General features: G+C 39.7%; 1 non-coding gene across 1 annotated transcript; it reads right to left on the bottom strand.

Annotated features, from left to right (window-relative positions):
- Positions 1 to 50,015: 50,015 nt before the first annotated feature.
- On the bottom strand, positions 50,016 to 50,122 carry LOC141654315 (small nucleolar RNA R71). Its single transcript, XR_012547876.1, has one exon. It is a non-coding gene; the product is annotated as a small nucleolar RNA R71 (small nucleolar RNA).
- Between the last annotated feature and the right edge of the window lie 21,967 nt (positions 50,123 to 72,089).

Below are 72,089 nucleotides of genomic sequence, written 5' to 3'. Positions count from 1 at the left end.
TATCCGGCTTCGGCATTCAGTACAAGCCGAGGCCTTCGATAAAGGGGCAAGCACTTGCAGACTTCCTAGCCGAGTGCACATAGCAAGAAGAATCACATCCCGGTGTGTGGGAAGTATACACCGACGGGTCCTCCACGGCAAACAGCTCAGAAGTACGCCTTGAAGTTTACCTTCTCGGCCTCAAACAACGAATCCGAATATGAGGCGGTGATAACTGGAGTCGAGTTAGCTAGAGCTGCCGGGGCGGAGCATATTGTGTTGAAGACAGATTCACTCATAGTGACCAATCAAATCAGAGGAGAGTATGAGGCTCGAGACGACGGGATGGTGAGATACCCGGAAAGGGTAAAAGCCGACATCGCGAAATTGAAATCTTTCCAAATACAAAGTGCATTCCAGTGTCCGAGAACAACCGAGCCGACGCTCTCTCAAAACTTGCCAGTTCAAGCATCAAGAATGTCAGTCGAACCGTGCTGGTGGATATCAGGAATGCTAAAAGCATCACTGAGACCGTCGGCATGGTGGGCGACATCGAAGCCGAGACGACGTGGATGACTCCGATAATGAAATACAAACTAACAAAAGAGTTACCGGAGGACCGCAGTCTCTCTCAGAAGATAAGAAGGATCGCCGCAAGGTACTTGGTGTTCGAAGGAGAAATATACGAAGGTCCGTGATAAGACCACTTTTGAAATGTGTCGGCCTAGCCGACGCGGAGCTCATATTGACAGAGATTCACGAAGGCATCTGTGGACATCACATGGGGAAGAACGCTAGCCCACAAAGCTCTCCGAGCTCGGCTACTTCGGCCTACCATGCTTGAGTATTCCGAGCTAAGACCAAGAAGTGCAAGAATTGTCGATGCATGCTCCGTGATACACGCACCTTCCCGAGACTTGCAACCAAGATTTAGCCCCCTACCATTTGCACAGTGGGGGATGGATTTGTTAGGGCCATTTCCGACGGCCTCCGGAGGAAGGAAGTACCTGATCGTCGCGTTGACTACTTCACCAAATGGGTCGAGGCTGGTCGCGGTACCGCCAAGACCACGGCGGCCGTAAGAAAGGTGATTTGGGAGAACGTCATAACTCGATTTGGGTTGCCCCAAGTCATGGTATTTGACCACGGCCGAGAATTTTGGAGTGACATGGTGATGAATTGGCCGGAAGAGCTCGGTATCAAATTCGCATACTCCTCCGTCCGCCACCCTCGTGAGCAACGGACAAAGTGGAGGCGGCTAATAAAACAATATTGAACGGGTTGAAAAAGAAGGTTGAAGATCTAAAGGGAAGATGGGGTGATGAACTACCCGGTGTCCTGTGGTCACTTTGAACCACGGAGAAAGAAGCAACGGGATACAGTCCATTCCACCTAGTCTATGGGTCTGAGGCCGTCCCGCTAATTGAAGCGCCAGTGCCGACATTCGTAACGCAAACTTTTGACCTGGGCGAAAATGAGGAAGGCCTCGAGAGCCTCCCTGACTGGTCGAAGAAAGTCGAGACACGACACGGCTTAACTTGGCAGTATATCAAAACCGGATGAGAAGAGCATACAACCGTAGGGTCCACAAAAGAGACTTAAGAGTAGGAGATCTAGTCCTAAGAAAGTCGGCCGCAACCAACAAAGGAAACATCCATGGTAAAATGACGGCCAACTGGGAAGGACCCTACAAGGTGGTTGAAGAAATGAGGTCGGGAACATACCGGCTGACAGACATGGAGGGTGTTCCTCTAATGAGCCATTGGAACACAGACAACCTAAGGAAATACTTCGTATAGCGGCGGAGGTGTCCGAGACCATTGTGGGCACCCCAACGCTTGATTATACCTTATGAAGAGTGATCCAAGTTTTCCATTGAAATGCTTGTCCCTCCATAGTCGTACAAGGTAGACGCCGCGCCAACAACGGCAACACGAGTAGAGACGCCACGGCCAAGGCCGGGGCATCACTACAATGCGATTGATACTCGAAAGCGACCAACATGCTTAGGAACGTATAAGTACAGTTGAGAAACGCAAATCTAACCGCCTCGCCAATCCGGAGTGGCGAGGAAGCGATCAATATGTCTACAGATACGAACGCTGCCGAGCCGAACCTCGATTGCCTCGGCCAAAGCCGGAGTGACGGGGACACAACGCCCGATACGCTAACATGTTCACAACGGCGGTTGGGAAGCGCAAATCGACCGCCCGCTAAGACCGGGAGTGGAGGAGGAAGCGACCGACATGCCAACATGTTTAAAAACGTTTAAGTACAATTGAGATGCGCCTTCTAACCGCTCGCCAAGCCGAAAGTAAAAACGAAAAAGCACTCAATATGTTGAAACGTAAGAAGACAACTTAATGGAGGCAAAATAAACAAACTTTATTGAAAAATGTTTACAGGTGAGGCAAAACAAAGTCGACGGCCGTCCCCATAGGGATAGCCTAAACACAACCTACCAAAGTTTAACAAAAACAAAAGGTACAACAAAAGGTTACAGACATAAGACTTGAAAGCGCCAAAAGGATGGCAGGGAGGAAAGGCTCAATAGTTGGCCCCGAACACCGAAGCTGTCGAAGGGCCGGGTGAATCGTGACGACCGCCTCTCCCTATGCTTGTTTCTCGCCGCCACCGTAGCGAGAGCAAAGATCACCATCGATGGGAGGCCCGTGAGCCGATTTGGCGCCTTCACCGCTTTGCCCTCTCGCCTTCGTCCCGGCCGCCTTCACCTTAGCATCCCGGCCGCCTTCTCCGAGCCTCCTCGGCCGCCTTCGCCGCCTTTGCCTTCTCCGCCGCCTTTGCCTCCGCAGCAGCCGCCTTCTCATCAAGAAGCCGGTCAAAATCTTTCCACGGGAAGGAGCTTTCAGGAAGGAGCTCTTTAATTACATCCCTGGTAGCATCTTCGGCCTGGTCCCGGTACTGGCCACACATGTCAGGGATGATGACGGTCTTCAGCGTCTCAATGTCCTTCTCCCTCAGAGCAAGGATAGCCTTGGTGTTCTTATGCTCCTTCGCCTCACCAATGCAAGGTCTTCCATCTCTCCTTTTGCCCAACCACGGCGTTATAGCCGCCCTCAAATTTATCCCGCTCCTCCCAGCCTTAGCGGATCGGCCAATGCAGCCTCAACCTTGGCCCTCTCGGCTAGACCGCCTTCTCGTCGTCCTCCCTAAGCTTTCGATCAGCGAGGAAATCATTTTTGGCGGCCTGGAAGTCCTCCTTCGACCTCTCGGCCTCCTTCTTAGCGGCGGCAAGATCGAGACTAAGCCGCCTTCAAGCGCAGGCCGCCCGAGCCATGACCTCTTCTTGCTCGATAATATGATTGGCGGCTAGTTTAGTCCACCTCCCCCCTCTTGGACAACCTTCTGCCTTCCGCCACAAGCTGAGCGGGGGAAACCTTATGGGATGAGGAGTCAACGGTGACGTTTTTACCGCCCGTCCCGCACAGTCGCTTCTCCAATTGCCGTCAAAGAAGAACGACCGATCTACAAAAACCCGACAAAGCATCCATGTCAACATTCATTGACATGCCGTAAAGCTCGTCATCGAATGCCCAATGAACCCGCTAAATCCGAGCCATGGGTTAGATCCGTACAGCCTTAGCCTTCTTGGGCGGGGTCGGCGTCCTTTCCTTTCCCTACTTCCTCGAATAAAGAGTTAGCGAGGCAGTTTCTCGGCCTCTTTTCTCTTATTTGAAGGAGGAGGACCCTCCACAACGGTGACCTCCTCTTCAACATCAACGACCACCGCTCCTTTTGGACCACGGGGATTGCAGATTGAGTGGAGTTGACGCTGTTGCCCCTGGGACGTTGTCTTTGGTCTCCGGCGCGACGACGTTACAAGAATCTGCGCTGAGCCGCCGCCACATCCAATGCCTTCAATCGCCGCTCCATAAGTTCGTGAGGGGCCGGTGCGATCACGTGGCCCGCCTTAGGATGCAGGCTCAACAACTCTCCCGTTCGTCAAGTCCCAACCTCTTGAGGACGAGCAGCAGCGATTCCGGCCAAATCGGTCCGCAAAAGAAACGAAGCGTGAGTTAAGCAAAAGAAATAAATCAAGGTTCAAATACGAAACATAAAAAGCAAAGATGGGCCTCATACCGACCCCACTCACCCTGGGCCGAGGGCCTGGATGAGGTCGACGTGGCAGAGGCGGCTCATCCTCAAGAACGATCTCGCGGGGGCATCCATCCTTCGCGTGCCATCCTTCTCAACCTCAAACAGCCTCATTGCCCGCGTTTCGTCCTCATTAAGATAGACCTTGTTGGCGTCCATCTTAAGCTTACTCCGGGAGACATATTTGTCATGCTCCCCTTGATTCTCACACCGCAAATTGATGCGGCTCTGAAAGGACCGGGGCAGCGAGTAGTCCTCCGGAACCTCAACGTATACCCACCGCCCCTTCCAGTCCTTGCAAGATGTCAACTTGGAAACGGTAACATAACCCGCCTCGGTCTGTATGCTATACCACCCCGTGCCACCTAGGGTAGTCTGTCGAAGATGGTGGAGCCGGCGGAATAGGTTCACCGTTGGGGCCTCCCCTTTAAAAAGACACAACCATACAAAGCCAATAATCATCCTGATGGCCAACGGATGCGGTTGGGCCACGGCGACATTCGGGGCTTTAATTATGGCAAAGAACGTATTCATTCGAGGAAACCGAGCCCATACTCCAGGTGTCCGATGTATACGCCGATACAACCCTGGGAGGGCAACAGACGGCCCGACCCTCCTCGGGATAATTATTTTATACCCCATGCCGAAGGAGTAATGATCTTCAAAAAGGTCAAAACCGAACAACCGGCGAACTTGTTCGTCCAAGCACGATCAGACCGACGAACAAGCGTCGCAGTTGCCACGAGAAATGCGGCCTCTTTACGGCGTAAGGGGTCGCCTCATCATCGTCATCATCAAAACCCTCCAAAAATTGCTCATCAATTTCGGGAGAAAGCGGCTTGGGACCCCAAACCCTATCGGGGTGACAACCAAAGGGCTCCTGTTCATCGATGCGACGGTTCGCCCCCTACCGCAGGGTATCGGGTTGAGCATCCGCAGAAGACATAGTGACAACAAAAACTTAACAATTAAAAAGTTGGAAAAATTTGTTTGTTTACCTTGGAAAAAGTGCTACGCCGAGTAACGCTTTGAAGACTAGAGAGAAATTTCTTCGAAAAACTAAGAGAGGGGAAATTTTTTTGAGAAAATGAAGTTTGATGGCCAAAAAACGGGGCACACTGCTCTATTTATAGAGCAAAGCCCATGAGGCGGACCAATCAGGGCAAAGCCCATGAAACGTCCACCAATCAATGCCAAGCCACGTGTCAAGCATGCAGCCACGGAATGTCAATCAACATACGCTTACCAAACTTCTTCGACACGCTCCTTGGTATTCGCTTGCTAACGGCCAGCTAATCAACAAAGCAAAGACAAGACGTCCGGGGCAATCAAAAGTACAAACGGCACTCTCAATCTTGGTCTCGGCAGCGCCATTTTTTTTTTACATAGGATGTCCATTACACATCCATGCGGAGGGGGATACGATGCGGCCCGAATAACCAAGCCGAGGAAGAAGAAGCCGGGAAGAAGTTCAACTTGCGCAGAATACGCTCAACACTCATCGAAGGTCCATACCACGGCATAGACTACGCCGGGGGCAAATTGATGGGGCATATTCTCGCACCCGCCGACCGAGTCAACATATTGAGCAAGGTTAAAGCCAAAAGACAAAGAAGTCAACGTATTAGACAGACCTTAACCGACGCAGCAGTCGGCTGTCACTGGGTCTCGGCTAGGCAACTAGCCACCGAGAGGCATATCCGCGTACTCACATCCAAGTCCCCTCGGATGGAGTCAACCAGGCCACCGCCGCCATGGGTCCCTCGGCCGAGGGTAGAATGCAGATCTTTCCACCGCTAGCCACTTGGCCACTTGGCCACTACGTGACAAAAGGTGAAAGTCTATAAATACTCCTCAATCCTCATTGAGAAAACGATCCACAATTCATCCAAAACTCACTATTAATCTGCATAAACTCCCTTATCTCTCTACAATATACTTTGCCAAGTAACACACAACTTAATCTCTTTAAGTTTACCGACTTGAGCGTCGGAGTGAGTACGCCTCGGTACCAAGCCGAGCCCTCGCTTGTTCATCTTAAACAGGAAAGAGCGAAAGGAAGAGACAAGCAAAGACATCATTCAACAAGCTTACGTGGTCACAAATCCTGCTCCGGAATCACACCCGGAACAAGTATAGCTTGCATCGTATTTCAATATTGGCATATAGATTAGATCATACATTGCATGCTTATTTGAAAACAACTAAAAAATCAAAAAATCAAAACTCACCAAAAACATGTATTTAATTTTCGAATTTCCTCCACACATTTATTTCCATTGGAAATATGTAAACAAATAAGTGTGGGGAGGAAATTCCACCTATAAAAAAAAAATACAAAAACATGTTATTTCTTTTCAAATATTCAAAAATCCAAAAACAAGTTCTTTTATTTCTCCATCTTGCCCTCCTATGTAAATGAATAAGTGTGGGGAGGGCCTAAAAAAAAACCAAAAACATGCATTTTCATTTTTAATTTCCTCCACACATTTATTTCCATTTGAATTTCATGTAAATAAATAAGTGTGTGGAGGAAATTCATATATTCAAAACACACACAAAAAAAAAATGTCATCTTAATTTTCAAAACAAAAAAAAAAACAAAAAAAGCAAAAATATGTTAGTTTTATGTTCAAAAATTGAAAAATTTCAAAAATATGTTCCTTTCTTTTCCCTATTCTCTCCCTAGACTTATTCCATTGGAGACTTACTCGGGGACGAGTAATGTTCAAGTGTGGGGAGAGAAATATCCACTTTGTGAATATTTGTTTATATTTGTATATACCTTTAAATTTGATAAAAATGCCTAAAAATTGAAAAAATTCAAAAATTACAAAAACATTGCATTGTATATATATGTTGTTTGTTGGCTAACCTTTGGCATTGACATCGACCATTCGAGGCAAAAAGGAGCTAGAAGTCGCTTGGTAAACTCGTTCTAATCTCTTAATCCTTTACCGTTCTTTCTTTTTATCTCTTAAATATTTGAAGGAGAATGGGATTTTGTGCCTTGGATGTTCCCTTGGGGAACTTGTGGATTGTTGGTGTTGATGTGTTGCTAGGATTAGTCAAACTTGTTGCATGTTTACCTTGTGTTCACTTTCAATTCTCGCATGCATATGTTCTTGTATATACATGTTTTTCAATTTGAAGTCTCACATCCATTTGTATATAAATGTTTTGCATGAATATGGTCTAGGAAGGGAACCAAGTACCCCCATGATGAGTTATGCGTTCAATTGTGCCTTTCCCCTTCCCGTGACTCGCACCCGTGACCTCTTAGTTAGCCGAGGGAGGCGGGCTTGACCAATGAGTTTGGACCGACCATGTGAGACCTAGGGCCGTAGACTAGACCTAAGGCTCGACTTAGCCATTCAAAGGTAAGGGTAGAGCCTCCTAGGGTGGGTACATCCATACCCCACCCTCATCTAGGTTTGAGAGTAGACCTCCTCACGAGGCGTGTCACATCAAGACGCATAAGTGTGTCATTTTGTCCTTAGACCGTGAAATTGAATTACATTTTGTGCACATGATATGAAGGAAAATCAGTTTGTATGAACCTCACATAGCCAAATAGCCTTGTTTTGTCCCTTCAATTATCCCCCTTTTTTATTCACCCCCTTTGAGCCTTAACCTTTTCATTTGGCAAACCCACCAAAATAGCTACATTCCATAACCACCCTTCCTTAATCAAGAATTGGTCGGTTTTGCAGTTGTGTTATAGGAGGTGATTTGGGTCGTAATAGTGGATAGTGCACATATCCACGTGGGTCGGAATTCGGTTTATATCCGGCATTGTATATAAATAAGAGGTTTTGAAAAAGAAATGAAAAACAAAATAGAAAAGTGAAAAAGTCATGAAAAAAAAAATGAGTTACTTGTGTTGTATATATTTGTTGTCAAGAAAAGAAAAAGGCAAGCAACACCCCTTCTCATCATTAAACGGGGTAGAAAAAGCCGTTGCTAAATAAAAGGGCAAATTGATGTTTTTCCAAAATGAGTCGGGTTTACACATTTTTTGCATGACTTGGGAAACCTAGTTTTTGTTACAGTGTAGACGTTACCATTTGTTGAAATAAGAGGAGTACTTTTGAGTTTTTCCAATTTGAGTTGGGTTTATGCAATTTTTGCATAGTTTTGGTGATTCATGCTATGTTAGGGCATAGACGTGTCTCATATGTTGCAATAAGAAATGAGATGTGATGTGTCGACTATTCTTGATTTGAACTCCACATATCCAAACAGTGCTTGCACCAATCCCGTTTTGACCTACTCCCTAGCCCCGTTACAACCCTTGCTTCATTTCGTGTGCACTTTACTTTTTGTTTGCATTTTGTTGGACATAGGACGATCTTACACATTAGATTGCGGGCATGTTTTCGCTAGTCGAGTTAGGAGAGTGATTTTGGTTACTACGTGTCACAAAAATCACCTTGTTCTCTCATTGAGTGACGAGTTAAAACCGCGAGGATGTCGTTCCCTAGGTCCCCTTAGTCATGGGCCCTTTGGTTGAATCTCGAGTAGGTTCGGTAATTCTCGGCAGACTTGCCTACTTCCCCTTTCCCCGCTCTTGAATGTGTTTCTTGAGCATTGGTCACACGAGGGTTGCTTAAGTTATGCTTAGGGGGTTGGCACCTTCATTGGAACTTCTGAGACGGTACTCCCGACCAAGACCATGTCTTGTTGCTTGAAAATCCGACCACTTAGATGAGGAAAGTGGACCATTTTGTTAGATGCATTCTATTGCTTGGTTACGTGCTTTCATGATAGATGCATCGCAATTTTGTAGCAAGACCCAACTTGCCTTGCAATAGGGCACTTTACCCTCATGAGTGTCAAATTGCGAGTTGAAGGGGCGTTGAGTGCGCTAATACTCGATCGGCTTAGGTAGTAGCTTAGTTGAGTGATGCTTATATTGTGCACCCACTCTCCATGTCTATCATAGTAGTGATTTGTACATTGATTTTGAACTTACTCGGGGATGAGTAAGGTTTAAGTGTGGGGAGGTTTGATATATGATTTATTTGCACCTAATTTCCCCTTTTCTTTTACGCATTCCGACTCTTATCGAGTCGGTTTTATATGTCTTTCCTTGTATTTTGTGCCCAATCCCCGTAGCTGTGATTTGGCGTATCCTCTTGCAGGAATCGAGTCGAGTATGGAGGAATTGGGGCAAAGAAGGCATTCCAATGCCTTTACATGAAGAAGAGGTGAAAATTGCTGAATGTTGTGGTCTGCCGGCAGACCGGCAGCCGGTCTGGCCACCGGCAGAACACATCCCCCACTTTGCCAAAGAGAAGGAAGAAATCAACCTGAATGTTGTGTTCTGCCGGCAGGCCGGCAGCCGGCCCACCGGTAGAACACAACAGCTAGAATTAATTGGAATTGAAGGAGAAAAAGAAGTTTGGCCTCGCTACCGGTAGCCGGTCCACCGGAAGAACGCAACATTCTAAGGGATTTGAAGACTTTGAAGACAAAGTGTTACGCAGCAGCCGGCAGCCCTGGTCCACCAATCTGCAGAACACACTTGCCGCCTAAATTCCAAACTTGAAGTTCATTTTGACTGCCCCGCCGGCGGCGAACCCGGCAAGAGTCCACCACCGAGAATGCGGCGCAGATGACGGATTTGGGCTTTTCTCCTCTTTTCTTCTTAATCTTATGCAAGACTATAAATACCCCCTCCCTTAACCTTTTTTACACACAACCCTAGATCTGAAAACTTTCCCTAATTATTGTAATCTTTCCTTAAGCAAGCTTTAATCTTTCCATAATAATTATTAATTACTTAGTGAAATTAGTTAGTATTAGTGAGAATCAATTGTTTACACTTGGTTTTTGAGGATTGTATTGGGAGATTTTGGAGGATTTCCTTCATTTATTCAATCAAAGCAATCACCTTTACTTTTGTTGGTACATATCTTCCATTATTTACTTTGTTAATCTATTGTTTACACTTTGGCTTTGTCTCTTTTAATTGCTAGAATCATTTCCATGTCTTCTCTTTATGTTGATTGTTCTTCTCTTTTTGTTAGCTTGATAAATTTCGACATGAGTGAGTAGTTGTTGGGGCTGGTGTCCTCTACAGTTAGTGCAATAACATTTAAATCTCTAAAAGGATCAAAGGGTATACTTTTGTATTAATATCAGTTGGTCCACGTTTATCAATAACGGTTGGCTTGCTAGATAAGTTTGACGTTATTGTCATACAGATGGCGGTGATCAACTGGTCCCTAAAAGTCACACCTATAGGATACGTTTGAGAGATGTGACGGTATGAAAATACAGTCATATTGATGCCTAAGTTGACTAAACAGTTAGTCGGAGTTATTGACTAGTAATTAGTCAAACGCGATGTTGAGATAGTTATTTAATACGGATTAAATAATAATGGCTAATATGAATTAAGCAGTTAATTCGTAAATTGAATATAAACGATTTATATTTAATTAATGTATATTGAATTTATTTAATTATACAATATTGTCTTTGTCGGACGTGTATTAATATATTAACTGAGTCTTGTTACCAGTTGATACGTTAATAACCGATAACCAATGACGATTTATAATTGAAAACCCGTCATATACATTTTAGTAATTTCGAGCTGAACTACGAGTTAAAATAAGGAGGAAGTGAAAGCCCACTCCTCCCCCGGGCTCACGGTTTGGCCGAACAAGACAAAAGGAGAGAGCCTCTCTCCTTTTGACCTAATCAATCATTTGAAACAAAACTAGGGTTTTGGAAAAATTTCCTCTGAAACCTAGATCTCTCATCTAGCAAAACTCACAACAATTCTCTCAATATTGCAAGGCAATTAGAGAATACATTCTAGCACAAGGGGCATAGTCTCAGACGGTCTTGGGTGCAACAATTAGGAGGAAATCTACATTGATTTCTGATCATTTTGCCGATTTGCACTAGGACCCGAGGTTGATTCTTAATCTTTATTGTTTCTCTTGTATATTTCGTTTATGACCATATTCACATGTTAAATTTGTGTTATAATCCTTAAAATTTAAGGGAATTTTACGGATATTTCCCTACAGTAGTTACCCTTCTAGGGTTTAGTGGGAGTGTAAATCGGATTATTGGGCATGATAGGTTGATTGTTTTGAGTCTTTGGGTTAGAATTTGTCTTTCTTAGTATTGCACACAAGGTGTTTGACGAATTGTAAAAGTGAGAACTTGTGCCTTTTGTCTTGGTAGCTTAATTCCTCCATTAAATGAGAGTTTGTGGTGGTCTTGTTGCATGATTTAGAATGGGTAGTTTCTCAATGAGAGTTGGCAATCACCTATAGGATAATCAAGAGATTTAATCCCGTCCTAAGACAAACCTTCTTCATAGACTCTTTAGACCGACTTGTTTGCCCATAGTTTGCTTAGATAACCCCGAAAACCCAAGCTTTTAATCAATCCAACACATTTTCTTTTAATTGCTTGCATTAGTTACAACTAGTAGTTTAAACCAAACTCACCTCCTTACAATTTTTGACTAGACTAGACTCTTACCTAGACTAAGTAGAAACCCCCGCCGTCTTTGTGTTCAACACCCGACTAAATACTACTTTTAATTGGGTCCTTTATAAATTGTTTTTGATAAAGGAAGCGACGAAAAATTCTTACATCAGCAAACAGGGTGATTCCAGTGGCGTTGGAAAGCTAAGAGGACAAGCTTTCATCTCCAATTGGAATCACCTGAATATCAGTTGTAGAACTCGAGATATTGCTCTTCAAAGTAGGCACTAGCAATTTGAAGTTCTTCCTTTGCTCGCCTAGCTATATTTCTTCTTTGCGCATCTCAAAATAGCTACATTCCCGCTCCAAATTCACTCTTCCTCCAAATGCATGCTAAACGGACGGTAAAAGGTTCGATTTCACTATTTTCTGGTCTATTCCTGCAAATAGAACAAAACAAACCAAAGTAGCATATTCGAGGAAATTCGTAGCATAAACTACGATAATAGCATAGAAATACGTGCATAAAAAGGCCTAAAAAGACTATATAAAATGCACGTATCAACAACCCATGCTCTACTTGGAGATCTTTGATGTGTGGGGAATAGACTTTATGAGACCCTTCCCCAAATCGGATGGCTATCTCTACATCCTATTGGCGGTAGACTATGTCTCGAAATGGGTTGAGGCCATACCAACCCGGAATGATGATGCAAGAACGGTTTCAAGTTTTGTTCAAAGCCACGTTTTCTCAAGGTTTGGTTATCCAAGGGCATTGATAAGCGACCGAGGCACTCACTTTTGCAACCGGATTATGGAGGGATTACTCAATAAGTACGGGGTCGTACATAAAGTCTCCACCGCTTACCACCCCCAAACAAATGGGCAAGCGGAGGTGTCTAATCGGGAGATCAAGGGTATCTTAGAAAAAACGGTGAATCCCGACAGAAAAGATTGGAGCCAAAGGTTGAATGATGCTCTTTGGGCGTATCGCATCGCCTACAAGACCGCGATTGGTATGTCCCCGTACCGGCTCATTTATGGAAAGGCATGCCACCTTCTCTTGGAAGTGGAGCATAAGGCCTATTAGGCAATCAAGTCTTTCAATCAAAGCATAGATGAGGCGGGCCTCCATAGAAAGCTTCAACTTCAAGAGATTGAGGAAATCCGTCTTGATTCCTATGACAATGCTGCCATATACAAGGAGAAAGCAAGAATATGGCATGACCGGATGATAACTTGTAGGTAGTTCAAGGAGGGTAGCAAAGTTCTTGTCTTCAAAAATAGGCTCAAGTTGTTCTCCGGAAAGCTAAGGTCAAGATGGTTCGGACCCTACATTGTGAGGAAGGTTCATTCTCATGGAGCGATAGAGGTTGAAAACCCAAGAACGGGGAAGATGATAAAAGTGAATGGACAACGTCTCAAGGCATATCATGAGGGAATGGAACCACAAATGGTGGAAGAAGTCACTTTGGAAGATCCCATCTATCAAGCATGATGAAATGAATCACTAAGTCGAGCCGTCGACGTTAAATGTGACACCCCCATACTCCAAGTGCCTTACCAGGACCGCTTAAGGTATGGAAACGTCGCCATCTCGGTTACCCGAGGCAATGATAATCATAAGACAATAAAGAAACATACTTTAAAATTAAATACGGTTTAAGTGATTACATGTCCAAACTAAAATTGTTAAACTGAAATACAAAGTACTCAAAAATGTCTACTAGCCAAAACTGTCACAACTATAAGACGTCGTCTGACACAGCGGAAGACTCTTCTAACAGCCATGTGATGACTCATCCCAGCAATCCCATATGCGTCATACCATACCTGCTCAATAACTGCTCACCATCCCCGAATCGATCACCATAGTTTTTAAAACAATTAAACGGGGTCAGTACTAATTACACAATACAAACCATTATGACACAAATGCCAAACAACTCAATCAACACATAAAAACCCCAGTCTCCATCACCAAACTCCACATAACTGACTACAGACTAAGTGTGTAGCCCTGCCAGAGTACCCATCGCAACAGATACTCCACACCGCCAGTGGGGGACCGCAGCCATTCCCACCTAATCCCCGCTCATCTCATCCGAGCGATAAACTCATGTTCATTAATGTGCACATCCCTTATGTGGCGGGTTCCACAGAAGGCAAATCAAGGGCGTGAAGCCACTCCCATAAGTGACTCCACTCAGCCAGGGACACACCCCGAAGACCACAGACAGATACAACAACAATCAACAATAATAATCAACAATACAACCAACAACATAACAGACAACCGTCACAACCACCAACAATATACTTTAACAATAATCATAATAAAACCACCAAACACATCATGTAATTAATACCGAGTAGGGAAACCCTACCTGGAATGAAATCACAGAATCAAGACGATCTAGCAGCGTCTCAAAATCTCTCTTCTACGAACCCTTCTCCTATATACACATTCATACAATTAGTACTACTAAAATACAAATCATAAAAACCCCCAATTCCCAAATTAGGGTTTAACCAACACTAACAAAACAATATACAAGTTATATGTAAAGCTTACCCTCGACGCAAGGATCACAAAGGTATAAAGAATGACGAAATCCGACACTTCTAGCTCTGGGATTTGCTAATAATGCGGCGAGGATGATTCAACGTAACTCCCAATATTCTCTTGAAGATTTTTAGGTTGTAAAAGTGTTTTGAGAAAAGTGACGAAAGCCTTATATACCATTCCCGCATTATTAACAAAACCCGTCAAATATCACCCGTAAAACCACTTACTCGATCGAGTAAGTCACTTACTCGATCGAGTGCCACTTACTCGATCGAGTGCCAAGCCTACTCGATCGAGTACCCTACAGGCAGACTACTGTTTCGTATAAAAACATACTTAATCGACAGAGTAAGCCCCACTCGATAGAGTACCCAAAGACTCACAAAATCGTAGTATTACAGTCTTCCCTCCTTAAAAGGAACTTCGTCCCCGAAGTTCAACCCATACATAAAAACAAGCATACCAACTCGATTAAGACATAACAACGTAACTACGAACTCAAAACAAAACCCCAACCTATAAAACATGAACTCTTAACACCAACTCCACCAACTATGCCTACCTCCACAACACACCTCACGATATCGTATCAACTTTATCATAGTCTCTCTCGACACCAACTCTAAACACTACCAACTACTATCCACAAACGCTGCTAGCTCCGAAACATATAATCCACTAGAAAATGCGATATCAAAACACTCATAACATCAAACGGAATGTTACATTCTACCACCCCTAAAAGGAACTTCGTCCTCGAAGTTTACTCACACTTATAAACATCATCATCCAACAGCCAAACTATGGAACTCATAATCATCATCATCCAACTGTCAACACTATCGAAATATTCTCCCATTCCTAAACATCAAACTACTACAAGCACGGTCATGACCTTTTAACAAAATCAATCACAACAAAGATCTATCCTTTATGCTACACCAACACTCTACTTCCAAATATACTACAACATGCACAACCATGAAACTCTCTTTTATCGCATCCTACTCCTCTTAAGACAAATGTTACGTCCTCGTAACTCACTAATACTAAATCCTAGCTATATCTTCTCATTATCCTCATCACCACCGCATGTCAAAGATAACCGCCTATAATCGAAACACTCACCATTCCTATATCTAAGGCTCTCTTACTTGACCAGCTCTCATACCTCAATTCACTCGGCATACCACGTAACCTATACCACCAAATCTTTAGCTTAAACAAAACTTCAACTGTTCCCTATTACCGTCAAAACGACATAGTCCTCTATACATGCACCTATCTCCGTACTCAGAACTCACGATCCACAATTATTACACACATTCACACTACATCCTCAAGTTCTCCCTCTTATTACCACAAACTCATCCACAACTTACCATGACACTAATGTCCAACACACCATACTCACTGTCTCGACAACAGATTATGGAGCACCTGCAGCTTTCAGATTTGTACAACACATGTTCTACGAATCACTTGCCATTACTAAGTCAACCAATGCCTCATCTAAAAGAACCTCACAAGTACTCCAAAAACCTCTTGCAGCTGCGTCCCCTCAACAGGATATCACTATACCATGACAACCACGGAAACAAACACAACTCTCTTCCATATCATATTCTACCCTCACTCCCAAGCTGAAACTAGCAAGAAACATCAACAAACAAAACAACGGTCTATATATGTCTAACCGAAACTCACAAGGAACAACAGTAAACAAACAATAATCTATGTATAACTGGTATGTACTTTCGAAAACTCGTAGTGTAATCATCCCGTCTACTCCACCACAACCGGTGACGGCATCGCAACACCGCCACCAACAGCCGCACCGCAGCGCGAAGATACCCGCATCACAACACGAAGTACCATATCCGGATCATCACCCGAGGTACAACAACCACATCGATAGGCATCACCACTTACACTATTCTCATACATACTGACGCATGACAACTTCCCGGACAAGAAAACTTACTCAAAATCGCTTTACTAGATCACAACACAACATATTGTATGGAATAAACAGATAAGCACCTCATGAACATCATCCCTACCATTTCACGGAATACACATGTATTATAAATACACATACAATTATAACTAGCCATGCCAGATCAATCAAATTATTACCTTTTTTAATATCATTCAATTAGGTTACCGTACTCAACATATAGAACATTCAGATAACAACTTTATAATCACACCATACCACTTCTTGTGAGGTCAGAACCTCACACAAACATTTATACACATCATAGTCACGTAGTCACATCCAACTAGTCAATCCTTATCACGTAAGTTACCACTTGATAAAGGTTACCTCTCGCCCGAACTTAACTCGTATGCCCCTGATAACATATTCTCCCATTCGCATATCATCACCTCCTTCCATACATAACCATACAGCTAACACTCACTACCAGAAACTGCCTCCTAAGACTACGTCTTATACTTCCTCACAAACATACATATCAATCCGGTCTCTACAAAATCAACCTCTTTAGAATTGTTATCCTTCTTATCTATCATCACCCTTAACCACTAGTGGCAACACCACAATACCCCCCACTGCTCGTATAACAAACCTTTTACACTTATTTCTAAACATCACGATTTCTTTTCTATCTTTGGTTAACATCCCAAATAACGAACATCAAATTCATCAACAAAATTTACCTCTACACTATTCCCAATTCCATCCTTAATTGCATCATCACCCAACTCACCACCAAGATCTCATATCGTGTAAATTCTTTACCCAACTTTTTACTTTCCTTAATTCCTCGAAACTCATGATTATCATGTCATCCTGGAACTCCTATGTAACCGTTAACTCAAATTCTCATGATAGTATCATACATCTCGACGAATCATTACATTTATATCACATAACCTCGGTGAACATTTCCTAGTTTTACTCCCTTCATTCTTTTCTTTTACACTCGACAAAATCAATTAACCATTCAACTCCTTATTACTTCTACCTAACTCTTTAGTGTCTTGGTTACCTTCTCATTGCTCCAAAACTCCCATCTCATTATTTCATATCAGTATCATCTCACTCTTTCTTACCATGGATCCTCTCTTATCATGCCATCACTCACACTTATCACCAATCAGTCCAGACCATCTCATGCTATCACTCACACTCATCACCAATCATCATTTTTTTTTGAATCCCAAAACTCACTTTATAACGTTACTTGCCCAAAGAAATCACACATTAGTTTCACCACTTGATAATGCAATTTCCCAAACTCACTCACTATCTGCAAATCCACGTCGCGACATGTCTCCATTAAGTTCACTATATACCACTCTTCTCAATTCCTCTAAAACGACCTTTCACTACATATATTCTTAACCCACACGATTCCTAACCATCTCCCTCCATAATTCCTTACACATCTTAAGTTGCCACCATCCACATCCTTCTTTTCAATTTTTTTTTCATTCTCACGTTCCTTAGACTCACATCATCCCTTGCCCATATTTACTTACTTTTATATTACTCAACACCAAATCATATCACTCATCTCTTCTCACAAAACATGCTTCATGCCTTAATAAGCCTTACCAATCCTTCTTTTCTTTTCCACTACCTATCACAGCCGCATATAACTCATGTCCTCCCCACCGAACTCGCACTCACCACAGGTGCCGCTCCTTACATCATAAGATTGGGTAACTTAGGCGTCAGGACCAATACATACGTAAAACAATGCATACATAAGCAAACGAACACCTTTGAATTAAACATAATATGCAACGAAGTCAAAAGATAAGCATATGACCCAAAACAGGGGTCACTAGATCGAGTACAGGCCACTCGATCGAGTGAATGGCTTACTCGATCGAGTAGGTGAAGGTCAGAGACACGTATAACAAATTACAAGGGCTAATCGATCGAGTAAGGGTTACTCGATCGAGTAACAACAGGTGCACTCGATCGAGTGAGGGCCACTCGATCGAGTACCCCACGCATTTCTCAGCACTGTCCAATTTTCGTAAAACGGTCATAACTCACTCGTTTCTTGGTCGTTTTGGGCGTGTGACCTATCGTTAGAATCATAACAGAACAAGCTATCACCTCCAATTATAATCACATTAAAATAATTTATGTATCTCAAGTTATAATAGTTTAAAGACAACTTCGCTGTAATCGAAAAACACAACTACTTGATTTTTCTTCCAAACAACTTAAACAACAACAAGGTACACAAAAACAACTCAATACTCATAAAGCCACTATCCTTAACCACATGTTACTATCTTCGAAAGCCAAGCAACAAATAACTCAATTCACATATATCATTCAACTTACCAATCACATATTACCCGCATGTTTTTATTATATAACTTTACGTAAACAAAATCACAAATATATGACATCAAGTCCCCTATTCACATGTTACTAGCATAACTACATTATAAAATAACTTCCGTCATATAACATGATTAATCATAAATCATATTATCATGCAACAATTATTCATCTTTTTCCACCAATTCATCCATCATACCACCTATTCATCCACCATATTCGTTTAACATATTCACCCAACATATGCATAAGAACAATAGTAAACACATAATCTGACCAGAAGCTTTTGCTAAGACGTACTCGATCGAGCCTATAACCCACTCGATCAGCTAACCCCACTTGATAGAGTGCCCCTACCTACTCGATCGAGCGCCCAAAATTTCTCTTCTACCCAGAAAACGTAAACTACCCACTCGATCGAGTCAGACCCACTCGATCGAGCCATGCAGACTCGTAATCAATACCCGCATGCTCTTACTCAAACTTTCAGCTATATAAATCTCATACAAAATGACAAACACAACATATATATGTATATAACTCTTTGTACAACTCAAGAAAAAGCAACCTTCCTTCCATATTTCTAAAATGCCATATCGTAAATCAATTATCATGCTTCTAACCAACAACATATAAATCACATCATCACCATTTTCTCTATACATTCCCCATCCTCCACATACACACATCCGCCGATTCATACAACTCAATATTATATGAATACATAACACACAAGGTAAACACATAGCGATCCCGTCTCACATCCCGCCATGGTGACCGGTTCAGAATTGTAGGGCGAGTTCGCGACTTTAGGACGTCTCCCAAGCCTTTGCATTAGCTTCAACAACTTCTACCCCGGGTTCATTTTAATTTGACTCCCTAAGTTCATTAGGTTAATTGGTTACAGGTTTCAAGATCGTCGCTCTGATACCACTTTGTGACACCCCCATACTCCAAGTGCCTTACCAGGACCACTTAAGGTATGGAAACGTCACCATCTCGGTTACCCGAGGCAATGATAATCATAAGACAATAAAGAAACATACTTTAAAAGTAAATACGGTTTAAGTGATTACATGTCCAAATCAAAATTGTTAAACTGAAATACAAAGTACTCAAAAATGTCTACTAGCCTAAACTGTCACAACTATAAGACATCGTCTGACACAGCGGAAGACTCTTCTAACAGCCATGTGATGACTCATCTCAGCTATCCCATATGCGTCATACCATACCTGCTCAATAACTGCTCACCATCCCCGAATGGATCACCACAGTTTTTAAAATAATTAAACGAGGTTAGTACTAATTACACAATATAAACCATTATGATACAAATACCAAACAACTCAATCAACACATCAAAACCCCAGTCTCCATCACCAAACTCCACACAACTGACTACACACTAAGTGTGTAGCCCTGCCAGAGTACCAATCGCAACAGATACTCCACACCGCTAGTGGGGGACCGCAGCCGTTCCCACCTAAGCCCCGCTCATCTAATCCGAGCGATAAACCCATGTTCATTAATGTGCACATCCCTTCTGTGTCGGGTTCCACAGAAGAAAAATAAAGGGCGTGAAGCCACTCCCGTAAGTGACTCCACTCAGCTAGGGACGCACCCCGAAGACCACAGACAGATACAACAACAATCAACAATAATAATCAACAATACAACCAACAACAAAACCAACAACCGTCACAACCACCAATAATATACTTTAACAATAATCACAATGAAACCACCAAACACATCATGTAATTAATACCGAGTAGGGAAACCCTACCTGGAATGAAATCACAGAATCAGACGATCTAGCAGCTGTCTCAAAATCTCTCTTCTACGAACCCTCCTCCTATATACACATTCATACAATTACTACTACTACTACAATAATAATCATTAAAACCCCCAATTCCCAAATTAGGGTTTAACCAACACTAACAAAAAAATATAAAAGTAATATGTAAAGCTTACCCTCGACGCAAGGATCACAAAGGTATAAAGAATGACGAAATCCGACACTTCTAGCTCCGGGATTTGCTAATAATGCGGCGAGGATGATTCAACGTAACTCCCAATATTCTCTTGAAGATTTTTAGGTTGTAAAAGTGTTTTGAGAAAAGTGACGAAAGCCTTATATACCATTCCCGCATTATTAACAAAACCCGTCAAATATCACCCGTAAAACCACTTACTCGATCGAGTAAGTCACTTACTCGATCGAGTGCCACTTACTCGATCGAGTGCCAAGCCTACTCGATCGAGTACCCTACAGGCAGACTACTGTTTCGTATAAAAATATACTTACTCGACAGAGTAAGCCCCACTCGATAGAGTACCCAAAGACTCACAAAATCGTAGTATTAAATTAAAAATACGGCAACCTTTGTAAATACACTCTCTTTAAAATAATTTACCGCTTTCATAGATAGAATTTACATTCTTGTCATTTAAATTCATGTCATTTCATTCCTTGTTAAAAATGAATTGCATCAAATACTTGGAAGTTACTAATGCTGTTGTGGAGGTTTGATAGACGAGTTTTGCATGGGAAATGCGATAAAAACGGTCAACTCGGGATTTGTGAAGTATGAATGACGACTCAAGTGTGGGGGATGCTCATTTCACCCAAGGTCGTTCTTGGGACACGCGAGTTTCTATCGGAGGTTTATTAAGGATTTTTCCAAGATCGCTAACCCCTTGTGCAAACTCTTGCACAAGGATGTGGAGTTCGTGTTTGATAATGATTGTAGGAAAGCATTTGACTTGTTGAAGGAAAGCCTCATAACGGCCCCGATCATTCAAGCACCAAAATGGGATCAGCCATTTTGAAATCATGACGGATGTGAGTGATTTTGCCATTGGAGCCGTGTTGGGGCAAAAAGAGGACAAAGCTTCTTATGTCATTAAATATGCTTCCTCCCTCCTCAACGATGCACAAAGGAATTAAACTACAACCGAGATGGAATTCTTGGCGGTAGTATATGCTCTTGAGAAGTTTTGATCGTACTTATTAGGAGTCAAAGTTATTGTCTACACCGACCACAAAGTCATCACTCAACTTGTGAACAAGAAAGACACCAAACCGAGGCTTATGATGTGGGTTCTCATATTAAGTGAATTCGACATTTAAATAAGGGAGAAGAAGGGGTTGGCAAATGTAGTGGCCAATCACCTTAGTCGACTACAACTTGATGATCAACAAATGCAAAGAATAGGAGTGGTTGATGGAAGTTTGCCTCATGAATCTCTTTATTCTTTGAGGATGACGGAGCCATGGCATGCCAACTTAGTGAATTACATGGTGACTAAGAAGTTCCCTACTTCTTTGTCATCAAGTCAAAAGAACAAGCTTAAAGCCGATGCTCGGTTTTACATATGGGATGATCCCTATCTATGGAAGATGTGTCAAGACCAAGTTATCCGCCGATGTGTGCCGGATGTGGAGATACCACCTATTCTCAAACATTGCCATGAATATGCTTGCGGAGGTCACTTTGGACCCCAAAGAACGGCTAGGAAAATTCTTGAAAGTGGGTTCTATTGGCCAAACATTTTCAAAGATACCCACATTTTCACAAAGATTTGTGACAAGTGCCAACGGGTTGGAAACATATCAAGGAGGAATAAAATGCCTCAACAACCCATGCTCTACTTGGAGATCCTTGATGTGTGGGGAATAGACTTTATGAGACCCTTCCCCAAATAGGATGGCTATTTCTACATCCTATTAGCGATAGACTATGTCTCTAAATGGGTTGAGGCCATACAAACCCAGAATGATGATGCAAGAACGGTTTCAAGTTTTGTTCAAAGACACGTTTTCACAAGGTTTGGTTATCCAAGGGCTTTGATAAGCGACCGAGGCACTCACTTTTGCAACCAGATTATGGAGGGATTACCCAAGAAGTACGGGGTCATACATAAAGTCTCCACCGCTTACCACCCCCAAACAAATGGGCAAGCGGAGGTGTCTAAACAAGAGATCTAGGGTATCTTAGAAAAAACGGTGAATCCCGATAGAAAAGATTGGAGCCAAAGGTTGAATGATGCTCTTTGGGCGTATCGCACCGCCTACAAGACCCCGATTGGTATGTCCCCGTACCGGCTCATCATGGCAAGGTATCCCACCTTCCCTTGGAAGTGGAGCATAAGGCCTATTAGGCAATCAAGTCTTTCAATCAAAGCATAGATGAGGCGGGCCTCCATAGAAAGCTTCAACTTCAAGAGATTGAGGAAATCCGTCTTGACTCCTACGACAATGCCGCCATATACAAGGAGAAAGTAAGAATATGGCATAACCGGATGAAAAGTCGTAGGGAGTTCAAGGAGGGTAGCAAAGTTCTTGTCTTCCAAAATAGGCTCAATGTAACACCCCGTAATTTCGAACCATTAATGTTTTGCGGAAGTAATTTATTAATCAAATAAAATTTGATATTAATGTATTTGAAGTAATAATAATTCAAAGAAATATAATTTTATTATATTTTGAAGAAAAGTATTTATTTTGATAGTTTCGAAATGTTTAAAAATAGTTTAAACCGTGTAAAAACTTTCATTTCGAAATAAGGGCATATCGGGAGGAAAATGACAATTCTATTGAAAATTGGGCAAACGATTTTGGAAATGGGTCGTATGAGTACTCAATTTTCTTGTAATCTCGTGTTTAAGAACTTTGGTCTTGTCGGAATTTGCGTTTGACAAGCGGTTCTAATTATTATCGAAACGAGCCAAAACCGACTCGTAAAATCCCGACTTAAACCCGCTCCTTTCCTTCCTCCTTTCCTTTCCCGCGGACACCTCCTTCCCCCTTCCTTTTTTCTGATTTTCTCACCTTCCTTTACATTCTTTATCTTTCCAAAACCAAAACACCATTAAAACTTAAGAATCCAAGCTAGTTTTCGCCATAATTTCTTCATTTCTTGACGGATTTTCACATAATTTATATTTTCGGAATCCTCTCTTCGAGATCTACCTCCTGGTATATTTTAATTTCATTTTTCTTGAAGTTGTTTGAAGACGAATTTGGGTAATTTCGGTATTTTATACTTATTATTGTGTTTTTATTGTTTATTTAGGTGAAGAATTGGAGGACGAGTTTGGGGACTCGTATATTGTCGAAGATAGTGGCTAGTTGCTTGTTAGGGTTTGGTTTTCAAGGTGCTAATTGCTCATTTTCTAGCTTAAGGTAACATATTTCGAGTTACTCGACGAATAATCGTCACATTCTTTGTTGTTTTTGTATGTTTTGTGATTTTTGTTTGAGTAGTAAATTTTCACATGATAAAATTGGATGCATGCATGTCTAATGCTTGTCTTTTGTTAGTTTAAGTTAGCATATTAGTTTAGGAACGATTAAGTAATGCTTAAAACGAGTTAAAATGAACAAAAACGGAAAAATGGAGGTGTTGGGGTGGCGGCAGCAGGCCCGGCAGGCCCACGGCTGGCCCGGGTCAGCCCGTTGCTTGTTTCGCGGTTTTCCATGCAATATTTGTCATTTCGGGTTTATTAATGTCATAGTTAGTATGAGTTACATATGAGTACACTTTTGAATTAAATCATATTAGTAGTAAAAATTATGTTAAAGGTAAAAATTATGTTTATATTGGTAGTTGCACATGTTAGTATAGGTTATAAAATGAAATTGTAAAGAATAGGCTCAGAATGAATTATATAGCGATAATTGTAATGTTGGATGATTATGCCGAAAACTGAGCCTTGTCCCTTTGACCGATTCGATGTCGATCAATTGTGTGATTGGTCACCAATTTAACCCGTACTGTCGCCGCAGGTCAGTGGGTTGCGGGTAAAAATTCGGTTGGATGAAATTTTGAATGAATTAGATAATCGGCCTTTTTCTTGTTTTAGGCCATTTATTATATTTTTATTTCACATGTGTAGTTAGTTGATTTAAGTAGCTTCTTATATTGTAGAAACGACCCTAGATTCCCCGAAACCTTTAATATGGTTAATATTGTTAGAATTGGAAATTGGTATTGAATACTTATTGTTGGATTGTCTGCTGAATAGACATTTATATAGCCTTTCACATGATAGAATGTTAGCATTTATGTTGGTAAGTTGGACTCTTTGCCCTCTTATGGTTAAGTGGGTGTCTTACTTGTCTTGTGTGGTGTGGGCTAAAGTATTCAAGCTGGGACTAGCTGGGACTAGGTCCTAGGTGAGTATTTCGGCCTTCATCATAGATAGGTCTTTATAGTCTTTGACGAGTATATGTTCACTGCTTAATAGCCTTTGTGTTCCTGACTTGGTGAGTTTATATCCAAGTTGGGGCATGACCTCGTTACTTATTTTGATAGTAAGTGGTCAGCTTAAGTACTAGCTAACCCTTTGGTGGACTCCTTAGGGTACTCACTTTGTTTTAGAAAAATTGTGGGTCTTGGGTGCGGTGGTGTGTATCCGCATGTCTAGGTCTCTGCAGATTTTTAGGCTAGGGTTGTGTTGTGTCTTGGCCATGTTTTATTAATATTAACCGCTGAGCCAAGATACCGGTTCGATTACCTTCCCTACCTCGTGGTATAGACTCGAGTTACAGAGTGACTATTGACCGTGCTAAGAACTTATGCCTGTCTTTGATATATTGCCCTTTCTTGTATGGTGATTTTATGAATTGTAATAGGTGAGATGTAAGCCGGTTACAATTGATAAAGTTTGGATTACTATTTGTTATATGTTTCACATGATAGTTTAATTTGGTCAGTTTAGGGGTCATATGTTAGAATACTTGATAATTAAATGATTTATCATGCTGTTTACATGTTTCACTACATGTTACATTAAATATGACGTTTCGTGGTTGGGAGGACTCGAAGTTACTCCCCACTGAATTGTGGCTTTCGTGTTTGTATAAAATGCGATTGACAGGTTGAAGATTTAGATGGGGACACAGACGAGCTAGTGAGCAAAAGGAACCTTGGACCTAGTTTGGCTATTTTTAGTAGTAATCCTTTTAATTCTTGGTTATGTATATATTTTGAAGGGACATATATCTGCCTCTTTTACCTTGGGTTTGTATCTCTATGTTCTCGCAACTTTAGTTGGGTTATGTAAATTAGTTGGTTGGCATTTGCAGGTTTTGGGCACTCTTAAGTTGGAATTGTTTGTGAATGGTTTAGGAAAGTTTTAAAAATTACAGGTTTTTATCTAGTTGAACCAATTACAAACATATCCTGTCAGTTTTTCTGTAGAATTTACGTAATTATTTAACGCTAAATTTAAGGGTGTCACAGTTGGTATCAGAGCATATTTGCTCCCGACGCACGTTTGTGCACCCCACCTAAAATCACTTGACCTTTAAATAATAAACTTGAGAGATGGGTAGGATGGGTAGAGTTAGGATTTTTATGTGGTAGTCTGTTTGTGATTGCTATTTGTTAGGTTCTAACCAATGTTCTATTTTGCAAGATGGCTCTCCAAGAAACGTTGATAATGCAATTAGTTATTAATTTTTGTGCCGTTGAAGCTATGACCGTGATCTTACTTGTTGGTGACCAAGACTGAGTGGCCGTTGCCGAATGTTGAAGATTGGTTATGCCAAATGAAGAATGCTTCCACTTTCTTGATACTTCTTTTCGTATTCAGTGTATCTTACCTTAATCTTCCAATCTCGTTGTTTATTCGTCTTTTTAATTCCTCTTCTCTCGCCTTGGTAACTACTCTTCTATTCTTTCTCCCGATTCATCCTTGGTTCGTTTTCTTCTTATAATAAGAGTCCTTGTGGACACCTTCCTTTTATTCCGCAGGATAGTTCCCTTGTTCAAGAGAACCCAGTTTTGAGAGAATGTATCATTGAAGGGCGTGAACGAGTTGAGAAATTGATTGTTTAAGGTTTGAGTTGTATAGGAGAATATAAATGGGATCCTTTGGTTAGTCTTGTTAGTTGTACTTAATATAAGAGCCTAGTGAGTTGAGAAATACCTTGGAATGAACCTCAGCTACTTCATTTGAGAGTCTCGATGTTTCCTGTGGAGAATTAAAGAAATGATAGTTAGCACTAATCCTTGTAGGTCTTGAAAGGAATACAATAGGACATTGATGTTGCTTAATGGATTGGTATTGTACTTTGGAATTAGTTAGTTTGTTAAACCTTTTGAGTTGACCAAATCTAGTATGGAGTAGCCCTTATTGACCTTTCGAAATTTGAGAACACGTGGTTGACCTTATTAATCATATCTGGATTTGGGAATTTTAGTGGAATGTTGTTCGATGTAGTTCGTGAGTTCAAGGATGTGATTCTAATTTATGGTATCGGAGACTAGAAGTATTAAGTGGTGAGATGATGGAGTAGACAAGCTATGGTACTTGGGGATGACATAGTAACTGAAGTTCAATGACGAGAATTGTAAAGGAGATACTTTGGGACATGGGTGGTAACAAATGAATTTGTGTGGTGAATTAATTTTGGCTCTTAGAACCAATTGAGTTGAGGAATACCTACCATTGTGGAGTCCTTGTTAGTCTTATAATTTGGTAGACTTTTGGGGCTTTGTTGAGCACCTTAGTGATGTAACCTTATCATATCGATCATAAGCTTTGATGAGTGTTTGGTAAGCGATAACCCTTTCATTATGTCGTCATTTCTCCTTTCCTTCTCTTTAACGATCATTGAACCCTGTTTTTATGCCAAAGTTTACGTGTCTTCTTCTTGCCCGAGATATCTTCTTAACTCGAATACCTCTTATTTTTGCCAACCGTTATCTTTACGGTCCGACTCCTTAGTTTCCTAACATGTCAGGCTCATGCACCCTTCGAAAATATTTTACCGTTCTCTATTCCGTTATCAGTCCTTATCTCCTTAGTATAGTTGGTACCTTGTTGACCATGTTTACAGAGTTAGTGAGATGTGACTTGAGGATATAGGATTGACTAAGTAGTCGAGTTTGTGATTGGCTTCCATAATCACTTTGGAGATGAGGGTTTGATAATGTATATGTTACCGTGTGGGAAATGTTAAATGTGGGATTATTAGTTGGTTTTAGTGTGTAATATTGATTACTATTTGAGGTATGGTATGAGAGTGAGAGTAAGCTACATTATTGGGAGGTTTTAGCACTTGTTTTGGTAACTAGAAAGGGTAATGGTATGGTTGACACCAATTGTTAGGCTGAGGAACATAATTTCAATTTATGGTTTTAGGAACTCTGAGGTGATAAAGTGTTGTTACAATTATGACCTTGTTCCTTGAGAATTTGATGGTAAGTAAGTTCAGGATATCAAATTTGAAAGAATACTCCTTGGGGATGTTGATGACCAGAATGGATTGGTGATGTGATTTGGTATTAGTTGGCTCTTGAGAGTTCTTGAGTTGAGAGAGACTTAATCTTGAGAAGAATTTGTTAATCCTATAGTTTTATAGGCCTTGAGGTCGCATTGAGTACTTGAGATGATGGGACGGTGTTGTAGCTGAGTGTAGCTGAGTGTAGTTCCGCTTTTGGCAATTCTTAATAAGTAAAAGGATAGAGGAACGTGAGATCCTATTGATTTTTCGGATTTGGGGGTTGGTATGTTACTACCTTGTTTTGAAATGAAAACCTTGTAGAATATTTGAGGAACCCATAGTTGACACTAGTTGGATACGAATATAACTTTGTTGGAAGCCTTGACCTTAGGCTTGTGAAAGTTGTTTTGGAATGTTATTGTAAATTTGGACCTTATATTTAATCCTTTGAGGAATCTTTCTATTGGAATTGGAATATTGTTGGGAGGTAGGATTGTGAATCTTAAGTAAACCGATCTTCCTAATTCCGATCTCTAACAATTGTCATTCTTGCTATTCTGGTTTGTTCCGTTGTGTTCGCCTTTATGGAACTCATTTGACCTTTTGAGTAAAGCGTCTTGTTCGTTGACATCTTTATTGACTTCATCCAAAAATTCCACCTTTAAGAGTTCAATTCCTTCTTGTCTGTTGGGTGTGAGTTTCCTATCGCGACTAGCACTTCTCGTTCCCGAGTTGTTTTCCATCTTGCATAGGTTCTATATAGTTTGAGTAAACTTTTGGTTCATTTTTTCTTAATTTGGAGTGAAATCTACAAATTGACCTCTTTCTATAACATTTGAAAATGATTTCTCACTCTCTTTCAACCCTAGTGTTCAATTGGATACCTAAGCTATTTCTCGTTTTGTCAATTGGATACCTAAGCTATTTCTAGTTTTGTGTAATGATTCCTTTTTCTTACTCTTTTTCCGAGTTACTAAGCCGTGTTTAATCATAATTAGTAAAGATATTATTCTTATTATAGAACTTTAAACTAAAATTTTGAAAATACTTATATGATTTTTACTGGTTTTAACATTAATGAGTGTTTAATCTCGTTGTTGGAGACGTCCCAATAATGGGTTTTCTCATTTATTGGTGTAGAAATATTTTTATATCTTGATATGAATGTGGATGTTCTTGTCTGATCAACGAGAGTATCACCGTTTCATTGAAAAGATACCTATATTTTTCTTATGATTATATTATTAAGATATTGTATACTATAATTTCTCCTTCTAAGTTTCGAGGACGGAACTTTTTAAAAGGAGGGGTGATTGTAACACCCCGTAATTTCGAACCATTAATGTTTTGCGGAAGTAATTTATTAATCAAATAAAATTTGATATTAATGTATTTGAAGTAATAATAATTCAAAGAAATATAATTTTATTATATTTTGAAGAAAAGTATTTATTTTGATAGTTTCGAAATGTTTAAAAATAGTTTAAACCGTGTAAAAACTTTCATTTCGAAATAAGGGCATATCGGGAGGAAAATGACAATTCTATTGAAAATTGGGCAAACGATTTTGGAAATGGGTCGTATGAGTACTCAATTTTCTTGTAATCTCGTGTTTAAGAACTTTAGTCTTGTCGGAATTTGCGTTTGACAAGCGGTTCTAATTATTATCGAAACGAGCCAAAACCGACTCGTAAAATCCCGACTTAAACCCGCTCCTTTCCTTCCTCCTTTCCTTTCCCGCGGACACCTCCTTCCCCCTTCCTTTTTTCTGATTTTCTCACCTTCCTTTACATTCTTTATCTTTCCAAAACCAAAACACCATTAAAACTTAAGAATCCAAGCTAGTTTTCGCCATAATTTCTTCATTTCTTGACGGATTTTCACATAATTTATATTTTCGGAATCCTCTCTTCGAGATCTACCTCCAGGTATATTTTAATTTCAGTTTTCTTGAAGTTGTTTTAAGACGAATTTGGGTAATTTCGGTATTTTATACTTATTATTGTGTTTTTATTGTTTATTTAGGTGAAGAATTGGAGGACGAGTTTGGGGACTCGTATATTGTCGAAGATAGTGGCTAGTTGCTTGTTAGGGTTTGGTTTTCAAGGTGCTAATTGCTCATTTTCTAGCTTAAGGTAACATATTTCGAGTTACTCGACGAATAATCGTCACATTCTTTGTTGTTTTTGTATGTTTTGTGATTTTTGTTTGAGTAGTAAATTTTCACATGATAAAATTGGATGCATGCATGTCTAATGCTTGTCTTTTGTTAGTTTAAGATAGCATATTAGTTTAGGAACGATTAAGTAATGCTTAAAACGAGTTAAAATGAACAAAAACGGAAAAATGGAGGTGTTGGGGTGGCGGCAACGAGTTCGAAGAGCCCACGGTGGCCGGTCGACCGTTGCTTGTTTCGCGGTTTTCCATGCAATATTTGTCATTTCGGGTTTATTAATGTCATAGTTAGTATGAGTTACATATGAGTACACTTTTGAATTAAATCATATTAGTAGTAAAAATTATGTTAAAGGTAAAAATTATGTTTATATTGGTAGTTGCACATGTTAGTATAGGTTATAAAATGAAATTGTAAAGAATAGGCTCAGAATGAATTATATAGCGATAATTGTAATGTTGGATGATTATGCCGAAAATCGAGCCTTGGTCCCTTTGATCGATTCGATGTCGACCAATTGTGTGATTGGTCACCCAATTTAACCCGTACTGTCGCAGGTCATTGCGGGTAAAAATTCGGTTGGATGAAATTTTGAATGAATTAGATAATCGGCCTTTTTCTTGTTTTAGGCCATTTATTATATTTTTATTTCACATGTGTAGTTAGTTGATTTAAGTAGCTTCTTATATTGTAGAAACGGCCCTAGATTCCCCAAAACCTTTAATATGGTTAATATTGTTAGAATTGGAAATTGGTATTGAATACTTATTGTTGGATTGTCTCATTTGAATAGACATTTATATAGCCTTTCACATGATAGAATGTTAGCATTTATGTTGGTAAGTTGGACTCTTTGCCCTCTTATGGTTAAGTGGGTGTCTTACTTGTCTTGTGTGGTGTGGGCTAAAGTATTCTAGCTGGGACTAGGGACTAGGTCCTAGGTGAGTATTTCGGCCTTCATCATAGATAGGTCTTTATAGTCTTTGACGAGTATATGTTCACTGCTTAATAGCCTTTGTGTTCCTGACTTGGTGGGTTTATATCCAAGTTGGGGCATGACCTCGTTACTTATTTTGATAGTAAGTGGTCAGCTTAAGTACTAGCCAACCCTTTGGTGGACTCCTTAGGGTACTCACTTTGTTTTAGAAAAATTGTGGGCCTTGGGTGCGGTGGTGTGTATCCGCATGTCTAGGTCTCATGTGATTTTAGGCTAGGGTTGTGTTGTGTCTTGGCCATGTTTTATTAATATTAACCGCTGAGCCAAGATACCGGTTCGATTACCTTCCCTACCTCGTGGTATAGACTCGAGTTACAGAGTGACTATTGACCGTGCTAAGAACTTATGCCTGTCTTTGATATATTGCCCTTTCTTGTATGGTGATTTTATGAATTGTAATAGGTGAGATGTAAGCCGGTTACAATTGATAAAGTTTGGATTACTATTTGTTATATGTTTCACATGATAGTTTAATTTGGTCAGTTTAGGGGTCATATGTTAGAATACTTGATAATTAAATGATTTATCATGCTGTTTACATGTTTCACTACATGTTACATTAAATATGACGTTTCGTGGCTGGGAGGACTCGAAGTTACTCCCCACTGAATTGTGGCTTTCGTGTTTGTATAAAATGCGATTGACAGGTTGAAGATTTAGATGGGGACACAGACGAGCTAGTGAGCAAAAGGAACCTTGGACCTAGTTTGGCTATTTTTAGTAGTAAACCTTTTAATTCTTGGTTATGTATATATTTTGAAGGGACATATGTCTCCCTCTTTTACCTTGGGTTTGTATCTCTATGTTCTCGCAACTTTAGTTGGGTTATGTAAATTAGTTGGTTGGCATTTGCAGGTTTTGGGCACTCTTAAGTTGGAATTGTTTGTGAATGGTTTAGGAAAGTTTTAAAAATTACAGGTTTTTATCTAGTTGAACCAATTACAAACATATCCTGTCAGTTTTTCTGTATAATTTACGTAATTATTTAACGCTAAATTTAAGGGTGTCACACTCAAGTTGTTCTCCTGAAAGCTAAGGTTAAGATGGTTCGGACCCTACATTGTGAGGAAGGTTTATTTTCATGGAGCGATAGAGGTTGAAAACCCAAGCACGGGGAAGATGATACGGCAACCTTTGTAAATACACTCTCTTTAAAGTAATTTACCGCTTTCATAGATAGAATATACATTCTTGTCATTTAAATTCATGTCATTTCATTCCTTGTTAAAAATGAATTGCATCAAATACTTGGAAGTTACTAATGCTCTTGTGGAGGTTTGATAGACGAGTTTTGCATGGGAAAACGCGATAAAAACCGTCAACTCGGGATTTGTGAAGTATGAAGGACGACTCAAGTGTGTGGGATGCTCATTTCACCCAAGGTCGTTCTTGGGACACGCGGGTTTCTATCGGAGGTTTATTAAGGATTTTTCCAAGATCGCTAACCCCTTGTGCAAACTCTTGCACAAGGATGTGGAGTTCGTGTTTGATAATGATTGTAGGAAAGCATTTGACTTGTTGAAGGAAAGCCTCATAACGGCCCCGATCATTCAAGCACAAAAATGGGATCAGCCATTTTGAAATCATGACGGATGCGAGTGATTTTGCCATTGGAGCCGTGTTGGGGCAAAAAGAGGACAAAGCTTCTTATGTCAGTAAATATGCTTCCTCCCTCCTCAACGATGCACAAAGGAATTACACTACAACCGAGATGGAATTCTTGGTGGTAGTATATGCTCTTGAGAAGTTTTGATCGTACTTATTAGGAGTCAAAGTTATTGTCTACACCGACCACAAAGCCATCACTCAACTTGTGAACAAGAAAGACACCAAACCGAGGCTTATGATGTGGGTTCTCATATTAAGTGAATTCGACATTTAAATAAGGGAGAAGAAGGGGTTGGCAAATGTAGTGGCCGATCACCTTAGTCGACTACAACTTGATGATCAACAAATGCAAAGAATAGGAGTGGTTGATGGAAGTTTGCCTCATAAATCTCTTTATTCTTTGAGGATGACGGAGCCATGGTATGCCAACTTAGTGAATTACATGGTGACTAAGAAGTTCCCTACTTCTTTGTCATCAAGTCAAAGGAACAAGCTTAAAGTCGATGCTCGGTTTTACATATGGGATGATCCCTATCTATGGAAGATGTGTCAAGACCAAGTTATCCGCCGATGTGTGCCGGATGTGGAGATACCACCTATTCTCAAACATTGCCATGAATATGATTGCGGAGGTCACTTTGGACCCCAAAGAACGGCTAGGAAAATTCTTGAAAGTGAGTTCTATTGGCCAAACATTTTCAAAGATACCCACATTTTCACAAAGACTTGTGACAAGTGCCAACGGGTTGGAAACATATCAAGGAGGAATGAAATGCCTCAACAACCCATGCTCTACTTGGAGATCTTTGATGTGTGGGGAATAGACTTTATGAGACCCTTCCCCAAATAGGATGGCTATCTCTACATCCTATTGGCGGTATACTGTGTCTCAAAATGGGTTGAGGCCATACCAACCCGGAAGGATAATGCAAGAACGGTTTCAAGTTTTTTTCAAAGCCCCGTTTTCTCAAAGTTTGGTTATCCAAGGGCTTTGATAAGCGAACGAGGCACTCACTTTTGCAACCGGATTATGGAGGGATTACTCAAGAAGTACGGGGTCGTACATAAAGTCTCCACCGCTTACCACCCCCAAACAAATGGGCAAGCGGAGGTGTCTAATCGAGAGATCAAGTGTATCTTAGAAAAAACGGTGAATCCCGATAGAAAAGATTGGAGCCAAAGGTTGAATGATGCTCTTTGGGCATATCGCACCGCCTACAAGACCCCGATTGGTATGTCCCCGTACCGGCTCATCTATGGCAAGGCATGCCACCTTCCCTTAGAAGTGGAGAATAAGGCCTATTAGGCAATAAAGTCTTTCAATCAAAGCATAGATGAGGCGGGCCTCCATAGAAAGCTTCAACTTCAAGAGATTGAGGAAATCCGTCTTGACTCCTACGACAATGCCGCCATATACAAGAAGAAAGAAAGAATATGGTATGACCGGATGATAAGTCGTAGGGAGTTCAAGGAGGGTAGCAAAGTTCTTGTCTTCCAAAATAGGCTCAATTTGTTCTCCGGAAAGCTAAGGTCGAGATGGTTCGGATCCTACATTGTGATGAAGGTTCATTCTCATGGAGCGATAGCGGTTGAAAACCCAAGCATGGGGAAGATGATAAAAGTGAATGGACAACGTCTCAAGGCATATCATAAGGGAATGGAACCACAAATGGTGGAAGAAGTCACTTTGGAAGATCCCATCTATCAAGCATGATGAAATGAAGCACTAAGTCGAGCCATCGACGTTAAAAATACGACAACCTTTATAAATACACTCTCTTTAAAGAAATTTACCGCTTTTATAGATAGAATTTACATTCTTGTCATTTAAATTCATGTCATTTCATTCCTTGTTAAAAATGAATTGCATCAAATACTTGGAAGTTACTAATGTTCTTGTGGAGGTTTGATAGACGAGTTTTGCATGGGAAAACGCGATAAAAACGGTCAACTAGGGATTTGTGAAGTATGAAGGACGACTCAAGTGTGGGGGATGCTCATTTCACCCAAGGAAAAAAATATCAAAAATCAATTTGGAGCACCCCCGACAGTCTAGAACGCAGCCTGCGTCGTTTAACGCAGGCCTGCGTTGATTGACGCAGCCTGCGTCCCAGGCTGAATATTGCCCCCGTCAATCCTCAAATCACCAAAAACGCACATCCCCTTCATCCTTCCGGATTCCCCTTATCATCAACTCCACCAAAGCCCCTTTCAAGATCCCCCAACTCTCATCAAAATCCCCACAATCATCACCTTTAATCCTTCCTCCTTGTCACAAATCCCTTAATTTTGTGATTACCACCATCAAATACCTCCCATACACCCCTTTTGACATATTTTTCCCAAATCAATCAAGAACCCTAACTCAAGAATCGTCAAATTCAAGGCTTTACTCGGGATTTTGAGGTTCTAAACGGGATTTGCAAGGACTTTTCAACAACTTTTAGCAAATTTTGTGTGGAAACCGGGAAGGTATAACCGTACTCTCCCCTCCTAGTTTTTGCATACTTGTTTTAGGTCGGAATTAAGAGTTTTAGGACTCCTTGTTTCGTTTCCATTGTTGTTATTCGGATTATATCATTGTTGTGGCAAAACTTTTTCTGGGTGAGGTAGAGAAAATCATCAAACACAAATTTTTGAGAAGTTGCAAAGTGGTGCACACCACGTGTTTGTTGATTTGCCTCATTGAGTGAAAAACTATTTTGAGTGGTATTTGCTTTGTTTTTATCTTGCAAGAAAGTGTAGGATGACCCCAAAGATCACAAGGTTGTTTAGTGGGAAGGGAAAGTCAAAGAAGAGAACGGTTGAAGCATCCGACTCGGATGTTGAGGAAGTTTTTATGGGACATGAGGGCATGACCGCCGCCCAATTGAAAATTTGGAACAAATTCTTTGCCCTTAAACCACAAAATGTTGTCACAGCCAAATTCTTATGCCCGGCCACATTGAAAAAGCTCGGCCTCTATGACACCACCTTCCCTTTACTTGCTAAGGTGGGATTAGAGGCCTACCTCCATAATGATACGTGGGACACAACTTACCGATCCTACACCTACGAGTTCCTAACCACATTGACCGAACTTAATATGGATGAGAGTGGCGAGCGTTCTTATAGGTTTCGGATCCATCAAAAGTGGTACGAGTGCACCCTCTCACAATTGAGGTAGATCCTAAAGATAACCAAAAATCCCGAGCCAATCATGTCTAGAAAACGAACCGCCGAGGACTTTTGGAATTGACTCACCGATAAAACCTCTACCACCAAAGACGATAAAATCTCCGCCCTAACAAACCCCCCCCCCCCCCCCCCTCCGCATACTTGCCCGTTTTCTTATCACCATTTTCACGGCCGTTGGAGAGCCAACTAAGGTGAGTGAGGCGGTAAAGGTTTATTTGTGGACTATGCTCCCCGAGGGAGTAGGCATTCCGGATTGGGCCAAATTATTCATGGATGCATGCTTGCATCACAAATTGAAGCAGTCGGGTGGAAATATTCATTGTGGTGGACTTGTGACCTTCTTCATCCATTATTTCCATGGGCAAATTCCTGAAAGTCAAGCGGACAATGAAGCTAGGGGAGTTTGTTATTATAACGAATTCGCCCTTCAAGAATGCAATATGTTTAAAATTATTCCTACGGTGCCACTTTCGGGTCATTGGCTAGGAAATAATGGTTTGTCTTATCTTCGGTTGCCTCCTCTTATGCCTCTTCCTAGAGGACCCACGGCTCACCACTTCTATTGCCGCCGGGATCCCGATATTGAAGAAGAACAACGAGGAGGGCCAAGGAGGAGTGTGTCTAGGCAACGTGAAGCAAGACCAAGAAGGGAGAGGGAAAGTGAGAGACAAGAAGAAGAGAGGGAGAAAGGAGAGAATGAAGGCGCCTAATTTCCAACAACCGGGTGTGCACTCCATATTTATGCAAGACACTCCTATGCATGAAGCCAGAGGTTCCTCCACTCAAACCTTGGAGCCTTGGCAACTTCAAATGTTCAAGTACTTTGAAGACACCTGGTGGGACTTTACAAGCTATTAGTGGGCGGGTTAAGAGCTCCTACATTTGGCAACAACAATATGGGCCAAGGTTGGAGAGCTTGGAACAATTCAAGAATGCTTTTGATGATCATAAACGGTTGGGAGATGAAACCAAATTGGCTCAAATGAGGATGCTTGAAGGGATAGCAAAACGACAAGAGGAATCCTATGCTTGACAACAACAAGCCAAGCAATGGGAAGATAATCAAGCCTTGTGGAAGGCTCAAAATGAGTGGAAAGGGAAAGTGAGCCACCAATTTGGGGTGAAAAATGAAAGGCACCACCAATATATTGAGGACTTATACCAAGATGCCCAAACACAAGAAGATTCCTTCGACCTCATCCGCGGCCTCTTTGGCATGACCCTCCACCATAATGATCCCAACTACCAACCCACCATTAGTGAGCAACAAGTTGATGAAGGCTTTGAGAGGGTAAGGAGAGTGAGATAAGCAAGGGAGAGGAGGAGAAGAAACCAAGGGACATAAGAGGCAAGGAGAAGGCTCGGGTCCCTTCAACAACTAAACTTGAGAAGGTGATGATACTCCTCCACATTGAGGACAATGTGTGGTCTAAGTGTGGAGGAGTGAGATGATTGTAATATTTGTGTATACATATTTTTGATGCATTGAAAAAAAAATGAAAATTCCGGCTAGGTGAAAACCCACAAGGATGGGCACCTAAGGCAAGATTGGGAAGGTGGCCGAGGACGGAATGAAAACCCAAAAGGGCATTCCGGGCAAAATAAAGACACAAGTTGCGATCCACCATGAGAGGTAAGGAAAAGTTAAGGTGAAAACCCGAAAGGGCACCTTAAGCAAAATGAGGGATTTTCAACAAAAAAAATTGAAAAATTGAAAAAAATGTAACACCAAAAAGATGGAGGGATAAGAAGGGAGTGATAGGGAGGGTCTTGGAAGGAGGTTTGGTCTAGGATTTAATTTCTTTTGAGTCACAAAAACTTGTCCCAAATTGGTGGATTTTTGATTTGACTACTTGTGTTGTTGATGCTTGAAGGAGTTTGGCCAACCAAGTAGCACAATTATCATTGTATAGAGTGATAAGGGGGTCTTATAAGTAGTGATGAGTTGTGTGTGGTAGGAGGATTGAGAGGTCACTTTGATATTGCCTTGGGATGAGGCAAGGGTGGCCAATACTACCTTATTGGGAGATATAAGAAGGGTGGATTTGGAATGAGTCGGAGTTGGTGGTGTGTCGTGTATTTGTATGAGGGAGATATAAGGCAGGAGAGTGAGGGGAGAGCGAGTGTCAAAAACCTTGAGTCTAAATTTTCATTTAATCGGTGGATTGTGTTTGAGGGAGACATAAGAAGGATGTGGAAAGGGAAGAGTGATCATTAACCCCTATACTCACCTATGGACTTGCCCAAGTGCCTTCATTGAGTTTTACTCGGGACGAGCAAAAGTCCAAGTATGGGGGAGTTTGATAGAGTCAAAAGTGTCGAGTCAATAAGGCCTTTTTAGGCCTAGTTTGTTTAATTTAAGGGTTTTTTTTGTCGAAATAATGAGTTAGCCTTCCCGTCCCATTGTTTGTCGTGATTAATGAGTTTTAATGCATGCGTGGAGCATTATTTTGAGAGGAGAGTTCGGAATCCCGAGCAAGAGCCTCTAGCCATACTCGTAAGCAAGCAATCAAGTGAAGACGGCTATACACGAGCTAATATAGGAGTTAACATCCCTTGGTGAAAAGCATGGAGGCTAAGTGATGAAAGAATCGAGAAAAGAAAGAACAAATTTGAAGCAGAGATCAGTCCAGGACGCAGCCTGCGTCTGCGTCTGTTGACACAGCCTGCGCCATTTGACGCAGGCTTGCGGTGGATGACGCAGCTTGCGTCCTCCTCGGCCTTGAAGCATTGATCAACCGTCCTTAATCATTTTCGTGGAAGCCCAAAACCATGTTTAACCTATATGGGAGTGCAGCCCTATATATAGTTCATGTTTTGAAGGCCTAGATGACTACCTTTTTATTGAATAATCTAAAAAAACTTGTATGAGAAAAAGACTTAGTATTTGGGTGAAAGTTGTAATCTTTAGTTGGATTTTGATGTCAATCTTTCCATTAACCTTTGATTCATCTATGGTTATGGAAGGCTAGACCTTTTTACTTGGTGTAATTTGGAATCCTCTACTTCCTCTAAGCTTTGTAAGAACTCCTTAATCTTTCTTCAATAATTATTTCATTTCCTTTTGTTTACTTGTTTATGTTTGATGTTTGTGTGTTGGGAGTAATTAACCTTACATTTTATTCATCTAACTATTGCAATCTCTAGCCTTGTGTTCACATCTCTAGAAATATTTGAAGCAAACTTGTTTTGTTATGAATTTGTTGTAAGGTTTGTAACTTTATGAGTAAGGTTTGAAAGTTAGTCTTGGGTTAGTTGGTTTAAGCTCTCACAAGTTAATCCCAGCTCTTTCATTTGGCTTTGTTCTTAATGCTCTTATGTGCTATCCTTTGTGTGGTTTTCATTTGGGAAAATACATGAGTAGAATTGTTTTCTTCTAGCTTAGGAAGGAAATTCTTACCATCTTATGAAAGTAGTACTAGGTAGTTATTGAAGAAAGAAAAGGGGGTGTTTTTGTGGTTTAAGTAGTAGTGATTGACCAAGTTACACCAAGTTTTCTCCTTTATATTGAATCTTGCATACAAGTTGTTTGTAGAATTGTCTCAATAAGAAAATCTTTATTTTTACTCAATTTCCATGTTTGTCTCCAAATCCATGCCTTTTCCATTCATGTTTCCTACTAGTTGAACATTGTTAATATCCATTATTTGTGATTAGTTCCATTTGTTAAGTTTAAATTGTGATTAAGGTCTTAATTAGCAGTAGAATCTTATTTAGTGTCTTAGGTAGTTTATCATTCAAGTTTTAGTTGTTAGACCTTCTCTTGGGTTCGACCCTTACTTATGCTATACTACTATTCTTAATTGCATAGTGTAGAGTTGAGTTTGGATTTATAAATTGTTAATTTGATAGTTAATTCTAGTAATAATGACAACCTAGTTGTTACCTATCACCCGCCTAAAACCTACAACCTATAATTGGTTTGGACTCAATATTTTTATTCTATTCTATAATATGCTAGGTATAAATAGGCTTAATTAACTCTTTTAGAAATATCTATATTAAAAGTTTATTAATTTACACATATTTGCCTCCAAGTTTTTTTTTTGCTAATGGTAAAAAATTCATTTTTTTAAAAGAATTTTATGATAAAATGTTCATTGATTTTTGTATGATAAGAAATTGCAGCTAAAAATGCGACTAAAGAGCAACCTATTAGTAAAAATGTATACACCAATATGATCAGTTTTGTGGTAAAAAGAAAAAGACATTTTCATGGCATTTAAAAGCTTTAATTTTTTTTTTTATCAAATCAAAATTCAAGGACAATAATATACTTTTTGAACCATCATGACAATAATTAATCTTTAAAATTTCACAATTTACTTTTTGAACCATCATGACAATAATTAATCATCTCTAATGTATATTTTTCTTTTTCATTTCATATGAACTATTATCAAGGCATGTACTAAAATGAAGCGTACTAAAAGGAAGCGAAAGTGAACCTTCAGATAAATATTAAATAGTATGGTTTCTAAATTCTAATCCGTATATTTTTAGGTTTATGTGTTTTTTTTTTTTCAAAATCGGAATAGACTATTTTATAGTCTTTAATACTATTTTTATTTTTATATAGGATCGTGGACATAAGTATAACAAGAGATGGATCAAATTCTTGAAATAGTAATAAGGAACTTAAAAAATTTTATGAACCTTTTGGAATTCGGATTTAGGGAATATAGTTTTTTAGATTATTGAGCAACTGAAATGAAAATTTAATTCGTAATACATGGAGTAGATACCGACCATACCGTTGAATCGTATCTAATATTTTTCTGTCGATATAATAAATGTTTCGGATGTAAATAATATTTAAAGCATACACCTGGTGATAAAATTTCAAAAATATTTCTATGGGAGGGTTGATGGAGAGGTCTGGAAATAATTTGGAAATGACTATACTGAGATATTGAGTTTACAACCTTATAAGGCGTCATTGAAGATTTTTCCATACGGAATTTATTATATACGGATGGTTTCAACTTTTAATATTTAAAAAACTCATTTTATTATATTGCAGTGTAAAACACACATATATATAATGAGTCGTCTTTGTCATTGCTCCGTTGTCAAGTTTCTCAAAATTAGTAGCTACCACATTGTCACTTGCAGGATTCGATTTAAAAAAATAAACCAAAGTTGTCAAAGAAATAAGATATTAACTAACTAATTTCTATGTATTTCAAGACTGTATATTTTTAAATGGATCAACAACTAATTGCTCGAACAAATATTAAAAATATGATAAAAATATCTAAACTAAAACAGATAAACCCGTGAATTTCACGGGTCACAAACCTAGTATAATAATTAAAAGACAAACTAAACACTTATTTTAATGCCAGATCAACATTTTCATCTATTTACACAAACCATCTCCACGTCACCAAGTCATTTATTAACAAGAAACAAAAAAATAAAAAAAAAACCCACCACATTACACCATTCCCTCTTTTAAAAGAATTTTAACATGTTACAATATTATTTCTTATTAAAAAAAGAAAAAAGTAAACGTCTAAGCAATTTGTAGTGTTAAATACAAACTAGAGCACCACAAACATACATTAAAATTTGTCTTTCAAATTTCAAAGTAAATTAAACGACTCAAACAACAAATAAAAATCAAAGTAAATTCTAAATTTTAATTTTAGGATTTTACTGTTAAAATAAGTTATCTCGCAAAAAAATAATCACATTACGTCACTATAATATTTTTTTGTTACAACATCGATCGTGTTATATAATCAATTATTATTGCAATAAAAAAAGTATATGGCAATAAAATAAATAAATTAATGCAAAAGAAATAAATCACGGCCTACGTTAAGTGGTTCATGTGAAATTGACACGGTTAATGATAAAAATATATGAGAAATAAATTTAAAATAAAAAAATACTAGCCAATGATGAAAATGATCAATGTATCATAGTTCAATCAACATAGTCAGTTAATTTTGTATCATAGTTCTCAATGTCCAACTAAATAGTTTCATATTACCTCCATCAGGTATTACGTCTATTTACTCACATCTTTGTGAGTTGTGTTAACTAACACAAGGCTACAAAAATGTCAACATTTTTCATACTAATGATGTTGCACATATACATAAACTTAAACAATTAATCGCAACTGCACCCGTGATTTTCACGGGTACAAAACTAGTTGCTTATTCAATACATTTGCTTTCAAATTAACGGAAAATTTACTTGGTACCTCAGAGGTTTACCTCATTGTACGTGGTACCCGAAAAATTAAGTTTGTGCATAAAATACCCTTCAACTTCCATGTTTGGCCAATATATCCAGTTTTAACAACTTTGGCTTAACGGTGTTAGAATCCCCCTTACTACTAAAAGAAAAAAAATTCTCTTAATTTTTCCTTCAAAATGCATCTATCTAACTAAGGAAACAATTAAAACTTTCTTTTATCAAACTAATATATTTTTATTAAAATATAATCTTATAATTAACTATAATCCTTTGCTTAAATTCAAAATTATGATTTTTCCATTAAAATAAAAAAAATTGGTGTTAAAACTATAAAGTATAAGTTGGTATATTTTTTATTAATGCAATAATTATAACCTTAAAGAATAACTTGACACATTCTTACTATTAGTTTCGTGAGAAAAATAATCATTAAAATAATTATAGGAAATTTATAACATCATTCTTAGTTTTATGGTATAAAAAAATATTTTCTTAAAAATACAAATTTTATAACTTGACTCAATTCTCTTTGATTAGTTTTCCATTTCATTTTTTTTGTTTCAAATCAAACTACAATGGAGTAAAAAATTAAATATTAATGAGGTGTCGTTTTAAAATGAATATATAAATACCCAAAAAAAACTCTATTTATACCGCGCATGCACTACGCGGGATCTATACAAGTATTCACATTAGTAGATTGTGAAAAATGAATATGGCAACCATTTACACATAGATACAACAATCTATTAACCTAAAATCGCTAATTACCAAACACTTCTATTAAATCTCCTAATTGAAATATACTAGTCAAACCTTTCAATCCAATCTGTCATTTATAATATGCTTTACCAATCAGCTTCTACTAGACCTGGCAAAATCAACCTGATCCGATTAACCCGATCTGAGACCCGAAATCGACCCGAAAAGGCTGACCCGAATGACACCCAAATCCCGAATTGACCCGATCCGACCCAAAAGTGACCCGGGCTTTCATAGACCCGTAACAGACCTAACCCGAAATGACCCGACCCGAAACTACTCAACCCAAAAATGACCCGACAAAACATAACTTTAATTGACCCCAAAAGACTTGAAATGCCTTTTTCTCTCTTAATCATTGGCCCGAAAATGATCCGACCCGAAATAACCCGACTCGCTTGACCAGAAACAGACCCGACCAACAAACTCGAAACAGACCTGTAAACCTGAAATGACCCGACCCGATCCAAACTAACCCGAAAATTTGAGAAACCTGAAATGACCCGACCCAAAGCTGACCCGTTGACCCGATTTGATAGGTCTAGCTTCTACTAATATTAATCTGCTGAATATCAAACATGGCCTAAAACTACATTATGTATAAGACTAATTTAATGCCTAAAAAACCCATGTATATTAGTTAATAAATTTGAAAAAAAAAAATGTTATTTTGATGACGTAAAATTTTATATTAATAACTTGTGTATTTAAATATGCTAATTTTTATCATAAATATTGCGTTATTAAAATAAAATTAAAAATACAATAAATTAAATTTTATCTTTGTATTTAAGTGCTTTATGACAAACATCATGAAATAATAAGAGAAAATTGTTGATAACAGGTTTATAAAAATCAGTTTTTGAAAGTTATAGCCTTATATAATTCTTTTTTTGAAAATTACACCCAACATATCATTTCTGATGAGAAATTAACGCCAAAACATATACTTCGATAGAGATTTCATGCAAATTTGATATTTTGTCACTTAAGTTCATCTTTTATAACAAAATTGCCCTTACCTTCTGTAGATACCCGTATCTTTCGATATTGGCATTTATGGAAATCCCGACAAACACCCGATGTTGCTAGGACGACATGTATTCTTCAATTGGCATTGTCACTATTTGTAGCTCGTTTTACGATATAGAATGGGCGTCGTTGATGGATATTTTTAATTTAAATGTAATTTAAATTAATGTTTGTTTGTTTTCAATAATTCATTTTATTGTTTTAATTTGAGTTTATTTTTCATGTTTATTTTATTGAAAATGAAGTAAACATTTTATATGGATTTATTTATTTGATTTGATAAATCATTTTGAATTTAATTTATTTGTTTTATAAATCCTATTTAAAAACTCGATTTTAAGACGGTTTATACGCGATTTATAGCTCAATTTTTTAGCCCGATTTAAGCTCGAAATGGACTCAAATTTCGATGCAAATTTCGACCCATCTCCTACCCATTCCACCCAAATCTCGTCCAACTCAACCCAACACCAAACCCGACACCTTGCTTTAGCCACCCTGAAACCCGTCCCAAACACCTCTATTTCAACTCCCTAGCCCACCTCACTCACCTGACCTAGCCCACATATCAAGCTCTCAAACCAAGCCCTATACCAATGCAAAATCCACGTCCAATCCTATGCAAAACACACGAAGAACCAGCCCAAATCGAGCTTTCCTCTCCTTTGTTTTTCGCGTGTTTCACAGCTTATTGCGATCCCTCAACCCATCTCAAACCCATTTCTCTCAAGCTTAGATATTTTCCTTACCCCCTTACCCAAGTTACCTACCTTCTAGAGCCTTCCAAACCCCAATTTCAGCCGAGCAAACCCTACCCCCTCCTCGAAGAAACCGAGTAAACCCTACTCCTCCTCTTCTATATATACCCCGATTTCTCCTTCATTTCGAGACCCTTGGCAAGCGTAATCAACAACCCTAAGCACACACACTCATACACTCACATACCCTCCTCGAAAAACAGTGTGTTTCAGCACTCTGTTTTCGCGGATTTTCTAGCATGACCGATCCCTGTTTGCCCTCGTTTATCGTGCCCCTACACCCAAAATGACCCTAGATTTTATTTACATATTTCAACTATACACTCTTCCACGATTCTAGAACATATTTCAAATCAATTTTTCGTTGAGAAACGAAGTCACAATTCAAGTTTGAAAAACGGTGTTCGAGTTTCAAAAACAATTTGTATTCGTTGACGGCGGCCCATCGAGACAAGATCTACTATCGATTACGACACAAGACTTTGTCAACGATATATGTAGGTTGAGGGTGCATAATAATCCCTCTTTTCTCTCTTTTATTTCGCTTGATTACATTTTTTTTATGTTATTCTTCGCTTGTATAAGATCGTCTTACACTAACTAAATGAAACTTAGTGTAGTATGAGTATGAGTTAAAGTAACATTCCGACACCCGCGTTGACTCAAGTTTAAAAGGCTTAATTTGTCTGAAGTGATTGATATGCCTCGCTCGTTTACATATCCTCGTGTCGGAAGAGGGCAATTAATTAAAATGAGTTTATATCGATTCGCGAAACGGTCTTTCATGCTCATTGTATGTCACGTTTTTAGCTCGGCCTTTGGCTCTCTTTTTCGATTTTTACTAACTATAATCGTGACACGATTACCGAGGCAATACTGGCTAAATAACATGTTTAAATCGACAATTTATTTTAACTTGTTAAATCTCCAATTCATTAGCCATTTTAAAACATAAAATGAACTAACTTGTAAATGAAATTTACAATTTCTCTAATCTAAAGTGAATCCATATTTCTCTCACCCTATTTATCGCTAGTACGGAATTGCGTGCATATCACCTTTCCGTCGACACTCGATGACAAACTCGACTAAAATGGACACTTTTGGACCGAGTGGTGCCTCGGGAATTGTGTCGAAGTGACACGGTTTTTGTTCTTTTATTTATTCAACTCGTTTTTGTTAGGTTCATATACCTATTATTAGACTCCTCTAATAGCGAACAAATTAACTTGTTAATTATTTGTTCTTTAGATCTAGTGCATGCATAACTAAATGAAAGATTTATAAGAAAACAATGTCTCTTACATTGTTAATTTCGGTTTTATGGGCACAAGTAAGGTCTCCTACCTTCACTTGTTCTTGAGCTATGATGAGTATTAGGATGATCCTCCAAAGACCTCAAGTATAGAAGTCACTCCTCTTGATTGCACCCAAGATTATCCCTTATCCCCACTAAATAATATTTGCTAGATATTTGTTTAGTAGTTTACCTTAAAATTGATTACTAATACTCATATATTACACTAATAATATTAGTAATCTTTATGAACAAATTGAATCAAACTTCACAAGTTTTAGAGGAAAAACTATGAACAAGAGAGAGGTTTTGTTGCATGTTCATCTTTTGAGAATATGATAGAAAGAAAAATAAGAACAAAAGCTCTTCTAACCACAAAAGTGGTCCGGCCCCTATGCTCTTAATAAGAGCAATTTTTCTTTTTAAAAACTCTTTTTCAAAAGCTTTATTGATAGTCTCATATATGGTAGAGTGAGCATGACAAGTGTTGTGGTTGTCATAAGCTTTTTAGACAAAATAGAAGACATAGGACAAGTGTCCTATGACCTCCAAAAATCGGTGCATATGCACTAATTATGGTCCATTTTTGTCTTATAATATTTGTCCCACAAATGCTTATAAGTCTTATGTTTAATTATCTTACATAATTAAATATTAATTTGATCATACAACAATTATGACACAAATTAATAAACATATATTCACTCAACTTATTGAGTAATATTTTATCATTATATCAACATATAATGGGTCCCATAATAGCTAGTTAGTTAAATTTACAACCTCTTGTAAATGTAAATAACTAATTACCTCTACCTTGAAACATTTATAAAACCTCAACATAATTTAGTGAATTAACATATTAATCCACTAAATGTGATCTTATTTAACCACATTAACATAAGATACATATTTCCTCTTATAAAAATAAATTGTTCATTTTTAAGGAATTAATCAACTTGTATCGACATACAATTAACTAACTTTTTAGATAAAGGCATCATCCTTTAGGTGTGACCTTAAGGGATCAACTAACCACCACCGTCCCACGACAGTAACGTCAAACTCTAGCAAGCCAATCGTTACCGATTAATGTTGATCAGTTGACTATATAATTGAATCATCCCTTACGTATTCTTTATATGAGATTTAATAATGATATTTAAATCTTGTGATCGCACTATTGTTGAGGACACATTTCCCAACAGTTTTATCAAACTAATTTTGCTAACTTAGAATTAGTTAGTTTTAATCCGTTTATTTTTCAAGTTAAATGATTTCTTTTCTTAAACCTTGGTTTTGTTTAGTTAGACTAGATTTACCATCTAATTATACAAAGCTAAGCGATATACGCACAATACGAGGAATGACCCAAGGCCATGTTTGGGCCATAAGCCATTCCACTTTTGTCACGGTTTTCAAAGCCCTTTTGGACACGTTTTTCGAGGCCTAAGGCCGTGTACCATGTCGTGTGTCGTAGGTTGTTTTCTACTTGTTTTTATGTGTTAACCACTAACGTTTGCTCATCTATCTTATGCTAAGCGTAAGCCTTTCTATCCCTCTCTTTGTTTGCGTTCTCTATTTTCGAATGAACTCACATGCTAAATCACTCGACGAGTTATATGCATTAAAACGGCTTAGAAACTCAATTCACATGTTAAGTGATGCGTGTATTTTATATAAGGTTTTCACCTCCTTTTTACACGCATTTCTGTACTATTTCATGTAGCATCTAGCTACAAATACCCCCGAATAGTCTACTTTGGTTTGTTTTGTGTAAATTGCAGGTTCAAACCGAAAAGAAGATAAATCGAGTCCAAACTCGTCCCATTTGCATACTGATGTGACCATAATTGGCGCATATTTAGCCCCCGAATTAGCCTTGTTCTCATGCTTTTTAGTGCTTATTTGGGTCATTTCTTATCTTTAGTTCTTTGTTTTGCATATTCTTTGAGATTTTGATCCCTTGGTAGGAAAGGAGTAAGAATCTTGCATTTTCATGGCAAAACGAGACTAAATTGATCGAATTCAATGACCAAGCATCAAGGAGAGACAAGATTAGAAGGCCTTTGTACATATTATAGTAGAAGAGCAATGTTGAGAAAAGATCCTTGAGTCCCCAAGGAAATCCCCAAGGAATTTATGAAGAAAAGGGAAGAAAAGAAGAAGTTACTATGCTGACTGACAATCCGAGCGGATTGTCAACAATCCGTCCGTCCAGCCCAAAGACAATCCGAGCATCCTTGCAGAATCCGCTCGGATTCCCCTCCACAATCCGCCGGATTCCCAGAATCCGCTCGGATTCCAACGGTGCAATCCGCCCGTCTCGACCCTATTCCGCCCGGATTTCTTCACAAAGACGGATTGTCTTCTTCAAGCTACGAAAAGAGAAGCCCTTCTCTCCAAAAATACCGGGTCCTCCTTGCTCAACTTAAAAAGTGTAATTACTAGTTTAGCCCTTAGTTAACCCTAATGCATCCTCCCTAATTTTCACTATAAATACCCCATTAGTCTAATTAGAGGAGCATGTTCTTCTTATCAATAATTAGGGTAGTTAATATCAATCAAATCTCTCTTCAATATTGTAATCAAGTATTAATCAAGTTTTAATCCAAGTCTTAGTTCTTTAATCTCTCTCTTGTTCATCCTTTATTTTGGGTAATTGAAGATTATTTGGGTTATTGTTGAGAGATTGACAACCTCTCAATCAAGCATTCAAGTACTTCTATTATTCTTGCTTTATTATTGGAATCATTAGTAGGTATAATCTCTTAATCCCTTTTTAATTATTGTTAATTACTTTCATTTATTCATCATGTTTCATATTGTTGGTATGATTGACAACCTTGCTAGCATGATCAACATGATAATGAGTGAGTAGTCTCTTAGCTAGGGTTAATGGATGATTAGGGGAAACCAACATGGGGAATGATTCATGCTTAAATTAATATGCTTTCATGTTTTATTTGCTTGCTTGTTTTGATCTCAACTCATGCACATGTTATATTTGATGAAATGCTAAGCCTATGAATCCTTGCATTTACTATCATCTTCTATCTTTTCAATGAGGCTTGTAAGACATAACCCAACTCGAGTCTTATTAGACCATGCATGTTGTTGAGTAGGGAAGATTAAGTCGACTTGTAGGTGTTGTACAATCTAATCGATTCGGCTCCGGGACCCAAACTTTCCTAGGATTGTAAGATATAACCCAACTCAATCCATCACAACATTAATTGCTTGCTTATAATTTGAGAACATGTTTGTATGATCATATCCCATGATTCCCCTATGATCCCATTACACCCTAGTGCCTTTAATCAATTGTTTACACCCCTTTAATTCATCTTGCTTGTTTATTTTCATTGTTATTCTAGTTTAGTAACCTTCTACATCAACCCAATTTGTGACACCCCTTAGACACCACTAGTTACAATAGAAATCTCATTTCAACTCCCGTCCCTTGGGATCCGACCTTTACTTGCCTCTTTACTAATTGTAGAGTTGTTTGTGGAGCTATAAATTGTGTTTTGATTCGACCGTGACCAACGACCACATCTTAATTTGTGAACACTTAGCGGGATCGCATCAAAAATGGCGCCGTTGCCGGGGACGGTGTTTGTTTGATTTAGATTTCTTTTTATTGTCATTAGTTGTGTCTTTCTTCGCCTTGAGTAAGTAAAACTCCTCAAGGTTTGTCCTAATCATTTTCGAGTTGTTTGATATTTTGCATGTCTAGAAGGTTACAAGGTGATTTGCTACCTTTTGACCGTGAAATCGAAAGAACCTTGACGAACAATAGGAGACTTGTTAGGAGGAATTTGAGAGGTGTTGGTGAAGTTGTTCAACCCACTAGTGAGTTTGTCAATCCTTTCGCAATAGAAGGAGAAGAGAGCCCATTAGACAATACCACAAAATCCACCTACAATGCCAAAATTCTCGTCACACTCCGTACCCACCGAGGAGAATCTACCAAATGGTACTCCTACACCGCAACATCTCACCGGAAATTTTATTCCCAAGTCCGCCTTCATCCAACTAGTTGAGAGGAGCCAATTCGGGGGGATGCCTAGTGAGGACCCTCATTCCCATATGGAAACCTTTTGCGACTATTGTGATGCTATCTCTCAAACGAGCGTGACTCAAGACCAAATTAGATGGGTCTTATTTCCTTTTTCCTTAATCGGCACCGCAAAGCAATGGTTGAAGGGCCTTGATAAGGCCACCCTTGGAATAGATTCTTGGAAGAAGTTGGCTCTAGCTTTCTACAAAAATTTCTACCCATCGGAAAAGACCAACATGCTAAGAGCTCAAATTACGGGTTTTAAGCAAAGGGATGAAGAGTCTTTGTATGAAGCTTGGGAGCGGTTCAAGGGAATTTGTCGCTCATGTCCTCACCATGGACTTAGCGAATGGTTTTTGGTGCAACAATTTTGGAATGGTTTATATGAAGATTCTAGGAACATTCTCAATATGGGATCAAATGGAATGTTCACCGAAGTTGATGACAATCAAACATGGAACAAGATTGAGGAAATGGCGGTCCATAACTCACAATATAGTAGACCTCGCAAGGCTACTAGAGGAGGGAAGCATGAAGTGGACTCCGTTACTCAATTGGGTGCTCAACTTAGTGCTCACATTGACACAATCAACTTGAAGTTTGAACAAGCTATGGCTAGACTTGAGGAAAACTCAAAATCATCGAAGCATCATGTTAATGCCATGACGGCATCCTCATCAATCCCAAGTGGGATATGTGAGAATTGTGCAACTTTGGGACATGACCAAGGTGAATGTAGGGGAACAAATGAACAAGTGAATGCTTTCCAAGCATACAAGAGTGGTACCCCTTATTCCAACTTTTACAATGAAAACACCAAATTCCATCCAAATCTCTCATACAAAAGCCAAAATGTTCAAAACCCTCAAACAACATACACTCCACCACCCATGAGAAACCAAAATCAAAGACCCTTTTACAATCAAAACCAAGGTTACCAAAATCAAAATCCATACAATCACCAAAATGACCAAGGTTTTGATGTCCAAAAAGCGGTCCTCCAAATGCAAAAGAACCAACAAGAATTTTTCACTCAAATGCAAAAAGATAGCCAAGCAAAAGAAACCACCATCAACAACATTCTAGCTCACACCAAGATGTTGGAAACACAATTGACTCAACTAGCATCTTCAAGCTCACAAAGACAAAAGGGGCAATTACCACCTCAAGGTAATCCCCCTAGACATGAAACGGTTAGTGCCATTCACTTGTGAAGTGGTACAAGGTATGAAGCACCGAAGAAGCAAGTTGAGGATGAAGTTGTGGAAGCTAGTGAAAAGGAAGAAATTGTGCAAAACTCCAAAGATGGAGAATCATCAAAAGAAGAAAGTTCAAAGAAAAATGAAGACAAGGCCAAGGAGAAGGAGCCCATTGTGATTAGACTTCCTCTTCCAAGTCGTCAAGTCAAGCCCAAATTTGATGATCAACTTGGAAAATTCATGGAAATTGTGAAGAATTTAGAAGTCTCAATTCCTTTCACGGAATTAATCAATCACGTTCCGGCCTATGCGAAGTACATGAAAGATATCCTCACAAAGAAGAAGTCGATCCGGAAACTTGAGACTATCGCATTCACTAAGGTGAGTAGTGCAATACTTCAAGGGAGTTCACCTCCGAAGTTAAAGGATCCGGGAAGCTTCTCAATACCGTGTACCATTGGCGACACGACGATCAACAAAGCCTTATGTGATCTAGGGGCTAGTGTGAGTGTCATGCCATACTCGGTGAGTAAAAGGTTGGGGATGGGAGAGCTTAAATGCACCAACATCACACTCCAAATGGCCGATAGATCGACGAAGACACCGTTAGGGATATGGGAAGATGTCCCCGTGCGAATTGGGAAGTTTTTCATCCCGGTGGACTTTGTCATTGTTGATATGGAGGAAGATTCCAACATTCCAATCATCCTAGGAAGACCTTTCCTACACACCGCCGGTGCGGTAATTGATGTAAAACATGGTGAGCTCACTCTAGAAGTGGGAGATGAAAGCATAACTTTTAATCTTGACAAGATTATGAGAGCTCCTCGTTTGCATGAACCATGTTTCATGATTGATCATTATAGCCGAAAGAATGAAAGGAAGAAATCGGAACTCCAATGGAAGAAGAAAATTGAAGATGCTCCATTCAAAGAGCAAGTGAATTGTGACAAGGAGAGCTTGCAAAGCTCATCAAAATCAACCAAGGAAGAAGAGGATGGCCTCATTGGCCAAGAGAAGAAATTGGGAGAGTTGTCTCCATCTAAGCAAGAGATTTTCAATGATCAACTCAATGAAGTTTGTGGTCTTTGGGACAATGAGTTTGAAGGGATTTTTAATCCCTACATTGGTAATGCTATCGATCAAGACCAACAACAAAGGCCAAGGTCTATTGAGAACCTCTACCATGATAATGAACAAGCTTTTGATTACTTCTTCAAGGTGTTGAGCAACATCAACAACACCTTGGACATGCCCCCTTGACATCTCATCAAGAATGAGAGTTTGGTGGAGTCCTCCCTAAACCACCACTTGTAAATATTTCTAACTCCTTAACTTACATTTCAATTCTTGTATTGCATTTTTGTCATCTTTGGATTTTTATTTACTTTGATCAAAATAATTGTCATGTAAGAGAGAAGTGAGGGAGGGACTAACAATTTCAATTGATGTGTAGTGCTTTACCTTAGTGTGGGGATGGCAATTGCCTAGGCTATCTATGCCTTAGTAGTGCCCCCACAATGAAGAACACAAGACTTGAAGAAAGAATGAAAGAATGATAAGGGAAATGCGATGTGCACGGTGGAATCAATCCGTGTACACGAGGAAGAATCCGAGCGGATTCCGAGAATCCGCCCGTCTTGCGAATCCGAGCGTATTGCAGAAAAGACGCCCGTCCTGAACTGAGCTGAATTTTGAAATTTTCTTGACTGTTAAAGAATCCGAGCGGATTCCTGAGAATCCGCCCGTCTTGAAGAATCCGTCCGTCCTGAAAGAAAGACGTCCGTCTTTGCAAACGAGGAAAACAAGCAAAATTCTACGGACAGAAATCCGTCCGTCTTAGAGAAAATCCGCCCGTCCGTGTTCAAAAATCCGAGCGGATTGCTACAAATCCGCCCGTCTTTAGGCGAGCTTTGCAAAGCCCAGAAAGACCAGAATCCGCACGGATTGGGCAGAATCCGCACGGATTGCCCCTGCAGATTCGAAATTTTCGGCCTCTTAAAACCCCTCCCACCTTCATTCATTCATTCATTCATTCATAAACACTACCCACAACATCAAAATCCTCATCCTCTCCATCACAAAAACAAAAACCCTCAACAACATTCAACAACATCAAATCAAACCATCCTTCCAACAACAAATTAATCACTCCTTCTTCAACAAAAATCAAAACCAAGAACAAAATCTTCAACCTTTGAGTCGATTTTTGTTTTCATAAAGGCAAAGCCTTTCACCTTCAAATCGATTTGGGCATACTACAAATTGAAGATTTTTCATTCTTTTCTTGGTTAAGTTCATCAATGGCAAGGACTAAGGGAGCAACAAAGGCAACAAAGGCACCAAAGGCTAAGGCACTCTCACAAAGGCAAAAGGCTCTTCAAACAAAGAAAGCTTTGGCTATGGTGGTAGCAACACCAAACTTGGAAGTGCAACAACAACAACAACCTTCTATGGGAGCAACAACACCTTCTACTCCGGTAATTGATCAACTTTTGCATTATCCGGAGGTAACTTTTATTTCCGATACCCATAGAAATACCTTTGTCAAGTTTGCTATGAAGTCATTACAATCCACTAAATTCATATGTGATGATACCTTACAAAAATTGGGTGTTCTTGAACAAACAAAAGCCTTTTTCAATGCCATGGGGTTAAAGAAATTGTTTGAAACAAGGGAATTGACATACCCCTCCCTTACCTTGGAATTTTTAAGTTCTTTGAAAGTCACCAAAGTTGAGAATAGGGAAAATCTCGAGTTTCGTCTAGCTAATGTTAGTAGACGCATTACCTTTAAGGAATTGGGTGAAATTTTGGGTCTTAGTGATGAATCGCGTTATCTTAAGCATTATGGAAAGTATGACCCCGAACCTCTTTGGGAGGCAATCTCCGGGAAGAAATTTGAGGATTTTCATGCGAGTCGTGCTCTTTTGATCCACCATCCGGGCATAAGGGTATGGCACAAGGTTGTGGGTAATACCATAATTGCTAGGAAAGACACCAATCATTTCACAAGACTTGATTTTATTCTCCTTGAATCGGCTTTGAATATCGGAAGAATTCATACCAAGCCTTACAATTCTTTGAGGCTCTTGGTAGATAGATGGCTCAACATCGATAGTGGGAAGAAGGGCACGACCGTTATTGTCAATGGCGGCCTAGTCACGGTCCTAGCTAAGCACTTTGATCCTAACTTCAATAAGGATAACAACTACAAAGCAAAGGAGGGTGGCCATCTTGTTGATATGCATACTATGATTCACAAGTTCAAGTGGGTTGCCCAAAACCCCCTTGACACTAAGTATGGATGGCTAACTAGTGAAGCTAGATCGTTCACCTTGCCCTCGAAGATTTGTCGTCTAAGCGTCCACCGGACCAATTATCTACTTCCCCTTTCCAAAGAAGCCGAGTATATCATTCAACAACAAAAGGGTGATCTTGAAGCTCCCTCCTCTTCCATTGTCATACCACCTTACCCCTTAGAGTATGAAGAGTTCAAGCCGGAAGGAGTTGAAGTTGGGAAAGACTATGTGACTCTTCTCATGCAAGCAATGCACAAGCAAGCCTATGAAGATCGGAAAAATGCTTATTTGGCTCAATATCCTCCCCTCCTACATTTAGCTAGGCAAGGACTACTTGATCCATCTTGTCCTTTGCCTAGTTGGGCGGATAGAGAAGTCTTATTTCCGGGTGCATCTAGGGTCGTTTTGGGTGACAATGAGGTTGTTGGAAATGATGAAGAAGTTGATGATAATATTGAGGAAGAAGCAAGTGAAGGAGAAAAGGATGGTGAAGATGGTGAAGATGAAGATGAGGAAGAAAGTGAAGAAGTAAATGACAAGGAAAGCGGCAATGTGACCACTTCTCATGAGGGAAGTGATGATGGTGATAGCATGATGGAAGATTAGCAAGCCTTGGAGACTCCTACACTCTCATGGTTTGTCTATTTCTCTCTTTGTATTTTATTTCATTTTGATCATTGTTGGAGTAGTCCTAGCAACATCAAAGGACTCACACCTCGGTACCATTGAGGTGTTCTTATTTTATTGTTCCCATTTGTAAAATCCAAAATGACAAATTAGTTTCATGCATAGCATAGTGTGTGCATGAACTATACCCATCCTTGGACATTAGCAATAGTGTCTCACTCGGTTTGGGGAAGTTAATGCATACGCAACGGGAGGTAATCTAAATTATCCTCTCCGTCATAACAAAAACCATGCATCATGTAGCATAGCTTAGTGTAGATTGCATTTAGTATAGAAATCATGCATCATCTTTGCATAATTTCCATCATTTTGGCCATTGAGGACAATGCCCATATTAGTGTGGGGATGGGAATTCTAACATTTAACTCTTATTCAAAAATCCAAAAAAATTGAAAAATTTCAAAAATCATAAAAATTGGAAAAATTGAAAAACCCAAAAACAAGTTCATTTCCTTTGTATATATTGTCTTGTATATATTGTGTTTGTTCTATCCTTGTTCACATTGATTGACTACGCCACATCCGAGACATGAGGATATTGAAGACCGCATGGTATGATCTTTCCAATCTCCTTTTTCCTCTTTATGTTAATGACTATGTGGCTTTATTTTGATTGATGCGGTATAACAATGTGAATCTAGGACTTGCATTTAGATTGTTTGTCATATTAGTTGGTAGAATCATTTGAATTAGGATGTTTATATGCTAGTTGCATCATGGCATGTAGTTGCATGTTAGAAAAATTTTGTGAAACCATCTACTTGGGAAGCTTGACAAGTGTATATAGGCCCTAGTAGATGCTTTTTGTTCTTAAGACTTTGCTTGTTAGAATGCTTGTGAAACACCCTAGGATGTGTCATGCTAGTATCCTTTGACCCATGGTTTAAGGCCTAGTCAAGAGTACCTTGTGGTGTGATAACTCCTTGGCTACCGTTTATTCCAAGGTGACCCTTGAAACCATGCACCCATCCATCCATCATCCATGTTCTACCATACAATTTTGTCATCAAAAGGGAATGGGCACAAAAAGAAATCAATTTGAGTTCAATGAAATGAAAAGTGAAAGAAAGTTTGCAAAAATGCATCAAATGAAAAGAGGAGCAAAAATAGAACTCCTAAGCTTCAAATACAAGGCACCCTCGTTACTAATTGGGGTGACTTTGAAAATGTTCAAAAAGAAATGCAAAAAAGTTGTCAAGTATTGAAATGCCAAATATCAAAAAGAAATGGCAAGAAAGTGTTCTCAAATGTCAAATGCCACAAGAAATTGGGGGGAAAAACAAAAACAAAAGCAAACTCCCAAAGTGAAACTCAAATATCTATTGATCCCTTTATCCATCGTATCCATTTTTGTGCATGGTAGAGAGGGGACGACCCTTCTTCTTGTTTAGGCAAGAGGGGGAATTCCGCGATCCTCCAGTGTTTCTAACACCATAGGGAGTCTATTCTTGACGAAAGCATTTAACGATTGAGGACAAAGGTACCCTAGCTTGACACAACTTGGAGGTGATTTATTGGTATCCTTCTAGGCTTAGTAGTTTGAACAAATTGCATCTATGAAGGATTGTGTACCCTTGAATTGCTTCCCTTGTAGATAATTTCCGCCACTTGATGAGGGAGTGGCTATTCTTTTTGTAGATGCATCCATTATGTGTTTTTGTGTGCTTAATGTTTGGATGTGTCGCCATTTTGGCAAGACCCACCTTGCCTTGCAAGAAGGCATCCTACCTCATGGTTGTCTTGTTGTGAGTTGAAGGGGCGGAGTGAGACCCGCTAATTGTCTCATATCGGCTAATTTATTAGGATAGGTTAGTATTGGTCCTAGTCTTTGTCACCTCTTTACTCGGGACGAGCAAAGGTTCGGTTTGGGGATATTTGATGTGACCATAATTGGCGCATATTTAGCCCCCGAATTAGCCTTGTTCTCATGCTTTTTAGTGCTTATTTGGGTCATTTCTTATCTTTAGTTCTTTGTTTTGCATATTCTTTGAGATTTTGATCCCTTGGTAGGAAAGGAGTAAGAATCTTGCATTTTCATGGCAAAACGAGACTAAATTGATCGAATTCAATGACCAATCATCAAGGAGAAACAAGATTAGAAGGCCTTTGTACATATTATAGTAGAAGAGCAATGTTGAGAAAAGATCCTTGAGTCCCCAAGGAAATCCCCAAGGAATTTATGAAGAAAAGGGAAGAAAAGAAGAAGTTACTATCTTTGTCGACGACAATCCGAGCGGATTGTCAACAATCCGTCCGTCGGCCCGGACAATCCGAGCGTCCTTGCCTGAATCCGTTCGGATTCCCCCTCAACAATCCGCCCGGATTTCCCAGAATCCGCTCGGATTCCAACGGTGCAATCCGCCCGTCCCGACCCTATTCCGCCCGGATTTCTTCACAAAGACGGATTGTCTTCTTCAAGCTACGAAAAGAGAAGCCCTTCTCTCCAAAAATACCGGGTCCTCCTTGCTCAACTTAAAAGTGTAATTACTAGTTTAGCCCTTAGTTAACCCTAATGCATCCTCCCTAATTTTCACTATAAATACCCCATTAGTCTAATTAGAGGAGCATGTTCTTCTTATCAATAATTAGGGTAGTTAATATCAATCAAATCTCTCTTCAATATTGTAATCAAGTATTAATCAAGTTTTAATCCAAGTTTTAGTTCTTTAATCTCTCTCTTGTTCATCCTTTATTTTGGGTAATTGAAGATTATTTGGGTTATTGTTGGGAGATTGACAACCTCTCAATCAAGCATTCAAGTACTTCTATTATTCTTGCTTTATTATTGGAATCATTAGTAGGTATAATCTCTTAATCCCTTTTTAATTATTGTTAATTACTTTCATTTATTCATCATGTTTCATATTGTTGGTATGATTGACAACCTTGCTAGCATGATCAACATGATAATGAGTGAGTAGTCTCTTAGCTAGGGTTAATGGGTGATTAGGGGAAACCAACATGGGGAATGATTCATGCTTAAATTAATATGCTTTCATGTTTTATTTGCTTGCTTGTTTTGATCTCAACTCATGCACATGTTATATTTGATGAAATGCTAAGCCTATGAATCCTTGCATTTACTATAATCTTCTATCTTTTCAATGAGGCTTGTAAGACATAACCCAACTCGAGTCTCATTAGACCATGTATGTTGTTGAGTAGGGAAGATTAAGTCGACTTGTAGGTGTTGTACAATCTAATCGATTCGGCTCCGGGACCCAAACTTTCCTAGGATTGTAAGATATAACCCAACTCAATCCATCACAACATTAATTGCTTGCTTATAATTTGAGAACATGTTTGTATGATCATATCCCATGATTCCCCTATGATCCCATGACACCCTAGTGCCTTTAATCAATTGTTTACACCCCTTTAATTATTCTTGCTTGTTTATTTTCATTGTTATTCTAGTTTAGTAACCTTCTACATCAACCCAATTTGTGACACCCCTTAGACACCACTAGTTAAAATAGAAATCCCATTTCAACTCCCGTCCCTTGGGATCCGACCTTTACTTGCCTCTTTACTAATTGTAGAGTTGTTTGTGGAGCTATAAATTGTGTTTTGATTCGACCGTGACCAACGACCACATCTTAATTTGTGAACACTTAGCGGGATCGCATCACATACATTTATGGAGAACAAGGAAGCGGAGCTTGGAATCTATCACTTTGAAGACGCAGGAGCTGATTTCGGAAGGTGTCATAGTGCCTAACGTGCCAAAATAGCTCGATCGATCACTTTTCTAGTCGATCGAATGCTTTATATCATGAAGATCACACGATCGAGCATAAATATTACTCGATCGAGAAGGCATTATAAGGAAGAGAATTTCATGTGATATATCACACAGTAGACTGCGTAACTCTTCCTCACTTCATCTTACTCACTGCTTCCCTTTCCTTTACTCTATTCTACTCTAGAACTTGGATTCGGATTTGTAATCGGTACTATACTTCCTTTTAATTCTTTATCATAATCTTTATTTATCTTATTGCTATTATTTTCTCTCTTCTCTTATTTTGCAATTGCTCTACTCATATTTCTCTGGTTTATTAATACCATATTTAATTCGTATTATCTATGCATTGTTGTTGTTGATTCAATGATGGTACGTAGCTAATTCCCCTTTGCTAAGACTAGGGAATCCATGATTATGAAGGGATAATAATTGAATTATTAGGTTAATGCTTGTGCAGTCTTTGTTGTTAATCGCTTCTATTAATTATTTTTGTCTATTTAAGTCAACGCAATTAGGCATTTTATCGTAGTAAACCTTGACCTGGACCGGAAGGTTGGAAAGGGAGAGACTTGTAGCGAACATTAGGGCACTGTAGTGAGGGCGGAAGCTAAGCTATTTGTGCTTTAGGGTGAATTGAGACCGGAAGGAGATATTCACTGCCCCATAGACTATATTTGCATTGACCCGAGGCCTAGATTGCTTGACTGAATGATCATGGTGAACCGACTGTCTTAGCTGCTTCTTCCTTATTTGCTTAATCTTCATTCTTTTACCCTTTTTTCTCTTTCTTGGCCTCTTTAGTTTAGAACAACCAAATCAAAACCCCCCAAATTGGTTACCGTGACGAACTTAGTTAAAGCTGACATTTTCCCATCTCCCTGTGGAGATCGACCGACTTCCCTAGCTATATTAGTTAGAGCCAGTTTGTTATTTTTGATAGGTATACGACTGCCCTGTCAAATTTTGGCGCCGTTGCCGGGGAGGTGGCGTAATTTTGTTTCTTTATTTAAGTTTGTCTCTCGTCTCAAGGAATTTATTCCTTGAGACTGATCTCATATTTGCAAAGTTTTTGATTATTTTTGCAGGTTATCTGTTCTATAAGAGAACATTGTCGCACCTGCTCTGCTTTGTAAAACTCTTTTTGCCAGGATGCTTAATATAGCCAGCCATTCAGAGCCAACGGTGGATTCTCTCCTAAAAGGTTTCCTACTACCCACTACTGAATCGGGAACCTTTGGAATCCACCCATCTTACATACAGCTGGTCGAGAGAAATCTCTTCGAAGGGGTACAGAAGAAGATCCGTCGAGCATATAGAGTTTTTCTGATCTTGCTCTACCATTCCTCTTCTTCTTTGGGTGACACAAGACAGAGTGAAAGGAGTTCTTTTTCCTTTCTCTTTAGCCGATGATGCCCGGAATGGTTGAGGGATTTAGACAGGGGAAGCGGTGGTGTAACGATGGAATTCCCTTGTCTTAGCCTTTTACAGGCGATATTTTCCACCACAGCGCACTAACGCGTTGAGAGCTCAGATTACTGCATTTGAGCAATTGTCCACTGAAGACTTGAATGGGGCTTGGACTAGGTTCAAGAAGCTCGTCCGTTCTGTGCCTCATCACGGGTTCAAGCGCTGGTTCTTATGTACCCAATTCTACAACGGGTTATTTCCGGACCAGAGAACTATCCTCGATAATGTAGCTAAGGGTAGATTCACGAAGAATGTAGAGGATGATCAAGGGTGGCATCTTATTGAGGAGATGGCCATCCATGTTGCCGAATATGGAAATCCCCGAAGAAGTGGGCAAGTTAACGAGTTGGTGGCAGCTGAGGTGGCAAGTCCTAGCAAAAGTCTAGGTAGTGCGGAGATTACGGAGCCTATGGGTGAGCATGCACAAGTTTGTGCTATTACTGAGTATGTGGAGATATGCGGTAGATGCGGCATGGAGGGGCATGACCCCATTAATTGTATGGCGAGAATAGAGCGAGTCCTTGCTTATCAGAAATACAAGCAAGGAGTCCCTTTTTCTCAATTATATGAAGAGATGACGAATGTTTCTACTCTCTCTAGGTAAATACCGCAACCGAACCTCTCTTCTACAAATGGGAAGATCGCCGAACTGAAATCCTTGGTTTTGAACTTAACACAACAGTTTGGGGAGAAATGCAACAAGGATGATACCGTTATCGTGGAGTTAAGAGAACAAGTCGCGCAGTTAACACTCGCGAAAGACCAAGCTAGCCATCCACCGTCGTGCGACCCAATTAATGCAATAAATCTCCGAAGTGGCCTTGCTTATGAGGGGCCAAAAATACCAGAAGACGGGGTTGTGATAGCTGATAATACCCCGGAAGATGATTTGGACGAGTTTCTGGACGATATCCTTGTTGCATGTTGTCCAGACACTCGATCGAGAGGTAACCAATTTATAGATGGTCGATCGAGTGTAAATTCCTCTCGATCGAGTGATATGGCAGAAGACGTCACTCGATCGAGTGAAAAAGATGGTCGATCGAGTAAGCCTGAAATAGAAGAGCTCGATCGAGTGGTTCAAACAGCTCGATCGAGTAATTTTCAAGATAAAACCACTCGATCGAGTGAAGAAGGTGTTCGATCGAGTGCCAGAACCAGCGGAGACCCTATTTTGACATCTAATTCCGCTACCGTGTCATCTTCCCCTGCCGTGAAGACGTCACACACTGAGAAAGGTAAAGAGGAATTCGCGGGTCCACTCATTGCTACCAGAGTACCATTTCCAGGTCGTCTGAAAGACGCAAAGGTCGAGCGACAATACGGTAAGTTTCTGGACGTTGTCAAGAACCTCCAGGTAACTATCCCAGGTACCTACTTACGCTAAATTCATGAAAGATATTGTGACGCGTAAGAGAGAGCTAAGTGAATTTGAGACCGTTTCATTTTTGGAAGAGTCTAGTAATTTACTTTTAAATAAGGCTCCACCTAAAATGAAGGACCCGGGTAGCTTCTCTATTACCTGTATTATAGGCAATGAAGTAATTAATAAGGCTCTTTGTGATTTAGGAGCCAGTGTCAGTGTCATGCCCCTAGCGAGATTATAACGATACCTCGTAGGACAAATTTTTGTGACAACGTAATGGAGTCCTAAATGTTTAAAAACATTCAGTGCCAGGTCGTGGATAGGACATCCATTGTGTTCCTAGAGTCGATTCTTTTGACTATCGACTGTCTCTTGAGATTAAGGCAGTTTTTGGGTGACTTTGGTTTCTTTCTCACTGTCTGCCGTAACTGGAGGCTAAATAGATTTTTTCTGGGTCATTTCATACAATGCTTACATCTGTAGGATTCGAGTTGAGGAAAATATCCAACCTTTATCAGGTATAGTTATTTCTCAGGGCCACTCGAGGAGTTGTAACTGAAATGCATGGCCATGCTCGAATGATGATTCGTTTATCAGTTAAGTTACTCTCTAGTCGGGTAAACCACTCTTGATACAGATCACTTGTAAAATACGACCTTTATGAATACAGATTTTGCAAATTGTTTTACATTGAGTGGGAGAAATTTTAGGATATGAGAATCGATTATCGCACATACACTTGTGAGGACAAGTGGAAGTTTGTTGGAGCTTGTGTCCTCCACAAATTAGTGTGATAACATTTATAAATCTCTTATAGGTTCACAAGGGTATACTTCGTATTTTATCAGTTGATTAACGATTACCTAATAACGGTTGGCTTGCTAGAAAGTTTGACGTTATTATCATACTGATGGCGGTGATCAACTGGTCCCTAAAGGTCACACCTAAAGGATGTGTTTGAGAGATGTGGTTATGGAAATGTAATCACATTGATGCCTTATATGACTAAACAGTTAGTCAATGTGTTGATGAGACAATTATTTAATGCCGATTAAATAATATTAGTTGAGACGAATTAACTGTCAATTCGTAAATTGAATATAATAAGTTATATTTAATTAATGTATATAATGTTAGCTTGGAATAATTAATATGTTAATTCGTAATTAAATGTAATCGGTTATATTTAATCAGCAAATGATAATTATACGATATTGTCATAATAATTATTATTGACCCGTATTAATAAATCAACCGCAAGCTGTTGTGTGTAGACTTGTTAATGCGGAATAATATAAATGACAATTTATATTTAATACATTTTGCATACTACCAAAATAAGAATATTTAATCTCCTTATTTTGGGTAAGTAGAAAAACCGAAAAAGAGAAATTAATCTCTCTAATTTCGGTTAATATGGGCCGAGAATTAAAAAGAAAAATTATCTACCCTAATCACTAGCTTACACGGTTAAAGGGTGAAAAAGGGGAGTAATTTTTCTAACCTAATTCTAACCCATTCTTGCCTCTCATCTAAAAACACAAAAACCGAAAACCCTAAGCAATTTTACAGAAAATTTAGGGATCGATTCTAGCAAGAAGCAAGGGCATATCTCATATCGTCTTGGGTGCAACTGATAGGTGAATATCATTGCGATATTGTTCTTAGGCCGATTTTGCTAGGACCGAAGGTTATTTCTTATTCATCTATAATTTTTGTTTATGCAATTTATTTTATGACTAGTTATCATCACAATATATTCGTTATAATCCTTAAAGTTAAAGGGATGCATACAGATAAATCCCACATGAACTTTGCCACGTTCTTGGCTGTAAGACTAGTGTAGGAAGCCGCTTCTACCCACTTGGTGAAGTAATCGATTGCTACTAGGATGAAACAGTGACCTCCTGTTCCGGCTGGAGTGATCTTGCCGATGATGTCAATTCCCCAAGCAGAAAATGGTCAGGGAGATGTCATGGTGTAAAGCAATGAGGGAGGGACATGTTGCACATTCCTGAAGATCTGGCAATTATGGCAATGTCTCACATATTTGATGCAATCAGATTCCATTGTGGTCCAATAATATCCTAAACGTGTGATTTTCTTTGCCATCATGGGTCCACTCATGTGAGGGCCACATTCTCCATCATGGACTTCTTCCATCACTTTTCATGCCTATGAATGATCAAGACAACGTAGGATTAGACCAAGAGGTGTTCTTTTGTATAGCTCTCCTTGCATGAGGACGTATTGGGAAGCTAGCAAACGGATAGCGCGTTCTCCCCTTTTGTCCATTTCCGGTGGATAGGTGCCGCTGAGTTTGAAGTTTAGGATTGCTTGGAACCAAGGCTCCTCCGTAATTTCCTCTTCATCGGTGATTTGGTGCACATAAGCCGGCTCTGATCGTCGTTCGATGTATAAGGGCATTTCTACCATACTATCCGGCATGTTAATCAAAGATGCGAGTTTTGCAAGAGCATCCGCGAATTGATTTTCTTCTCGAGGTAGATGTAAGTAGGTTACTTGATCGAAGAATTGGGCTACTTGGTCTATTCTGGCTTGATAAGGTGCCAAGCTTTCGCTTCGGATTTTCCAAGATCCCGTAACTTGATTGATGATCAAAGAGGAATCCCCATGTACTCGAAGATTCTTGATGCATAAACTTACTGCCGCTTGCAATCCAATGAGACAGGCTTCGTATTCTGCAGCGTTATTTGTCACCTCGAAGTCGAGTTTGACAGAGATTGGTGTATGCTCGCCTTCAGGAGAAATGACCAACACCTCTATTCCAAATCCTCTTAAGTTCGATGCTCCATCAAAATAGAGGTCCCAGGAGTCTATATCTGTTTGGAGTATATCCTCATCCGGAAATGACCAAGTGTCTATCGTTTGTGTATCATTGATGGGATTCTCTGCGAAGATTTCGGCAACGGCGCGCCCCTTTATGACTTTCAAAGGTACATATTTAAGATCGTACTCAGAGAGCATCAAAGTCCATCTCGCTAGACGTCCATTGAGAACGGGTTTCTCAAAGAGGTATTTATCAGGATCCATTTTTGAGAATATTTTGACGGGGTAGCTAAGCATGTAGTGGCGTAGCTTCTTCGTTGCCCACACAAGAGCGAGGCATGTATTCTCGAGTGGTGTGTATTTGCACTCGTACTCCAAGAACTTCTTACTAAGGTAGTAGATGGCTCTTTCTTCTTTTCCTACGGTTTGAGCTAGCATGGCGCCCATGGCCGCTTCAGTTACCGTGAGATATAAACCAAGAGGTTGATCTCGTTGGGGTGGCATGAGCACTGGCGGTTTGGCTAGTATTTCCTTGATTCGGTCGAAAGCCTTCTGACAGTCATCATCCCACATGGTGTGATATGTTTTCTTTATCTTCTTGAATATGGGTTCGCAGATCATGGTGAGTTTCGATATGAATCGACTAATTTATTGTACCTTGCCTAGGAATCCCCTAACTTCTTTCTCTGTTTGAGGTTGCGGCATTTCGATTAAAGCTTTGATCTTTGAAGGGTCTATTTCTATACCTCGTTGGCTAACCACGTATCCCAGGAGTCTGCCAGATGTCACTCCGAATACGCATTTCTGAGGATTGAGTCTCATGTTGTACTTCTGTAGCCTCGAGAAGAATTTGCGAAGGTTCGCAATATGTCCCTCTCTTTCCTTGGACTTGACAATCATGTCATCTACGTATACCTCAACTTCTTTATGCATCATGTCATGTAAGAGCGTAGTTGCGGTGCGTTGGTATGTAGCTTCGGCGTTGATTAACCCAAACGGCATAATCGTGTAGCAGTAGGTCCCCCATTGAGTGATAAAGGCAGTCTTATGCATGTCCTCTAAGGCCAACTTGATCTGTTTATATCCAGCGTATCCATCTATGAAGGATAGCAATGCGTGATCCGCTGTATTATCCACTAATATGTCGATATGTGGTAGAGGAAAGTCATCCTTAGGGCTTGCTTTGTTTAAGTCTCTAAAGTCAATACAAACACGGATTCTCCCATCCTTTTTGGGTACGGGTACTATGTTAGCTACCCAGTCTGAGTACTCGGAAACTTTGATGAACCCGGCTTTGAATTGTTTATCGACTTCTTCTTTGATCTTGAGAGCCCATTCTGTCCTCATTCTTCGAAGCTTCTGTTTCACGGGTTTGAACCCTGGTTTGATTGGGATTCTATGCTCTGCAATCTCCCTGTCGATCCCTGGCATATCTTTGTAGGACCAAGCAAAAACGTCTTTGAACTCGTGTAGGAGGTCTATGAAATTGGCCCTTTCGGTGGGGCTCAGGGTTGTCCCTATCCTAAGTTCTTGGGGTTCTAGTTCAGTTCCTACGTTGATGGGTTCAGTATCTTCTATCACTGGTCCCCCTTCCCCCTCTTGTAGTATTTCTTTGGCTATGTAGGGAGGTATCTCGATTGAGTCAGGGTCTGGGTCATCCTCATCATCATCGTAAACAGAATTGCATTCAAGATAACACGAAGAGTAAGCAGAACCTGATTTATTCATATTAAGATTTGAGAAAAGTTGAAACAAAGAAGCCATCTGATCTGTGGTCATTGGCGGTAAAGGGACAGCGGTTGGGAAATTTCCCGAACTACTATTTCTATTTGACACTAGGCTAGGAGAGACGAGGGGAGTGGGAATGACGACAGGAGGAGACTCTCTAGGAACTTCTCTAGACTCCGACTGTGACTCTGACTCAAATTCATCGTCTTCTGGTTCTCCTTTGAACATCTCTCCTTCTCCAGTAGTGAGCTTGAAGAGTCTTCCTTGATTGTTTGTCCACTTGATCGATTTTCTCCATCCTTTCTGCTAATTGCTGTTGATTTCTGTGATTAACGCGGTAGGGTTGAAGTGATCATCTTGAAGTATCATAGTAATGATCTCGTCCTGCGCGGCTCTAACAAATCGATCTTCTCCAAATAGTAGAGTCACGGCTTGTTCGTCTAGGCAAGGTGCTTGACGAGTCTTGACGGTAGGAACCGTTTCTGGAGGACTGAAGTAGCAATCGTGAAAGATCTCGATTACGGCTAAATTCCTTTTGAGATAATGCCAAGGTTCGGGAAATCTATGGAAGAGTTCTTGACTTCCTTCCCTAACGAAGTATCCATTTAGGGTAGGGAGATAGGGTCGCATTTGGATTCCCACATTCTTACGGCTTTGAATTTGAGTGAGCATCTTGAGAACGTCCTCTTTGGTGGGTTTGTATCCTAATCCAAGGGGTATTCTTTGTGAATTACCCTCCTTGTAGGAGGCAATGGTGCTCCTTCGGATAGGATTCAAAGGCATTCCCGTGAAGTATCCCTGGGTTTTGAGTATGTGGTTGACTACTTGGTTAGAGTAGGGATTGAAGTATAATGGTGCCAATTCACTCTCTATGACGTTTATGATATGAAAGCCCCCAAGTTCATGCACTGGATCTGTAAGGACTTGATTGCTTGACTTCTTTTCGATGATTGCCTTGATGGGCGACGAAGTGATCGTCACCACCTTATCATTTAGTGGGATTTTGATTTTCTGGCGGAGTGTGGATGTTATCGCTTTGGAAGCGTGAATCCAGGGTCTTCCCAGAAGTATGTTGAAGGATGCCTCAATGTCTACTATTTGGAAATTGACCTTTCGCTCAATCGGCCCTATGGATATGGTTAGGTCAACAAGTCCCACCACCTTTCGTCGTGTACCATCATATGCGCGAACACCTTGATTGGTAGGAGTCCAATCTGATTCTTTTATGCCTAATTTATATGCCATTTTCAAGGGTATGACATTGACTGCGGAGCCATCATCTACTAAGGTCATTGGCACATTCTTCTTTAAGCAAATGACGGTGATATAAAGAGCCAAGTTATGACTAGCACCGAAGGGTGGCAAATCCTCCTCCGAGAAAGTAATAGGATTACTTAGCTTTGGTGATTCTTGGAAGACCAAGTTGACCACGTCGTCGGGTGTGGAGTTATGTGCCACATTTAGTTTGGCCAAAGCTTGCAGCAAAGCTTGGCGATGTGGGAATGAGCTTGACACTAGTTGCCAGACTGAAAGATCAGCCTTTGTCTTTTGTAGTTGCTTTAGTAGATGGTCGGTAGAGCCTTCTTCATTATCACTTGGTGTGACTATATTGGTTGGACCGTTTGCTATGGGACCATTTTGGGAAGTATTTTGGTATGGGCGTCCTGAACGAGTGAGGTGATCTACATCTTGATCTTCACAATTCTGGACTATTTCTTCACTGACTTTGACTAAGTAGTGTTCAGTGAGATACAGATTTTCGTCATCGTCGGCCCATATTCCATTGATAGCAACAAGTTCCCTCATTCTCGTGATTTCAGCTTCTAATTGGATAATTTGGTCGACTAGTTCATCAACCATGGCTACTACTTCTTGCATTGTAGTGTTTTGAGAAAGAACTAGTGGTGCACGTTCTCTACGTGTGGCGTTGGGGCCACATAAGGTTGCCACTGCACTCTCTAGTTCCAACACTTGCCTATCCACACTTTTTGCCCATGCGATGAAATCGGTGATGGTTGGGGAAATGCTGGAGTAGTTCCCTTCATTTTCTATTGCATGAACTTCGTCTTCGACTGGGGAAATGAGATGTGAACAATCTATGGTAGATTCTTCATTTGTAATCACTAGAACTCCAAGAGGATTCTGAGTGTTGTTAGGCTTACCTCCAGGTGGTATCGGTAGGCGACCGTCTTCAATCATGTCTAGAAGTACATTTTTCAATTTGTAGCATTTCTCTGTATCATGTCCCTTACCTCTATGGTATTCGTAGTACGAATTCTCATCCCAGAACTTGGATTTCTTTTCTGGTTCAGGCGTAAGGCCTATGGGTTGAAGTTTCCCGAGTTTCATCAATCTTTTCAGAGCGTTAGAATACGTGTCCCCTAGATTTGTGAATTTCCTTGGAGGGGTACTCTTCTTAGATGGCTCAAGGAGGTTAACTTCGTAGGTCTTGCTAGTGGAGCCGTAAGAACAACTTGTTGAGCCTTGGTATCCACGACCTATCGTTTTGGACAAGAGCCCTTTACGAATGTCATCTTCGATCCTTGTCCCTAGTACGGTTAAATCTTTGAAAGTCTTGATGTTTTGATACCTCAAATGATTTGCATATATGGGTTTTAGGTTGTCCATGAATTTCTCCACAAGGGTAGCCTCATCCGGACGTTCAACAAGTTGAGTACTAGTCTTCCTCCACCGACTTAGGAAATCGGTGAAACCTTCTTTGTCATTTTGGGTAAGAACCTCTAAAGTGCGCATGTTGACTTGGATTTCAGCATTATCCGCATATTGTTTAGCAAACTCGATTGCGGCATCGTCCCAAGTAGCGATTTTCTTGTGCTCTAGCGAATAGAACCATTGTTTTGGAATGGTGTCAAGAGATGAAGGAAAGATCCTTAAGAACATCTCGGGTTTAATGCCTTTGATAGACATGTAATCCTTGAAGGCACGGATATGGTTCAAAGGGTTTTCATGCCCCTTGAATTTAGGGATATCCGTCATGTTGAAGTTGGTTGGCAACTTGGAACTTACGGCCTCATATTTGCGGTTATTCTCCCTATAAATGTCATCCCCTTTAAGATAAATCAATTGCTCCTCTAAGTATTGGAGTCGTTTCTCAGCTGCAGTCATACCCATGGGAGGGTTTTCGTCCCCGAAGTCATTCACGAAGTCATTCACGAAGTCATCAGCGATTTCACTTTCTCGAGGAGGCATCCTTGTTTCCACGGCATATATTCGACCCTCAATGATGTCAAGGCGATCATACACTTGGTCTTGAGTAACTTGGAGACGAGCTAGCGCGGTTAGGATTTGATCATTACTATTCTGGAGTTGATTGAAGTACGCGTCGCTTGTTCCAGGCATCTTGGAAACTGAATAAGAGATCGATGATGAATCAAAACACGATCGACCACTCTAGCACACTTACTTGAAAAGAAATGTTTTGACTCGTGAAGTAGGAGTGTGCCACTTGTGTCAGTGAGTTTTGAGGAAATGACAAAGTTTGAAAAAGGTTGGTCCTAGTCAACTTTAGTGTAGTTGTAGGAGTGGACTCAAAGTGAAGTTTTGAAATGGGTTTTGAGGCCCGAATTTTGACTCGACAAAGCTTCGGCTTGTTTTGCGCTAACATTAGGCCTAAGTTAGAAATTTTACATGTTAAAGAAGGATTTTGAACTTTACAAAAATCGTCATGGTTTTGTTTAGAAAAAGGTGATCACGTATGGTACAAACAATATGCAAGCATTATAACGGGATGCTGAGTGCATTTAAACGGGTTTTGGTTTAAAGGGTGGGTTGCCATACCGAACAATCAAACCCGAAGTCTGTGGAGAGGCTCGTACCAAACAAGAGTAAGGCCGATTCCTAGTCCATTTCCTCAAGTAGTGAAAGTCCTTGATACAAACAAGAGTAAGTACCATAGTATGGATGACATCAATCGCTATCCATCCTTAAGCCCAAATAAGAATTAGGACCGTTTAGACGGGACGATTGGTCGAATAGGTTGGGTTGGGGCTAGGAAGGCCGAATAAACGATCTAGGAAGACCGAGTTATGAAAACCGACAATTGTCTTGTATAAACTATTCCCTAACCTTGTTCAAGTTTCACCCTTTTGGCTACACGTAAGTGTATTATCCCCAGCGGAGTCGCCAAACTGTGGACGCGGGCCACGGGAGCGCTTGGGAAACAAACGTTTGCATTTGTGGAGTCGCCACCAATTTATTGTGGAAAATTGGAAACCGTTCGAATACCTCGTGCCATGTCAAGACACAAAGTAGTGACATGAACACCAAGAAATCGTTACCCTTAGCATTCTATGTCTAGAATGACTCTCGTGGATGCCAATGAACACGGATGTTCACAGAGATCTGGAGTAAGGGGTGAGGGTACGTATTATGAAGCTCTTTTGATCGAACACCTAATCCCGCCCGCCTCGATAGCGGCCTCTACTAATGATTAGGGAAAATTGTCCATACTCGATATATTGTCGATTTATATGCATGCAATGCAACATTCATTAGATTAATCCTAACATGTGAAGAATTAGACTAAGTCGGTGAACAAGTAATTAGCACATAAATTAGGGTTGAAGTGAATGTTAGATTAATTACATGTGAATGCCAAGTAAATAAATCATACATAATAAATACGAATACGAAATAAAGAAATAAATTACAATTGATAAACTTGAATTTACGTCATAAACATGCCCAAAAGAGTTTTAGAAATAAAATAAAAGAATAAATGAAAATTAGAAAATTAGAAAAAAATAAGGAAATTGGAAATTGATTTAAATTAGGAAAATTGAAAAATAAGGAAATTTGAAGAAAAGGAAAATTTGGAAAATAAGGAAAATATGAAGAAAAGGAATTTTGGAAAATAAGGAAAATATGGAAAATTGGAAAATAAGGAAAATATGGAAAATATGGAAATTTGGAAAATAAGGAAAATATGGAAATTATGGTGAATATGGAAAATGGTTAATTAAAATCCTAATTAGAAACCCTACGTCAAAACGAGAAGAGTTCAGAGGCAGAAACCACCTTAGAACAGGCGCAGCATCTGCTGCGTCCTCTGAAAGAGGCGCAACACTTCCTGCGTCTGTTCTTGAGTTGGGTTCTGACTGTGAAAGTCAGACTCGCGGTTTTTTAATGTTCGTTGGTTAATTAAATTGATTTATTGATTGGTAGCTCGAGTAGAAGTGATTAATTGATTTACATGCATCTGGGATCGTCATGAAGTGAAAGAAAACAATTTAAAACGAATTATTATAAGTTAGATATTATTTACGATGTTGGAATTGATTTATTTACAAACATGAAGTTAAAGGTGGAAACAAAAGATTACGAATTTATGAAGAAAACAGATTTAAAACATGTATCAAAGACGAAATCAAGGGACTTGATATGAACGAATCGAGTCTCTAAAATCCGAGTTTGAATTTGTGACGAAAACCCACAAATATTAATTATAAGGGATTTAAGTCGAAAATTATTGAAATGGATTCATAAAAACTAATTTGAAAATTACTGGGTGAAATAAGGGAAAAGAACGAAGAAAGAAAAATAAAAGACGAAAGGAACAAAAACCCGAAGAAGAAGAAGAAGTGCATCAATCGAAAGCGGCCCTGGAAGAGGCGCGAGATGCTGCGCCCTTTCCAGAAGGCGCATCAGTTGATGCGATTCTTCCCCACGTCAGATCTGTGTTACTTCCGTTAAAAAGGGTTTTAAAAGACGGTTTCGAGCATGCTTATGACATAAATTCTTACATTAATTATAATACAAAAAATAAATACATTAAATAAAATACATTAAATAAAATAGGGATTTTACACCCTCAGACTTACATGTTAGCGTCGCGAGATTTAACTAAATCGGTTTTTAGTGGTAACTCGACTCGATCTATAATGCAAATATGAAAGTGCCCTTGAAATAGGATTAAAAAGCAAATTGAATTGATTAATTGATTATGGTGTAATGGAGTTGGTCAAATTGGTCGGTCATGCAAAACGAGGCTGGTACTCGGAAGG

This window comes from Silene latifolia, chromosome 4, assembly GCF_048544455.1.
Source record: "Silene latifolia isolate original U9 population chromosome 4, ASM4854445v1, whole genome shotgun sequence".
NCBI classification, from domain to species: Eukaryota; Viridiplantae; Streptophyta; class Magnoliopsida; order Caryophyllales; family Caryophyllaceae; genus Silene; species Silene latifolia.
Note: the sequence above shows the minus strand (reverse complement) of the source record. Positions and strands in the feature narration are given on the sequence as shown.